Source organism: Tachypleus tridentatus, chromosome 6 (genome assembly GCF_004210375.1).
Source record: "Tachypleus tridentatus isolate NWPU-2018 chromosome 6, ASM421037v1, whole genome shotgun sequence".
Classification (NCBI taxonomy): Eukaryota; Metazoa; Arthropoda; class Merostomata; order Xiphosura; family Limulidae; genus Tachypleus; species Tachypleus tridentatus.
Window position 1 is genome coordinate 12709613 of NC_134830.1, and position 51278 is coordinate 12760890.

The 51278-nt window shown below is 34.8% G+C and overlaps 1 protein-coding gene across 1 annotated transcript; it reads left to right on the forward strand.

Annotated features, from left to right (window-relative positions):
* The first annotated feature begins 1238 nt into the window (after positions 1-1238).
* On the forward strand, positions 1239-29437 carry LOC143251938 (nose resistant to fluoxetine protein 6-like). The gene is made up of 9 exons (XM_076503319.1): positions 1239-1336; positions 4223-4315; positions 9258-9426; positions 10565-10644; positions 12695-12811; positions 14201-14331; positions 17995-18183; positions 19501-19643; positions 29169-29437. Exons 1-9 carry the CDS (start codon positions 1257-1259, stop codon positions 29298-29300), a joined length of 1134 nt encoding a protein of 377 aa, XP_076359434.1. The 5' UTR covers positions 1239-1256; the 3' UTR covers positions 29301-29437.
* Positions 29438-51278: the final 21841 nt, after the last annotated feature.

The window sequence follows — 51278 nt, forward strand, 5'->3', positions numbered from 1 at the left end:
TTTGTTGTTAAAACAAAGTTGCACAAGGTGCTGTCTGCATTATGTCTACTTTAGATATCAAATTTTAACGTTATGAGCCGTCAAACTTACACTGCTAAATCAAGGACGGCTAGCACAGATAGCCCTCTTGTAGCTTTGCGCGAAATTCAAAACACGCCAAACCAAATCGTCAAACGTAAGCTAAAATTCTTGATGCTGAGTGGTTTATACCTGTTGTTTGGGCCCGGCACGGCGAGGTGGTCAAGGCACACAATTCATAATCTGAGGGTTGCGGGTTCAAATCCCCGTCACACCAAGCATGCTCACTCCCCGAGCTGTGGGGACGTTATAATGTGACGGTCAATCCCACTATTTGTCGGTAAAAGAGGAGTCCAAGAGTTGGTCGTGGGTGGTGATGACTAGCAGCCTTCACTCTACTCTTACACTGCTAAATTAGGGACGGTTAGTGCAGATAGCCCTCGTGTAGCTTTGCGCGAAATTTAATAAACAAACCTGGTGTTTAAGACACTATTGAACATGTTTTTTCCCCAAACAAACGTGGTGTTTAAGACACTATTGAACATGTTTGTTTTTTCCCCTTTATTCATGCATTTCGACTTTTACGTCTTGTAACCCGTTACATTGTTTACATTGAATTGTTCTGTTGTTGATATCAATAAAATGTCTTCTAATTGTCAACAAGTGTCAACAGCGAAATATGGCCTAATATTATTTTCAACTTATTGTTAGCAATGTTTAAAAAAAATTACAAGAGAAAAAAATCATCTTTGTTTCTTATTTGAGCCAGTAATATTGATTCCAACAATGTATTATTTTGATAGTTTGGAATAACTTTTAAAATCTACCGGCCAAAACAAGAAACCCAAATATTCTGATGTATTTAGATACAGTGTTATTCAAGATTTGTAACAAATATTGCCAATGGAAACAAGAAATCAATATTTTTGTTAATTTTAAATTAGGCAAAGTAATATATAAATATAGGGCCACAATGACGACACATAGTAACTAAACCCTTTACAAAGACTATTAGTCTACTATTTTATTTTGGTGTCGGGTTAGAGAAATGCTGGTGTTTCGTACTTACCATCAATTGTGAGTGGCCTCATACACTCGCTAAGAAGAACAATTTCAGATCTATTTCATACTATATTTCGAAAGTAGAAACAGCTTTGTAAATAGAAGTAACTTGTATTTTATTTTGAATATTAATTATTTAATTGTTTCACTTACTCTTGACAGAAGGTGGCGTTAACATGAAAAGTATGTCCCAGACGTTTTGGATTCAACCTCTTGTAAATGGAACGTTATCTGTCGACACTTTCTTCTTTCTTAGGTACAAAATTATATCTAGATACTAAATAGTATTTGATATTTACTTAATCAGAGGCATTATTTAGTAAATTTATTACGTTCGAAAAAATTTGTAAATATACAAAAAATTATAGAACGTAGTAAAAACATCTGTAAAATACAAAGAAACAAACATGATAGCAGTATTGTAATCTATTTATTTTTTAACGGTAACTCCTAACACTGTTATAAACCTTAGGCTCGGGGTGTTATCTTAACGTATGTTTGGAAAACTCGAGAAACCCGGGTTACTGGTGATTAACGTTATTTAATTCTCGGTGTGTGTTGATAGTTTAACTTTTTATACAATATACATAAAAAAAAGAACTTATATTGTCAATGAGTTTTAATGGGCAAACTACGCCTTCTTGTTATTAGTCTTTGGCGCAAGGTTTCAGCTACCTGTTTCAAGGCTTCACTTAATACGTTTGTATAGTTCATAAGCCTATACATATGAACGGGAAGGTAAAATATTGTAAAATGATAATCATAGAATACAACATTGTTGTTGTTACAAAGACAAAAACAACAATAATAAAAGTTATTGTTTATAGTCCTGACGTAGGACTATCAACTAGTTTAAAAGCGAGGGATTAAAACTAAAAATATTAATCTTGAGTGGAGTTTCTTATACAATATTGCTATAAGCGTAAATAAAATCACGACTTTTATCTCCAGAATGTAACTTTATTAGCTCAATATTTCGCTATTACGCCTTTCTTAGGAGCTATCGATATCCTACAAATAAAGTAATCAAGTTAAATCACTAAATATAGTGTCTTTTATTGCTAAATTAAACACGATTAGCGCAGATAATTCTCGTGTTTCTTTGTGTAAAATTCAGTACAAACCAAAATCTGTTATTTCTAGCTATCATATCATTCGAATGAGTACAAATGTTCTTTTTTCCCACTGAATGACATGAACCAGTATGACTTACATATTCAACTAGTGCAGAACTATGGATTTCGTCATAGTAGGCATAGAATAAATTAACATAATGTTTTTAACATTTCTCTTATGTTAATTATTCTAAATTTTAAGTTTCTTTTAGCTTGACTAATGTATGCACAACCACATTCACCTTTAATTTTATAAATATAGGTTTTCTCAATTAGATTTATTTTGTCTTTAGTTTTGTTTAATATTTATCCATTTTTTCCGATTGTGGGGACATTATAATGTGACGGTCAATTCCACTATTCGTTGGTAAAAGAGTAGCCCAAGAGTTGGCGGTGGGTAGTGATGACTAGTTGTCTTCCCTCTAGTCTTACACTGCTAAGTTAGGGACGGCTAGCGCAGATAGCCCTCGTGTAGCTTTGCGCGAAATTCCAAACAAACCAAACTACCAAATATTGATTTTAATTTAGTTTTTTGATTATCATTTATGATTTTATTAATTTTTCTCACAACTATATCAACAATACGAAGCGAGAAACTTTTAATTAATACTACATACTTAATTAACAACAGTTTATTTTTTAAATGTATCGGATTACAATATAGCTTCAAATACCTGTTATCGTAAGAATAAAAATCTGACATTTTTGTGACTTCATGACATGATTCTTGGTGTGACGACATGATAACAGAAAACGCTTATGATAAAACGTAATTTCTCGCTGATTTTTGTTTCTCTTAACTAATACGTCCAAAACCGGTAAACTATTATTTACTTCAATTTAAGTGATTAGGGAAAACCAACAATATTTCTAAACGACGTCGCTTCACTACGAAAGTATCATCGATATATTTAACCCATATTTCTGGTTTAAGCTTAGTATTGCGTAGAGTAACAGTTCTAAATCTATCCAAGAAAAATATCACAAAATAAGAGAAGCAATTGCAAATTCATAAATAGGCATTTAGAGATCTTATTATTAAATTGAAAAAAAATGAATTTTTAAAATTAAAATGACTGGTATATTGTTTACTCGTAATTTGTCTTCAAAACAATTAATATTTTGATCAATTGGTACTTTTGTGAAAAATGATACTATAATTAAAGATGGAATTATATCATCATTATTTAGACTTACCTTACTATTTTTCTACAAATTTTATGTAAAGTTTGATTGTTTGGAATTAAGCACAAAGTTACACAATGGGCTATCTGTGCTCTGCCCACCACGAGTATCGAAACTCGGTTTCTAGCGGTGTGAGTCCGCAGGCATACCGATGTGCCACTGGGGGGCATGTTTAATAGTACAAGTGTTTTTGTCACTAAGGAAAATTCACATGCTAAAATTTAGCTACATTCAAGACATACGACGTCATAGAAAATGTCGTATGTTTACAGATCTTTTAAATCTAGGTTCTAATCCAGAGCATTTGAAAAATGAACAGGCATTAATAAAATAAGTAGCATTATAAATTAATTTCTTGCTCAATATAGTTGATACAGCTTAAGAAAATTTAACAAAATCACAAATGATAATAAAAAAGTTAACTAAAGCCAATATTTGATAAATTAGATAAAATGGAGCTGTTGTTTCAACCATATGTCCAAGGTTCGTCATGTCAAATTAAAAAACATAAAACAAAACATTACTTTCTTATTGTTCTGGTATCTCGATATGTGGTTAACATTCGTAACAGATGTTAGCTTTTACAATATATTAAAACTGTCTTGTGAACTAACAATATCATTCTGTAACTTGAATTCAAATGAAAGAAAATGTTGTACTCTATATAAGTGAATTTCAATATCTTACCGACATCAGTCACTTTATCGGAAGAGTTTTGGACTAATCTTTAATACTATTCTTTCTCTTTTTGCCTGAAAGACATACAAAATTTATATATAATTTGAACACTAGATGGAAGTGAATTTCCATGGTTATTAATCATACGGTGTTTCTGTGTTTAGTGGTTTCTTGGTAACATTATTGACATTAAAACAACTGACAAAATCGGAAGGAAAACTTCCCCTGGCGTGGTTTTATTTTCATCGTTACTGGCGGTAAGTGTCATATTGTATAATGTTTTATCATGTTTATAAAAAAAGTAAATCAAATTACACGTTTATAGTTTACATTTACTGGTACTATGAGACAATGTGATGGGCTTGTTTGTAAAGAACACAAAACTTTATACATTTAGAAATACAAGTAACGTCTCTGATGGATGTCAGTAGTTATGCCGGAGATAAAACGATACCTTTTAAGGATTGCATAACTATTATGCAATATGCCAATACCTGAGTGTTACATAACTATTTAATAATATGCAAAGACCTGTACCTCGAGTACTACTCACTAGGAGTGGCATCAGAGGGCGCGTTGATATAATGTAGTCTTAAAACAAATAATGTTGATTTTACATTTCGCTTTATAAGTAAAGTATTAAATAAGTTTTACAAAGGCGAACAATGTTGTTAATAGTATTATTTTTATAAATGTTTTTTACTATAAATAAAACTATTATTGATTTACCATAATAAAAGGTTCTTGACAACATATCTTTTTAACACTGTATTATTTTCACAGTAAGTATTTTGCAATCTGATCTACGTAAAAGAGACATATCTATTAAGGACTTATTTACATGAATACGTTTCACAACAAAAACCACGAACAAACGTATTAATATCCTTATGGTATCTAAATTTAGATAACAGTTTTCCTTTTCGACACGTGTCGACAAAAATAATAAGCATTATACAAACAATATTGTCTTCACACCAATTATTAGAGTCCGTGCACGTTCAACAGTTCTTCTTGGTGGTTTTCTTATGTTGAGGTTATGTGAAGGTAGGCCTAATGGATCACATTATTCTCCCTTCTCATCAGACCCAACATGGCCAAGTGGGTTAAGGCGTTCGACTCGTAATCTGAGGGTCGCGGGTTCGAATCCCTCTCGCAGCCAACATGCTCGCCCTTTCAGCCGTGGGGGTGTTTTAATGTGACGATCAATCCCACTATTCGCTGGTAGAAGAGTAGCGCAAGAGTTGGCGGTGGGTGGTGATAACTAGCTGCTAGGAACGGCTAGCGCAAATAGCCCTCGTGTAGCTTTGCGCGAAATTCAAAAATAAATCCTTTTTCATCTCCAACTATGTAAATAAAGACCCAGTGGCTACAAGCTTTTTTATGACTAGGGTCCAGAATGATCACTTACAATTGTTTTTCTGTATGGTCAGGTTGTGTATCACAGATAAACAGACCTCCAAGTTTCTTAGACATCGGTTATGAGGTTTCTAGACTGATCTATTTCAAAAACTTGACATAGGTTAGAACATTTATAATGTTAAATAAGGAGCTACCAAAATGTATTTAAAGTTGCAAATATTCCTGTTTCACTAAATTAAACTGTGAATCTCCAGTAGATAAATCACATGTAAAATCAAATACAAACAGTATACGTCCTCCCGATTATTGGTCATATCTTACATGAATTCACTGGTCTCGAAATTGTTTTCCCTTTCTACCAAGTAATGTTTCATAGTTTTGTACATATAAAGTTCTGCATCAAAATCTGACTGTAAAGGTAAGCAGGAATCTGTTTGCCATCCATATTGATTTACATGAACTTGATATTGTGCTGTATGAAACTGTACGGATTTTTCTTCCAAGATTTGTCAGTTGAATCGTTTTCAATAGATTCTATAATAAGACGTGGCGGTGCTTGACCTAAAATCACATTATCAATAGATTCTCGTAAGTTTCCTTATCGAATTAAAAACGATTTGTATTCTATATATATTTCAATGGATATTTAGTTATTCCTTTCTCAAATGTTTTAATGTGCCACAAAATGATTGATGCACTGATCTTGACTTTTCGAGCATAGGTAGAAATATGCTGTTTTAAAATTTTGAGTCCTGTTTCAACATTATACAAAACTTACACCATTGAGCAACAACTTGTTCGGTAAAGAGATGATCAAATGTATTCCAGTGATCATGTTGACTGTATCACTACCACGTGCATCCACGTGTCAGTCTTTGATTCCGTCATCCTCATCATCATTAAGATTATCAATTCTACCCACAATGTATTTTATTTACATACTAAATGTCAAATTACTGCTCTTAGGTTGTCTATTACCAAGTAAAGTTTCTATATTGGCCTGATAGGCGTAAAGTTGTGAAACATACATGAGCTAGTTATTTAGATGTAAATTCACAAAGAATGAAGTAACATGTTTACAGGTGCAGAGGTGTTTACACCTCTTTTTATATTGGTACTATCAGACTTGACAATCTTTGACTTTACATGAAGATATGATTTTGCAGGATATAATAACTATTTATCTCCTGGTCGTGATATAGAAAATTCAATAAGTCCTCTGTTGGACACTGAATATAAAGAATAATATTCAGTGTACTGATGTTCTTCAATCAGTGTTTTTATGGAAGGGAGAGAAAATAAGTAAAGTTCAGTCTGGACACTCACAAGGATTTTCACGTGGTAGGAGAGTCGTGATTACTTGTTTAAAACGTCAATGTCTTTCGTGTATCAGCTTTAGATATTCTGAACACGAGGACTCGGTATGGTCGGATGGTTAGGGCGCTTGACTCGCAATCTGAGGGCCGCGGGTTCGAATCCTCGTCTCATCAAACATGCTCGCCCTTTCAACCGTGGGAGCGTTATTATGTTATAATCAATCTCACTATTCGTTGGTAAAAGAGTATCCCAAGAGTTAGTGGTGAATGGTGATGACTAGCTGCCTTTCCTCTAGTCTTACACTGCTAAATTGAGGACAGCTAGCGCAGATAGCTCTCTTGTAGCTTTGCGCGAAATTCAAAACACGCCAAATCAAATCGTCAAACGTAAGCTAAAATTACAAGTTACTAAATATATATCCAAATTCGTGTCCTCGTTGCCATTGGCTACCAGCATGTTAAGGTAAACCGTTTCTCAGTTGGTAATCACAATAGACATCATAGACAGCTGGTTTATGTTAGCAAGGTAGAGATTTAAATAAGCGTTCTTTTCAGGATGAATTGGTGATATATAATAATTACAGTAATGAATTAATGATGATTTTTTTACATAGAAAACGTAGGAAAATGTAAAAAGTGCAATTAAATATAATCAGTACGTCAAATGTGTATTAAATCATACAGTCGTCTGTCTAGTTCAATATTTATCGAAATGATACGTTAGACGTGACAAAAACTTTTCATAGGTATTTGAAATGTGTTAGTAATACTCGCCTCCTATAGAAATACACGTAATACGTAAATGAAAACTATAAATATAAATCGAGACAAGTTAACACCTGTATGCAGTTCTACAGAAGTATTGTAACATAAATTAATATGTTTATAAAACACACACAGAGACGTTATGCCTAACAATACCACTCATCCTTGTTAAACGTGTATCAGGAAATACTATAACATACCTTGTGTACAATGAAATATTTTGTCAAAAACAATGAAAATTGTTATTATATGAGTACGGTAATAGTTTATGTAAACCATAAGGGCAAACAGTAATACTGTACGTTAAATTATTGCATGATATTTTGAGAGGTTGTCACGAAATATCCGTCTTTTTCAGATATTGGCAAAAGTATGATTAGATGTTGAAGCGATAATTATAATTAGTATGTTAAATGTGATAGTAACACTGTCCAGCTCTAGAAACAGTAAAAAATTATTAGACATAGAAGCAAAAACATTTAGAAGTAATGAATTAGTGACGTATTTATACATAAAGCAATAGATAATTGTAAAAGTATGCTAGATATGTAAAGTAAAATACCATTAATTAATCAATGAACTTATGAACTGTGCTTACATTTTCATTAGTAGCATCATCTGCCTATAGAACCTTAGCAATGGTGTTCGCCAGTAGAACTTTGTTAAGACAATTTGCTTATAGTAACAGGCCCTCTGGTATCGAACTATGATGTCACTCACTCTTCTAAAAAAATGACCTCTGATGCCTCTTTGTGGCCTTAGTAACGTGTGCTGTTGTATTAGATAACCGTCGTTGTCAGATGTCATGGCTGCTTGATAACTTATGCCTATCATGGCGGCCAAGCAACGTGCTCGTAATAATTCTTCATCTCATTTCTCTTTGTGGAACTGAAACCATAACACAGTAGCACCCTCTAGTGTCACTTCGTGGAACTATGACATCATCTTCTATTCCCTCTTTCCCTCTATTCCTTGAGGTCAACACAATTAAATAACTAGGTAGATTGTTAATGTATTTGGTAATATTGTATACATCAGCAGTAAAATATGGAATACGTCAAATAGGCTTAACAGTTACAAATGTGTTGATTTTATGCTTGTATATCAAGCCTAAATTTGGCATTATTTTGTTCATTAAAACTCCGGCATGCTTATATTTACCTGTAGTCTTCGGATTTATTTTTAAATTTCTAGTTTTGATCGAGTTTTATACGAAAATATGAAAACGTTTCAGTTGTAAGTTCTGTTTTAAATATTGATTGATTATTGGAGCGACATACAAGACGCATATTAACTTTTATATTGTCTAATAGCATTTTATAATAATCCTTGAATAATTTGTCTCGTTATCACTGATTTTCTTGATCTTATTTTTCAATTAAAAGTAAATAACTGTTCTTAAGAAACTTTCCACACGTCAAAATCCCACATAAGTCGACTATTAGATATGTAGCTCTGTCTCTTATTTAAGCATGTATTAGCTCTAAGATAATAAAAAGCATTATTAATTTTTAAGCAATTGTATATAAACGTTAAATAAAGTGAATCTTTTTAAATACCAAACCAAATTAGCTGGACAAAAATTCTATCAAATATTTTTGCGCGTGAGCAATTTGCACTTTTCAAAGAAACAAAATGTTACGATTAGCAGGCAATTTAAAATTATAACATAGGTGTATATGCATGTATGTATGTATGTATGTATATACAGTTTGTTTTTAATCAATGTTTTGTTTCGTTTTTCCATAATATACAGCATGACCCCTTTGATGATGGCTATTATCGCTTTTTCTGCTGTACTTTTACGGTATGTGGGGGAAGGTCCAGCTTGGCTGGACACTATCATAATGTACGACACCTGGTGTAAAAAAAATTGGTGGTTGAACGCTCTCTACCTTCATAATTTCATCAACACTAATAATATGGTAAGATATAGCTTACAGTAGAAATGTAATGAATAGATATACTTGAAAATGCGATAAAATATATCTTTGTTACAATGCTGTCACTTTATACAATAGAAGTGTAATAAACAGAGACACTTGAAAATGTGGTAAGAAGCAGTTTTGTTACAGTACCTCACCTATATGTAATAAAAATTACATATGAAACATAAAGAGAGACACTTGAAAATGTGGTAAGAAGCAGTTTTGTTACAGTACCTCACCTATATGTAATAAAAATTACATATGAAACAGAAATAGCTTTGTTAAAGCTCCTTAGATTTATACTATAGAAGTACAATGAAAACTAAATACAGAACTGTGGTAAGAAACATCTTTGTTATGGTGTTTCAACTTTATCCAATAGGAGTGTAATAAAAATTACACCTAAAAAATATGGCAAGAAATAACTTTGTTCAGTTCTACAGCTTTATTGAAAAGAAATGTAATGAGAAAAACATGGAAACATGGTAAAAAATAGCAGTAGGATTGTAATGAAACTTACAAATAAGAATATATTAAGAAGTAACTGTTACAGTTACTAAACTTTATACAGTAGACTAAACATTCATATTAAACCACTTGTTAATGTATCATCTATCCATTATAAATCGTTGGTAATAAATATTTTCTGGTAACTTCTGTCAATGTGACCTACACCAGGACGTTATGTTTTCGTGTCTTAACTTTCCATTATGTATAATGCATACTTCTATTTTCGTCTCTTAACTTTCCATTATGCATAATGCATACTTCTATTCAGGTTACGAAGTTCTCTGATGTATAGGTTTACTTATTCGTTGCTTTCTTTCATACACTCATCAACTAAGTTGTAGGTTTCTAAATCATTATCTGAACTTAACAGAGAAATATTTACATTTCGTAACTATTAATTGATCAGAGTAACAGGAATATTTCAATTATATTGAATATCATTGTCTATTCATAAGAAATGTTTATTCATTTTCAGAATAACGTAGTTTTGATATATATTTCATAATGTAGTTGTTGTAAAGCACTGTGTAAGAAATGCCTACTAACACCGTCATACTACATTGTCATACTGTGAAACACGTATTACAGGCGCTAATGACTCAGTGTTGTGTTAATTTTCTTCCAGTGCTTAAGTCACACGTGGTATTCTGCAGTGGATTTTCAGTTGTATATTATCTCTCCGTTAATTATTTATCCACTTTACAGGTAAGTTAATCAAAGTTTAATGCTTATAATTATTATCAAAATATACAATTATATTAATTACACAATAACAAAATCTACCCTTATATAGTATTGTTTTAGTAAATTAAATGTACGGGAGTTAAAACATGCTTTAAAAACCCGGAAAACATTAGGACTTTATATCAGCACGCAGGATATGCTTTGAGGGTAGTCATTTTCATTTTACTGTTGTGTGTTATTGATAGATGCTTTTAGTTAGCGTTTATAAGTCGATCTACAAATACTTTGCACTATTTGAGTGCATACAGTTGAAGAAATTTTATTATAGGTTAAGTGTATGATAGACTGCCTATCTCTAGAGATCAGAAGAGACTTTCATTACATTAGACTGCAGCTTTCCGTGATAATATAGCAGGTGTACTTTCCTGTCTTAATAAGTCTGTCGACAACAATTTTCTAATGTGACAGAATCTTTAACACTCCTACGAAAAGTGGGGCCTAATAGGCTCCAGAGCAACTTGAAAGGTTATTAATATTAGGCTAATAATTTTGTATTTAAATGAAATTGCCATTTAAATCCATTAATGAATGGATTAACGAGATTCCCACTGTCCCTATCTACTATCTAGCGAAACCACAGCCAGGGGAACGGGCTTGGAGAAATCAGGACTAGAAACGTCTTTTCGTAGGAGTGTTAAACGACTACACAATTCACTAGGTGTATCTATTGCATTCGTCGACCAGGTTTCATTTTCTCTTACACGTATGCGAGGATAACAGTTTATTACACTGAGGTCTTTTGTGAGCTAAAATAGGTGTACTAACGGTAACCAGTTCCAAGTTGTAGATACATTTCTGATAGCTACTATCGTTTGTGTTTTGTTATATGTTCCACAAAGGGCTTATAGAAGTTTAAAAATTCTATATTTATTATATTAGTTATTCTTCAGTTTTTGATGGTTATTATGTTTCTTTTTTATCCATTTTCTTAGCAACGTTGAGGTGCTTTTAGATAGAACGAAAACTTTAAGTTTTAATTTTTGTACTTCGTATTGACATCGGCCTGATATGGACAGGTGGGTTAAGGCGTTCGACTCGTAATGTGAGGGTCGCGGGTTCAAATACCCGTCACACCAAATATGATCGATCTTTCAGCCATGGGGGCGTTATAATGTGAGGGTTAATCCTACTATTCGTTGGTAAAAGAGTAGCCCAAAAGTTGGCGGTGGATGATGATGACTAGCTGCCCTCCCTCTAGTCTTATACTACTAAATTAGAGACAACTAGCGCAGATAGCTCTCGTGTAGCTTTCCGCGAAATTCAAAGAAAACATATTGATTTTTGTATTTATTTACAACATTATTTCGTAACGTATGTTGTCTTAACATATTCTTACTTGGAAAGGATGTTAATATATCTTCACCAAAGTGTTATTTTATTATATGTGGAATATTAAACATGTGCTAGATATCTACTTTCACCAGTTTAAAATTAGTAAAAACAAGTAACTGTTACTTTGGTATTAGTTTTTTTGGATAATTCAATTGGCAATCGTTTACTCCTGCACGCGAAAAACAAACAAAACCTGAGTTTCCTGAGTTGTTATTGCAAATAAATATGGGAAGATAATTCAATATTTTACGTAATACGGTTTATCTAAAGGGATAAACAAAAGAAAATACGTAAAAGTTACACAAATTTCGTTTCCCTGCAGACTTCCCCTTTAGTGCTTTCAATTAATGTGGCATTAACGTTTTTACTCTCCGTATCAAACACTTCTCAAAATAAATGCTATTCAAATAACACCAATAGGACCGTTCCAAGTGTTCCCTGAAAGCAGTGAGTACCAGCGCAGGTGATAGCAACTAGAAAGATAACATTAGAAGAGAAATTCATACGACAAAAGCGCAGACATAACATGATTTTATCTGTTATTAGATAAAAGGTTTTTAACTTTTGTCCGTGAACGTTCTTCTTATGGTAGTTGAGATTTCCATCTATTTATTTAACATGATTGCCTTGTTTCAGCGTCTTGTATCAATCATTTCATCATTAACCATTTCGCCGACAGGGGTCTACGATGGGGACTTCCAGTGCTACTAGGATTCTTTATAGCAACTTCGGTATTAACAGGTGTTATTACAGGCACTCAACACCTACCACCTATTCCAGTATTAAACGATGCCATGTAAGTCTTAGTTTGTTGTGACTCTACTAGCAATATTAGCTTCATTATAAATTGGTAAGAAAGGTGATTTTATTAAGTTTGAAAGTATGCCGGAAAACGTCTTATGATATAAATTTTGACTGCAGAGACCTTCAGTTATAAGTGTGTGTCTATTTACAACACTGTCTACAGCTTCAAGTTTTCATATACTAAATTGTTGGTACTTTATGTATTTCTGAGTGTTAAACACAAAATCAAGCTTGTTCAGGTACACTTCTTTCGTTTTACACCATCTTACACCAAATCCTTTTACACCTACCTTGTTCCGTATTAGTGTTCCACTTTTACTTACTATAATTTATTACTATTTCAAATAACCGGAAATTTGAACTTATAAGTTAATTAAATGTTAATATGTATCGAAATTATGATACTTACCAACAAGATTGATACACAGAACTTTATTTTTTATACAAATATATCTTAATATGCAAACAAAAATATATAATTTATAATAACGGTTATCACTAATAGTTATTACAAATGACGATTTCAACACAAGAGTGTTACAAACTTACAGACAAATACTGAGACTTATATTCAGTCTATAACCGAATATTTTATCGATGATACAGGCCCATAACGAGCAAATTAATTCTGAGTCGATAGTGTCACACCTCGTTTAAGTTAGTTAGCTTGGTTAGCCTAACGGCCTTGCAAGCTGACTTTTTCCAGGAAAGATATTTATTATCCTCGTAGAAATAATAATGTCCAATGTAATTCATTGAAGTAATGTTCGCAATCTATAAACATTCCTGGTCCAATTATGTAGTTTCCGATTAATAGGTGTTCATCAAAATTATAGCTTCTGGCGACGATAGCGCACTGACTACAGCTGTACAATAATATTTTCTTCTATCTCTCGCTCGCTAGCTGCTTTTATACGAATCACACGAGACTAGAACGTTTACCAAAGTTCGCTTGGCAACAGTACTATCAGTCACTAGTATTACGTACACACTTGCTGCATTGTTACTTCTTACGCTCAAGAACCTTCTACAAAGTTCGAGAACAGGCGGGGCTTTAACAATGCATAGTGAAGAATATAGTTCACATGTAAACAATAAAACTATACAGAAACAAGTGTAGGCGCTAAAATAAATATAAATCTGTTACATCTCCCTTCTTAGATAATTAAAAATTGGCTAACGCCAATTTTTAATTAAGATATTACACACTTGTATATATATATATATATATATGTAGTTCTTTTACACTGCTAAATATTGGAAGAAACATAATTTAAAAAAGAAAATACTTCAGTTGAGTTTAAGTAAAGAGTAGAACTATCGAAATATTTTATCTTGATAACCTCTTTGTAACAGGTTCCATAACTTTACTGTTTTACAGCCCAGCGAATGTGTTAGACAGGTTCTCATCCATCGTGTACATCAGACCTTACTGCAGAGCTGGACCGTACTTGGTGGGCATGGCATTAGGATACATATTATTTAAGTTTCCAGGTGATATTGTATTAAAAAAAGGTAAACAACTAATATAAAAGTAAAATTAAAGAACCAAGATCTCTGTACCAGTGTTACCTTCTTTAGACAGGCATATAATGTTAAATATTAAAACTTTCTTTGGGATACTGTAATTAAAGAAATTAGGGTTTCTTAAATATACTTATGTTTTTCACACTTAAAACTGTTTTATAGGAAGGCTTTGTCTGCTAAGGTAATGGGTGCATAAGTGACAAACACATACTTAAACTGAGAAACCTTAGGTTGAACTTTTTGTCTAGGAAATTGACAATAAACAGGTTTTATCCAATATTTTCCACACAATCAGTTGCAAAGTAACTTTTCAGAACGAGATCTCTGCGTATATTTTAAACTATTTATAATAAATGTTGATACTACCTCCTCTTTATTAATTCATTATTAGGCGAAACAGCATGGCCAGGTGATTAAGGCGTTCGAAGTGCAGTCTGAGGGTCGAGGGTTCGAATCCCCATCTCATCAAACATGCTCGCCCTTTCAACCGTGGGGGCGTTATAATGTGACGGTCAATCCAACTATTCGTTGGTTAGCCCAAGAGTTGGCGGTGGGTAGTGATGACTAGCTCTCTTCCCTCTGGTCTTGCACTGCTAATTTAGGAACGGTTAGCGCAGATAGACCTTGTGAGGTTTTGCGCGAAATTCAAAAACAAACAAGACGAAACAGTAAACATGTTTTTTTTCTTAGTCTTTTTACTCAGACATTAACACAACAGTTCACTCTTGTCACTAACTGAGCCTATAGTAGTTTTTATTTACTATTAAACTGCACGACAAGACAGTGCGATACATCTCACTAGAGCACATTATTACCAACGCTCTCCTGTGTTCTGAGGAAAGTGTTTCTCAAGTTGTAAGGCACTTCTCTACAACACTTATGCTGATAATATGTTATTATTTTACAGTGCAAAAAAGAAACAGATTAGTACGTTATTAAAATTATAAATATGCAGCCAGTCTAAAGTCGAAATATTGGTTTGAATTTCGCGCAAAGCTACACGAGGGCTATCCGCGCTAGGCGTCCGTAATTTAGGAGTGTAAGACTAAAGGCAAGTCAACTAGTCATCACAACCCACCGCCAACTCTTAGGCTACTCTTTTTCCAACGAATGATAGGATTAACCGTCACATTATAATGCTCCCACGGCTAAAAGGCCGAACATATTTGGTGTAACGGGGATTCGAACATGCGATCCTGAGATTTCTAGTGAAGTGTCCTAACCACCATGCCATGCTGCTCAAGTCGAAAAAGAATAAAATAACTCCTTATGTTAGACTACTATTTGATGACGTAAAACCGACTCATAACAATATGGATATTATAACTTGTATAAACTTTACTATTATAAGAGACCTTATGGTATTTCTTTTTTGCTGACACAAACTATGACGATGAGCCTTGAATAAGTGAAACTGTAATCCACAACAGAGAGTACAGCCAATCAAGGAATGCATCAGGTCTCTACTTCATTGATTTTCTTTTCAATTTCACCTCTGTTGGAAAAAAAATTAATACGTATGTAAAAAAACAACTCTTATATTTTAACATCCGCGTGATTACCCTAACGACTTCTGTATCACGGAAACAAACCTTTAATGGTTTACTCACTCTATTCAATAGCTTCGTTCCAAGTAATTTTAAATTGTATATTTACTTCGTAAAACCTGCAATATCTGTTCTATTTTAATCTTCGTGCACAAATTTCTTTCTTTAAAAATTATTATTAAAGGAGATTTTCCAACACATTTTGAATACAATGGTTTGCAATTTTCTAATCAGTCATTTATAATTTAAATCCAAATGTATCTTATTTCAAAACTGTGTCTTTTGCCATGCACCCCTTATCTTGTTAGAAACTTATAAGATGTGACGTGCTTGTAAAAAATATCTCCCCTATTTCATTTCTTCAACTTTTGAAATAAAGTGTCATGTTCATGAAAACTGACAAAGTACAATCATTTTAACACGATATGTTTAATGTCAGTCAATGATAGAAAGTCCAAAAATGTTGGTTTACGTGTCACTGTCAGGCCTTACAAGATGGAGGGTCAGGGGGCTGCAATCCCGAGGTAGGGGTAAATATGGGAAAAGGATAATATATTCTCATTTTGATAATATGCTTAAGAAAACATCGCAGTACTGCGGGAACTGGATTTGCCTCAAAAAATAACTTATTATCCAAAAAACTGTAAATTCTCAACACATTTGGCTTCCACCCACCAGAACAATTCTTCATACGCCCATGAATGTACCATGAATTTATGTAGACTTCAAAAGTAATAAAAGTTTAAAAAGACGTGTAGCAAAATTTTAATAATAACTCGCCAGGATGACTAACGGGTAGTTCAAACAGCAGCGTTAGTCACCTGAAGTTGGCCTTTCTAGTCCTGGTGTTGAGTTATTTGACATTACGGCCATTTTCTAATTTCAAATCAAACTAGAGAGACTGTGATTCTTAAAAGGGGACCACATTAAAAAAGGTACAATGTATAAATTAAAAAGCTTAAATGACATTAAAAAAGATTAATGGTATTTAAAACACTAAAAACTTTACCAAAGTGGACAGTGTCACTATCACCAATAATACTGTCTAACGTTATGGACAAACCTTGGGACAGAACATGTTTAAAATAGCCAGGTGGGTTAAGGCGTTCGACTTGTAATCTGAGGGTCATGGGTTCGAATCCTCGTTGCGCCAAACATGCTCGCCCTTTCAGCCGTGGGGGCGTTATAATGTGACGGTCAATCCCACTATTCGCTCGTAAAAGAGTAGCCCAAGAGTTAGAGGTGGGTGGTGATGACTAGGTACCTTCCCTCTAGTCTTAGATTGCTAAACTAGGGATGGCAAGCGCAGATAGCCCTCTTGTAGCTTTTCGCGAAATTCAAAACAGAACAAACAAATACTTCAGAGGTGAGCCCATCGAACTATGGATAACTTATATAAAATAGGGCCACCAACTAACTAGACATCTTACTGATAGGGCAAAAGAATATCTATACATGTATACCAGTACATGGACATTGCCCTGAAAAGGGTTGGTGTAATTCAACCCACTCTGACCCAGAAAGCAGTAACTAACACCATCAAACACTGCATGACTACACAGGTAAAGGAAGGAGGAAGAGTTCAAAGGGCACCTGACCCATCAGAGTACATATGATACCCAAAACCCGAGAAAAGGTGGCCCTTATGTCCCCGGGGTCCGACCTGACTCTCGACCTCCCTGGTCACTGTTGTACTAAGTGTGTAAAAGTCACAACAAGTCTTTGTAATCTGAATATTGTTAATATTCTGTGTTGTATCTTAATAGGAAGATCCTTAATAGGAAGATAACGCATAGATTTGAAAATATCGACGTTTACCAAGTAATACTTTCATGTATATCAGAAGAACGGCTCCTTATTTGCATGTTTTGTTTTGAATGTTGAGTTTGAAATATAATTAAAGTTGTTTTTAACTGTTTCTATACTACATCGAACTTTAAAAAATACTAGACAGATTTGTTTGTGCAATTTTTTTATGAGGAGTAGACATCTTTTATTGAAGTGTTAAACAACGAATTAATATGGCGTTGCTTTAAAGGTCACTGGTACTGAAACTATGTTAAATCTGTTTCTGATCTGTAATATACTACTCTTAAATTACAGAAATACGTGGTTTTGGGCTGGTTCCTTGCTGCTACTTGTAATATTCTAGTCCTTTACGGGATGTGGCCTGTTTATAAGGGTAATCTTCCCTCTGACTTGTCCTCCGCTATGTATAGTGCTCTCGCACGCACAGCATGGGCTGTTGGGCTGGCCTGGCTGACCTTTGCTTGTAAAATAGGATACGGGGGTAAGTAGTTAGTTTATTTATCGCCCGATCAGTGCACTGTATTATATGATAATATATAATAATATGATGCACTGTATTATCTGGTAATATGTAAGAATATGAATAAATAAAATGTATTTTCTGTTTTAATTGTTATCTTACTAACGTAAACAGAAACATTGTTTATTTCTATATTATCTAAGAGCTAAAAAAAAAACTGTTTCAGAAAGTGGGATGTTTTCGCGACTGTAAAGTGTCAAAATTCAGCGTACACGTGCTGCTAAGCTCCTGGTGTCTATTGTGTGCTGTCCACAGTGAACTTCAGAAAATTTACCTCATTAATATTTACGTAAATTCTTATACGTGTGTTATATTTACACCGTTATTACGTTACATAAATATATAAATCTCTTAAGGAACAGGTTTATATTTTTGTGTCATTTGTTTTTGTTGGGGTAACATTGGTGATCAAAGAAGTTCGCGTAACAAGTATGTTGGTCAAAAGTGACGTACAACCTTCAACTGAGATTGAATATAATATAGATTGTACCAAGGTTTGTCGTGTAACTAGAAACCGGTAAAGTTGATTTGTTTTTAGTGTTAGAAGAAACTCTGCTTTAGATATCTTTAGTTTTTATCCTAGTATTAAATGGTTTTGTGACACACACACACACTTTGCCGCTTCCTTAGCGTTATTATTTTTACAATACTGTGTTCAAAACAAATAGTGTTTGGGAAAGCTGCCGTTTGGCGTCTGGCTTGCGGATAATCGAGATGTAAATAAAAATTCAATCTTTTACCATTGGAACATCGCACATTTTTAGTTACTTATTACACAACTATCTTACGATATAACAAGCCTTTCAAAGAGTGGATTTTCTAAGAGTAATACAAAGCCAGTTGATAAGTAAGACTCCACATAAATGTTTTTTGCAACTTTATATGTGCGAAACAAGTTTAATTCATTTCAAAGAACTAATTAAATAATGAAACACAAAATTCGTCAATCCTTTTACATTTTTAGCGGTTTCTAACCTTCCCTGGCAACTCTTCGAAAATCGTTACTAAAAACAAAAGTTAAAACTTCCAAATATATCTTTTCGGCTCAGCACATGTGCACTGCAGACGTATTTGTAGCTACATTTGTGTTATTGTTATATAACTTTATCTAGTAATTGATTCTGAACAGTAATCAGAGAAGTTACCAAACGGTAAAATGCACGGTTTTTATTTGTTTATATGTATGGTTTCGCAAGTATTTTTTAGTACTAAGTTGTTTGGCAGAGACGATGCTCTTGTGTGTTTTATTTAAAGTGTATTGATTATCTTTCTATATAGGTTTTATAAAAACGTTCCTATCCTGGAGACCGTTCATTCCGCTGAGTCGTCTGACGTACAGCGCATACCTAATTCACCCTGTTATTATGTCTGTGATTTACGGCGTACAGAACGTGCTAGTAGATGCAACTTTCAGCTACGCGGTGAGAAAGGATAAACGTTTATTTCTTCCGAGTCTTATTAATTTCTGAAGATATTTGTTAAAAGTCTATGTTTATAAAAGCAAATAATAATTCTCTCTTTGGTTTGTTTGTTTTCAAACTTCGCGCAAAGCTACACGAGGGTTATCTGCGCGAGACGTCCCTAATTTAGCAGTGTAAGGCTACAGGGAGGGCAGCTAGTCATTACCACCCACCGCCAACTCTTGGGCTACTCTTTTACCAACGAATAGTGGGATTAACCTTGACATTATAACGCCGCCACGGCTGAAAGGATGAGCATGTTTGGTGAGACGGGGATTCGAACCCGGGATCCTCAAATTACGAGTCGAGTACCTTAACTACCTGGCTATGCCAAGATTTCTCTCTTTGAACTGTTTTTACGTTTCATCACCTCTTCCCTTCTGCCGTCTACCGTTGATGAAGATTCAAAGTTTCGTGACGCACAGTGAAATTTTGAATTTTTAAGCATATTTAATGAGATTGGTTAGGACCAAATTCACATAATCTAAAAAATATTTCATGTACATTCGAATATAGAAAATTAAGTTTACTTATGTGCGTTTAAGTACAAAACTACACAATGTACTATTTATGTTGGGCCTATCGTGGGTATCGAACCAAGATTTCTAGCGTTATAAACCCTTAAGCTTATCACTGGGTCATCAGAAGGTTTAAATTTTTAAGGCGGACAAACACCAAGTATAATAACTTTTTAAGAGAGAAAAACAAAATTAATACTGTTATTTTTTTCTTTACTTTTCATTGGTAGAAGTTATGCGAGTGGTAAATAACCACTCAGGTAAGTGGTTTTGGTTTCTTTTTCATTTACAGGATTGTTGTTCGCAAACAAAGGCGATAGATACCAATATATTTTTAAAAAAGGGGGAGAAAGGTTTACGTGTAAGTGATGTTCAAATGTTAAACAAATATAAATATTACTTACTTTGTGATCAAACCCTTCGTCTTTATCTAGTGACAACAACCACCATGTGACTTTAATACGAGTAAAGGTGTAATTTAGACTTAGTACAAATATCACTGAGGTATAAGGTAGGAGTATGTGGTATTTTCAACATGAACGACATATAGTCTAAAAGGCCATCCCTAGTTTGAGCTGCCGAGTCCTGTTGGTCAACAGTTGCTTGCACATATTTACTGTTCCAGTTGAAGATAGTTCCTGATTATGTTACGCATTGGAGCACGTGGACAACTTTTGTCATTTACCTTTGCGTTTGTTACTTTTTGTTTATCACAATTGGGCACGACCAATTGCAAGTCTCTTTTTAGATGATCCTGATACCTTAAGCTAATCTTTATTCCTTTGTTTTCCAATGCTGTTAAGTAAAAGAAATAATGCCGTCTTGAAAAATTCTAAATTCCCGAATTGACCACATCCTCATGATCTGATATGAAAGGATATTTTGCATCGTAAAGAGCTGTTACATACTCTTATCATAAGTGGCTTTTTAATCAATTGTGATCGTCACGTGGTTTGATGATTTACATTTTCAGTATCAATTTAATATAAAATAATTAACCCTCTTTAATTCATACAAATAGATTCCTTAAAGGCTGGCCTTTCGATACAAAAAATTCACTAGTCTATGTATGTGGCAAATTATGTATTCTGATTTGAATTCTGTTTGATTTTCGTGTAAACTATACTGGAAGATATTTTAAATTTGTGAAACTTAACCCCTCGGTGTGGATTCCTGTACCTGGTGAGGGGACCTCCCAGGGAAGGTTCTGTTCTATCTGGTTACCTTCTCTGGGATCTAAACATCCACCCACGTGTTTGCCGTGCGTGGCGACCCGTGAAGGGGAGGAGAAGATCCTGGTGGTTGAGGGGTCCAACCCTAACACACCACTTTGGCCTCGAATTCCTGTAGACGGGCGGCCTTTGGGTGGCCCCCCTTGGGTCAATCGGCTGGTCCACTTGGGCTAGAGTCAACCAAGTACCAGTGTTGGAAGTTCTCAACGGGTGTTGTGGACATTGTGCCTGATGCTGGTGTTTGGGTATAGTGCTCACGAAACCCTGGCGTTGCTGCATTGTCCTTGCGTGACTTTGTAGTGCGTCCCCTTGTAGGGCTCCATGGTGGGTGGGGTCAGTGGGTACCGAAATTTTTTCCTTTTCCTATGGATCCTCAAAAAAAATTAAATAAAATTGTAAAAAAACAGTCAATGGGTAAGCGACCACGTCTTGAATACTCAGAACAGCAATCTTCAACATCAGTAACACATGTACCTCATTTTCTTATATTGCATTCTCTTTGGGAAAAACCTTTAGGGCAAATGTCCCCTTTTTTTATTCAAAAGGGACTAGAGGGACTTGCTGGCTCTCCAAAATCAGTAAAGAAACTTCGATCTGGTGACATATTAGTTGAAACATCCACATCCCAACACAGTGAACTCCTGTTGAAATCAAAGGCAATTGGGGATATACCTATTGAGGTTACACCCCATGCTGCCTTGAATTCTTCACGAGGAGTTATTGTTGAAAGGGATTTGAAGAACGTTCCCGAGTCCGAGATTCTCGCTGGTCTCTCCACTCAAGGAGTTTCTGCAGTGAGGCGCATCTCCACTCGCAAAGATGGAATTACACTGCCAACAAATACCCTCGTTTTAACATTTACTTCACCACGTGCACCTGCCACCATCAAGGCAGGTTATCTCATTTGCAGGGTTCGGCCATACATACCAAACCCTCTTCGATGTTTCCAATGTCAGAGATTCGGCCACTCAAAGACATCTTGTCGTGGTTCCCTGACATGTGCTCGTTGTGGAGGCAAGGACCACGATGCCTATGACTGTGACATGAACCCACATTGCGTAAACTGCAATGGTTCTCACCCTCATACTTTCATTCTTGCCCAAAATGGTTGGAGGAAAAGAGGTGCAGCGTTTGAAAACGACACATAACATTAGTTATCCTGAGGCTCGGAAATTGCTGTCCACAACTCCATCTCGGACATATGCTGCTGCACTTCATTCCACAACTACAGTGGGGTGCAGACAGATCTCTCTGTGCCTCAAAAGAATCCTTTTCAAAACAAATGAAAAGCCTTTTGACCTCCGTGGTTAAAAGGTTGATGAATCAACTACCACACCTATCTCTGTCCCTCCCATACCTTCCAACACACCTCAAGATCCACGTCCTTCAGTTTCAAATACAGGCATTTCTTCTGATACATCTTTTCTCCCACCACAAGAGACAAAACAATTATTCGTTCGCGTCCTCAGTCACTAGATTCCCCTTCCAATAACAAAAACCTGCCCACCCGACACAGAGCAGGATCCATGGAGGTTGATAGACCTCCTCCGACTAAATACAGTAAAGAAAAAAAGACGTGGTCGTAAACCGAAGGGATCTCCAGCCACTTCACCTACCCGTTCTTAAAAATGGCCACCTTGATACAATGGAACTGTCGAGGTTTACGTTCTAATCTGGATGATATCAAAACGCTGATTGCTTCCTACCATCCTGTTTGTCTTTCTTTACAAGAAACATTTCTCAAAACTGCTGATACTGTCTCCATTCGGCAGTTTTCTCTGTACAGAAATGACAGGTTGTGTGATGGTCGAGTACATGGAGGGGTGGCACTGTTGGTTGATCAACACGTGCCCACCCTGTCTTTGTCACTCAACACACCCTTGGAGGCTGTAGCCATCCGTATTTCCTTGGGTCATACCATCACTGTTTGTTCTCTGTACCTGTCCCCTGGAAAGACATATGATCAATCAGATCTGGATGCTCTCGTTGAACAATTGCCATCTCCGTTTCTAATCCTAGGGGATTTTAATGGACATCATCCCCTCTGGGGAAGTGCTATTATTGATGGGAGGGGCCGATCTGTAGAGCGGATGCTCTCTGATCACAATCTTTCTCTTTTCAATACTGGTTCTTCCACTTACTTTCATGCACCTAGTCAGTCCTTTACTGCTATTGATCTCTCAGTTTGCTCCCCTTCATTATTTTCCCATTTTCATGGAGGGTTGACAGTAATCCACTAGGCAGTGATCATTTTCCAATCCTTATAAGAGAGACTGGCCGTGGTCGATGCCACCCTACCCGCGTGCCCCGGTGGAAGCTGGATCAGGCAGACTGGTCCACTTTCACTGCTCTCGCAGAACTTGATCCTGCCATCGTAAATCAGCCATCAATAGACGACTGTGTAGCAGCGGTAACTGACTGTATTACACATGCAGCTGCTCAGTGTATTCCTAAAACCTCGACACGTTTTCCACGATATCCTCGTCCGTGGTGGAATCCTGCTTGCCACTTAGCACGGAAGGCTCAAAAGCGGGCCTGGGATACTTTTCGTAGATATCCCACACTTTCAAACCGGGTTGCTTTCCAACGGGCCCGTGCACATGCTAGGTGGGTAAGACGTCACAGCCAGAAGGAATCTTGGATTAAGTTCACAACCAGTATATCTTCTACCACCAGTTCCAAGATCATATGGGATAGGATTCGAAAGGTTAATGGACACTACAATTCTATCCCCCTCTCGATCTTACTCTCTGATGGTCAGGAGGTGACTGATGTTCGGAACATCGCTAACACTCTAGGTGAAAGCTTTTGCCGGGTATCTAGCACTTCTGCTTGTTCCTCCACCTTCCTAGCCATCAAGACTCGGGCGGAGCGATCACCTCTTTCCTTTCGAACTAACTGTTTCTTTGACTATAATCGTCCTTTTACCCTGGTGGAACTAAAAATGGCCCTTCATCGGTCTGACAGTACGTCTGTTGGACCTGATGATATTCATTATGACATGCTGCACCATTTATCTCCTGCTTCTCTTAATGTCCTTCTGATTGTTTTCAACCGGATCTGACAGAAGAATGTTTTTCCTGATGCTTGGCGCCAGGCTATTATTTTACCTTTCTCTCAGCCAGGGAAAGATCCCAAGATTCCTTCAAACTACCGTCCAATTGCTTTGACGAGCTGTCTCTGTAAGACATTAGAAAGGATGGTTAATGCTCGTCTTGTTTGGTTCCTTGAATCAAACAACCTCCTCTCGCCCACCCAGTGTGGGTTCCGTCGACAGCACTCCACCACAGACCACCTAATTCGTCTTGAAACATCTATCAGAGAAGCCTTTCTCAACCGCCAACATCTTGTATCAATATTCTTTGACATAGAGAAGGCTTACGACACAACATGGAGGTATGGCGTTTTGCGAGACCTCCATACATATGGGTTACGTGGCCGTCTACCCATGTTTATTAAAAATTTTTTAATGGACAGGAGATTCCAGGTTCGTGTGGGTTCGACACTTTCCCGTTCTTTTGTACAGGAACTTGGAGTCCCTCAAGGATGTGTATTGAGTGTTACACTCTTCAGTATAAAGATAAATGCCATCACTGAACAACTCCCTCTCACTGTTGCGAATGGGCTGTATGTCGATGACTTTCACATCTCATGTCAGTCGTCAAACATGAGATATATTGAGCGGCAACTACAAACCGCCCTCAATTGTGTACGGAAGTGGACTATGGCGAACGGCTTTAATTTCTCTCTCTCCAAAACTGTGTGCATGCACTTTTGCCGTCGACGGGGTATTCACCCTGATCCTGAACTTCATATCGGTGGAGTTTTGCTGCCAGTTGTCCCGGAGACCAAGTTCTTGGGGCTTATTTTTGATCGTAAACTGACCTTTATACCACACTTAAAGCAGCTTCGGGTCAAATGCACAAGAGCACTGAACATCCTCCGTGTTCTCTCTTCTACCAGTTGGGGCAGATCGCTGTTCAATGTTAAAGGTATATCGTGCTCTTATTAGATCGAAACTCGATTATGGATCAATGGTCTATGGCTCTGCCAGACCCTCAGCCTTAAAGATGCTGGACCCCGTTCATCACCAAGGACTTCGACTCTGCACTGGGGCTTTCCGTACCTCTCCAGTTCAAAGTATGTACATTGAATCTCATGAACCTTCTCTACACCTTCGCCGTTTGCAACTATCTTTACAATATACTTCGAAACTTCATTCCTTACCAAAGCATCCCACCTGGAAATGTGTTTTCCTTCCTCGGTGGGCAGTACTTTTTCAGAACAGACGATCTGTCATTGCTCCGTTTGGCCTTCGCATCCGGAAGCAATTGGATGAATTGGGTCTGTCCTTGGATAACATTGCATGTTCCACAGGTCGGCCCATCCCACCATGGCTTATTACAGCCCCAAATGTGACCTTTCTTTCAGTCACCTAAAACAGGCAGATACTCCAGATTGGAAGTACCGTCTTTTATTCAATGAATATCTTTCAAACAATCATTCAGTTCCTATTTATACAGATGGTTCCAAATCAGGTAATTCAGTGGGCTCTGCTATGGTTTGCTATGGATCAGTAGTTGCACGCAGAATCCCTTCTACAGCTTCTGTGTTCACTGCTGAACTGTATGCCATATCTCTTGCCCTGGATCATATTGCAGCTGAGCAGTACTCCAACTGCACTATTTATACTGATTCGCTTAGTTCTATACTTGCCTTGGAATCGCTACACGTTGGCTCACATCCTATTCTAGCTGATATTCGTAACCGACTGGCCCGTTTCTCATTAGCAGCTACTTCAATCCAGTTTTTCTGGATACCAGGCCATGTTGGTATTCGCGGGAACGAGCTTGCAGACATGGCAGCTAAATATGTCTGCTTCAGCACCATCACTCCTATGCCTATTCCGTACATGGACTATGGTGTTATCTTCAAGGGTCGGCTCCGTGCCAGCTGGCAGTCCACTTGGGTGAGCAACGTGACAACAAACTTTTCAAATCAAACCCAAAATTGGACTTTGGCCATCTAGCTTCCGTAAAGTTCGGAAGGAGGAAGTTGTTCTCACTAGGCTACGCATTGGTCACAGTTTTTTAACTCATCATTTTCTTTTATCTGGAACTGATGCACCAATGTGTAGTTTGTGTAACACTCAAATCACTATCAGCCACATTTTACTTTCTTGCCATCGTTACAATTCTCAACGACGGCAATATTTTAAACATATTTTTTCCCAGGGTCAATCTGTAACATTGGACAGAGTTATTGGTGATGGTGACTCTGTCCACCTTGATAATATTTTTAATTTTTTAATGGCCATTAACCTTTTTAATCTCATTTAAGTGTTGCATGTTTATTCATTACACCTTTTTAATTGTAATTCCTTTTTTACAGTTTTAATCTCTCTCATTCAATTTGACATTGGACAATGGCCAGAACATTAACTAACTCGACACCAGGACTGGAAAGGCCAACTTCAGGTGACTAACGCTCCTGTTTGAACTATCCGTTTGAACTACTCGTTAGTCATCCTGGCGAGTTGTTATTATACTTTTACTGCATATCATTTCACACTTTTACTAATTAACTTTTTAGTACTGACCATATTGACTCATAACCCGGAACCAGGACTGGAAAGACCAACTTCAGGTGATTGACGGTGGTTCTTGAACTTACCTGTTAGTCTTCCTGGCGGGTTATGATCATTACCTTTTTGCTAGAGTAAATACCTTACAACTTCTTATACTCTGCCTTCTATCTTAACATTGTAGACTAGGTGTCAACATTGGTTTTATACTTTTTTGTTTTACCTTCATTTCCATTTATGTCTATTACTACATTTATTTATTTATTTATTTTTTTACATTTTTACCAAATGTCTGGCGCAGATAGCCTCGCTGCTTTGTGCCATAAAACACTAAATCAATCAATCAGTGAAACTTAAACCTTTCGTTTTTATAATATAATCAAACTTTTAAATAAAGATATTAGATAATTTGGATTATAATAACTTATTTGTGTAATTTTTCCAGATAAACAAACGTTGTTGTTGTATTGAATTAAGCACAAAGCTACACAATGGGCTATCTGTGCTCTGCCCACCACGGGTATCGAAACCCGGTTTTTAGCGTTGTAAGTCTGCAGACATACCGCTGAGCCGCTGGGGGGCATAAACGGACGATATTGTTAAAAAGATACAGTATCTCTCAGTTAGTTTGTATATTATTAAAACATAGGTGTTCTGTTCACATAAAAAGATCCTTTATTAGAGGTTCATTATTAAACTTTGAAAATAAATATTAGTTCAAGGTACTTCTTTTATTCTGTTCCGTTTCTAGATCCCTAATACTTAAAAGTTTCATAATAATTTCTGAATCAAAGAAAGATATGCACACAAAAAGACAATTGTGCTGTCGATAAATACATTGTATAAACTTCTGTCTCTTATCCTGGTTTTAAACAATTTTGACTTACGATGAGTTTATACTTCGATGAGTGTCGAAAGGTGGTAGTGTATGACAAACACTTTCCAGAACACTTTGAGGGTGGTGCTGTGTGACAAATTTACTCCAAACCTGTTGGAAAATGATGATGCTATATAACAAAATTACTCCAAACCTGTTGGAAAATGATGATGCTATATAACAAAATTACTCCAAACCTGTTGGAAAATGATGATGCTATATAACAAAATTACTCCAAACCTGTTGGAAAATGATGATGCTATATAACAAAATTACTCCAAACCTGTTGGAAAATGATGATGTTATATAACAAAATTACTCCAAACCTGTTGGAAAATGATGATGCTATATAACAAAATTACTCCAAAAATTGGAAATTCGTGTTTAATAACAAACTTGTTCCAGACCACTTGAAACATGGTCTTTTTGTGGACTTCTCTAACTTACGCTAGACTTCTTGAAAGGTGGTGGTGTATGTCAAACTTACCTTATGATTTGTTTGTGTGACAAACTTTATTTACAAACAAACCGTCTTCACTTTATGCAAATCATCCAAATTCTAGACATCTTGCATGCTGCATGGAATAAGGTTTATCTAGTTTCTAATGTTATATATGAAAGAATAGCTTAAGTTATTTATTTCATAGAATGGATCCGATTTCTCAAGAACCAACTTTTAATTCGAAGCTCCGTCATCTTTAACGACTTGAGAAGTAGTTACAGTTTTGGACTCAGAAGTTCAAACTCTTTCAATTGATTTATTTGACCACGCCCAAGGTCTCGTACATTAATTCACTTTAATCTCGCCTAAAAGAATTTCAGCTTGAGGGTAGACTGATAGGGATCCTGAAAAATAATGAAATCGAATCGGGTGTAGACGCGCCCCCTGCTTGGCACACACACAAAAATATAGCTAATAAAAGGGTCTCGTACGTTAATTTACTCCAATCCTGCCTAAAATAATTGCAGTACCGCGGCTGTTGAGGATTCCCTCTTGTTTTAAATAGTGTTATCCCCCACACTTTAGTATTAATTATGACGCCCCCTTGATAAACTGAAAATTTATAAATTATAATATACCAACTAGTTGGAAAATAAAATGCAGAATTTGTGTTGTTGTCTTTACAAATATGAAAAATTGACAAGTTTAAGAAGATAAATGATTTGTTTGAAGTATTAATTTCTTGTCTATATTTCCTCTCAAATAAAACAAAATAAAAGGTTATGAATTCGTCAAATACATAATAATATACTGATTTATTTGTCTTTTTCCAGATGTACCTGATCTTTGGAAATATTCTCACAACCTTTATTGTAGCCTTTGTATTGTCACTGATCTTTGAATTTCCTTTTGCTGGTCTGGAAAAATTCCTTTTACACAGCAGAAAAACGACTGAGAGGTCGTGAAATAACCAAAGTGGGTAAATCGTGTCTACCTTGTAAGGATGTTGGGATGAACGACCATGATTTATTATATTACCAGATGTACTGATGGGTATTAATGTTAAAAACAATAATCATGTGTGTGTAATAAATTTTGTTCATTCCAATTTTGGGGTTTAGTCGTATATTTATAGTTTTTGTGACTTATTATTGGCCTCGTTTCTAATCATATGAAATAGTTTCTTAGCCTTCCGTTTCGCATGTTTCTTAGAAATGATCAGATATTAAAATCGATGTTTAGAACCTACGTAAGCGTTGGTACTCAGATTTCCGAAGAAGCAAAAATTTAATCACGTGTCTAAATCAGACTTCCATTAATATCCAAACTGTGTAACTTGGAAGAAGTAACCGTTTAAAAATAAGTCAAGAAATTACGCTATTGTTCAGGCACAACTGAAGGCCTTTGGGGATACAGAACGTTAACCACGTATCAAACTCGCTGTCACTTCCAGAAATATTCAAGTTAGTTTTAAACTCAAAGAATAAATAAACTTTTAATGTTAAAGCAAACAACGGAGTATTTGCCAATAAAAGACGAAGCTGCACAATGGGTAGAGAAATCCGGTTTCTTGCAAAGTGAGTCTGCAAACATCCAACTGTGTTACTGAGGGATGACATTATAATGTAGCAACTGTATCGATTTATATAGAGATGTTCTTGCAGTAGTGAAGGATAAGTGAATAGAACGTATTTACAAGTTCTGTGACTGATGATTTGAGTAAATGTTAAAACATTCTAACTGGTGAATGTTTTAGATCTTTGAGAAAAACAAATTACTAAGTTTTTTCTGAACAAATAAAACATTAATTTATTAATTTGACAAATAACAGTTATTTAAATTATTTGCATGGCTAAATCTAGCATTTAAGATAACAATAACATAATACACAAAAGTAAAAGTTATCGATACCTCCGTGTAAATTAGTAGTAAAATCACCCGATCCTCAAATCCTGCCAGAAGATGCGTGCACTCAGCAGGAGTTGGAAACTTCCTCGCGCTTTTCGTAAAGGTGGTGAATTATACAAAAGAAAAACAGGTGTAGTTACCAAATGTAATAACCATGAAAATACGGAAAGGTGTCGTGAATACACCAATCATAGTCCAGAAACACTAATGCTTCAAATCAACAAGATAATCGACACCCCACCATATTAATCAATGATAAAACCTTCCCAGAACTGTTAACCCTAAACTAAAACTAATAACATATAAATCAACAACAGGATGATGATAACTGAGAATTTCTCAAAATAAGGTCATAATTATGAGAGAAAAGCCTGGATTTACATATATTAAAACACATTTAACGTGTCACTTGTGCATTATGTATACATATATACAGTGATAGTAACTAGTTACATGGCTACAGTTAACACTGGCATGATGTATTAGGTTTCAGTGGATATGACCAAAAATTGCCAGAAATACAGAAAGAAACAACTCATTAAAACCATAAGTAGCAAAACATATGAAAACAAGCAACTACACTAAACCTAAAAGTAATTAGAAATAAGGAAACATAAAAGTACACTCAACCCGTAAGTAGTTACATATAAGCAATAAACAACTTCATTCAAACCACCATACATACGGAAACAACAAGTACATTAAAACCTTCAATAATACGATGTATGGAAACAAACAGTTACACTGAAACCACAGGTAATAATATATACAGGAACAATTACACTGAAATCACCAGTAATAATATATACAGATACAAATAGCTACACTGAAACCACCGATAATAATATATACAGATACAAATAGCTACATTGAAACCACCTATAATAATATATACAGAAACAAATAGCTACACTGAAACCACCTATAATAATATATACAGAAACAAATAGCTACACTGAAACCACCGATAATAATATATACAGAAACAAATAGCTACACTGAAACCACCGATAATAATATATACAGATACAAATAGCTACACTGAAACCACCGATAATAATATATACAGAAACAAATAGCTACACTGAAACCACCAGTAATAATATATACAGAAACAAATAGCTACACTGAAACCACCAGTAATAATATATACAGAAACAAATAGCTACACTGAAACCACCAGTAATAATATATACAGAAACAAATAGCTACACTGAAACCACAGGTAATAATATATACAGAAACAAATAGCTACACTGAAACCACCGATAATAATATATACAGATACAAATAGCTACACTGAAACCACCGATAATAATATATACAGAAACAAATAGCTACACTGAAACCACCAGTAATAATATATACAGAAACAAAGAGCTACACTGAAACCACCTATAATAATATATACAGAAACAAACAGTTACATCAAAAACCATCACTAAGCACATATACCAACCTGATTCAAATATTTCTTTCCAGCCATATTTGAATAATCATTACAAAACATTTACTCGTAATTACCAAGCATGTTTCTCGACTCAAACATTTAATTACTACAAAAAAGATTAAGTATTATCAGTTGATGTCTCAACTTACAAACTAATTTTCGACACTTGGTACATACTTAACGACACTGCGCTTAAGAAACATTGACAATTAACAAATATACATTAGTGGGAATTGAAACAGGAGTAAATAAACAGTACTAAACATGTGAACTAAAATCAACAAACAACAGTAGGTATCGCAACAACAGTAAACAAACAATAGTAGGTATCGCAACAACAGTAAACAAACAATAGTAGGCATCCAACAACAGTAAACCTACAACAGTAGGCATTGCAACAACAGTAAACAAACAACAGTATGCATCGCAAAAACAATAAACAAACAATAGTAGGTATCGCAACAACAGTAAACATACAACAGTAGGCATCCAACAACAGTAAGCATACAACAGTAGGCATTGCAACAACAGTAAACAAACAAGAGTATGTATCGCAAAAACAGTAAACAAACAATAGTAGGCATCGCAACAACAGTAAACAAACAATAGTAGATATCGCAACAACAGTAAACAAACAATAGTAGGTAGCGCAACAACAGTAAACATACAATAGTAGGCATCCAACAACAGTAAACATACAACAGTAGGCGTTGCAACAACAGTATGTATCGCAACAACAGTAAACAAACAGTAGTAGGCATCGCAAAAACGGTAAACAAACAGTAGTAGGCATTGCAACAACAGTAAATATACAATAGTAGGCATGGGAGTTTTGGTTTGTTTTCAGATTTCGCGCAAACATACTCTAGATTATCTGCGCTCGGCGTCCCTAATTTACTAGTCTAAGACTAGAAGGGAGGCAGCTAATCATCACCACCCACCGCCAACTATTGGGATACTCTTTTACCAACGAATAGTAGGATTGGTCGTCACATTATAACGCTCCCACGGCTAAAAGGGCAAACACGTTTGGTATTTGATGGAGATTCAAACCAGCGATCCTCGGATTACGAGTCGAGTGCATTAGCCACTTGGCCATGCAAGGCCTGCATGAGAATACAAATAAACAAACTGCAGAGGAAATCGTGTTTGTTTGTTTTTATGTCATCATATATGTTGAAGGGCATTCTTTTTCATATAGCTAAGAAATTTTTATATTTTTGCATTATTTAGTATTTTTTATAGATTGAAAGACGTCCAGTTAAAAAAAATCATTGAAATTCCGGTAAATATTGGGTTGAAGCTTTTCTTACTGGTTTACTTTTACCTTCTCTTCGAGACTGCTTGTTTTGCATTTTTTGTAATATAGGGAAACTTTGTGGGTTTTAAAATCGTAAAAGATTGTAATGGAATAATTAGATTTAAGCAAACAGTCTGCCATTTTGAAACCAGAACAATGAAGGAGCAAGTGTAAAATATGTTATTGAAGCTAAAATAGCAACAAACTAATTATTAAGTTTCGTATTGAAGTGAATCAAAGAGAATGACATTTGTTTAATTAATCATACATTTGTATATTTTAAGTGTTACCTACTAAGCCTAAATGTACTAATTTTAAGATTGTATTTTCAAAAATCGTAACTTCAGTTCATAAACGATACGTTTTCTTTGCTTTTTTGGACAGTACAGTACATAATTCCCCTACTTTGTGGCCCGACATGGCCAGGTGGCTAAGGCACTCGACTCGTAATCTGAGGGTAGTGGGTTTGAATCCCCATCGCACCAAACATGCTCGCCCTTTCAGCTGTGGGGGCTTTATAATGTGACCTTTAATCCCATTATTCATTGTTAAAAGAGTAGCCCAAGAGTTGGCGGTGAGTGGTGATAATTAGTTGCCTTCCCTCTAGTCTTACACTGCTAAATTGTGAACGGCTAGCACAGATAGCCCTCGTGCAGCTTTGCGCGAAATTCAAAACAAACCAAACCCCTACTTTGTATAGTAACTATTTTTTATCATAACGAAAATAATTAGCAAATTGATACATGGTCGAACTAAAACTACTAATTTTTAATAGGCAACTAAATTACACTAGTATACAATTCAAATATGTTTGTTTAAATGTTTACAAATATTTACCATAAAAGCGAGAGACGATTGTACAGAAACTAGTTGCTGTTTTTCTCGTCACGATAACTGTCGAACAATAAAAACCTGCTGAAATTACTTTAAACGATAATTTAGTAATAGACTTTTCTAACAACACGACATTTATATTCATCGGTTCAATCTTGCATAAAAACATATTTAAAAATGAGCTTCCTCGTGTATGACAAGAATGACCTTAGTTTATGTTCTTTACCGTTTGCAAAGTAATTGGCCTATAGAAGACTTATTCCAGGGTAAAGCTAGTCAGTATATACTGGGGGAACGTACGAAACTCACACTTAGTATAATTACGTTAAGAAAACTAAGTGTTATGTATCAATGTTGTTGGGAATTATCCTAAAGTTAATACATATTGACATTCTTTAACCGCTAAATTCAAATTAAAATTTCTTATTTGAAATTGTAGTATGTAACATATTAATCGGAGACGCATTTGATATGAATTAAAATAAGTAACAAACCACAGGTTGAGAAACGTTCAGACTCTCTAGGAAGAGCTGGTCATCCTACTGAACTATCCATTTATAGAAGTTACATCCATCCTAACAACAGTAACTGTAGTAACAGAATGTGTCAAGTAATATCATCCCCCTATAGAAATTTAATAATACTTTCTGCCTTTTTACAACACATGCAATAATACTAAATATATAAATAAAACTTATAAATAGAAGCTGAAATCTGTATGTAATCCTACTAAAGCAGAATAATATGATCTACCCATACATCTGCCATCTGCTTTTCTAAAACACACACCTTACGCCAAGTAAGACCACCTATCTATATAAAGACAATCCACCTATACATACACTATCTTTAGTTATAGAATCCATTTATAGAACCTTAGTAACAACTTCTACCTGTGGCAACAAGTTCTCTGATGACGAACTATGATGTGGACATCTCTTATACAGCAACGTGTTCTGATGCCAAATCGTGGAAATAGGTTGTTCTTGTTTATAACTAAGCACAAAGCTACACAATGGGCTACCTGTGCTCTGACCATACGGATATCGAAACCTGGTTTCCAGAGTTGTAAGTTCACAGACATGTCGCTGTGCCACTGGGGAGTGTGGAACTATGACCCTCTAACAAGGATTCTAGCAACACTCCAGTTACAGCTACTTTGACGTCATCATTTTTGTCCCTCCCCTTCCGTGAGTTAGCGTCCTTTGTCTATAACGTAATAATTAAATAATCATCAGAGGATATTTTACACTTGTAAACTTGATGATTGGCTTTTGAAATTTTTGCCAGTTGGAAATCTTTTCAGGTCTGTACAATCTGATATAGTTTTGCAAAATTATTAAGACAAGGAAGTTATGATACTAATGATATAATTATTCAGACCATTATCCTTGTCTTTATTTTCAAAATTTTCGATAAGCGAATTCTCTAGCTGTCGTCAAGTGTCACTTCTGATATTTTTATGTGTCACAAACCGGAACGATTTCGAAAAATAATCAGGATCCGAACCACCGAAACTATTATCCTGAATACGGGCACTCTAACCATTACCTACCAAAAGGACACTTTTTCGGATGGTTTGGAAGTACCTCCATTTTGTATCTTTAGGAATTTATTATGTTAAATATTACGATTTCAAATAGCCGAAAATTTGAAGTTAGCAGTTAATTGAATGTCGATATCATACGTCTTAAATAAACACAGCTTCACAAATTTAATAACATTATTTGAACATTAATATTCAGAAAAAAACCAGTAGAGCTAAATAAGAAGTGTTTTTAAACATTCTCGTCAACTATTTGCAAAAGAAGTCGGAGCGTAACCTAATAAAGAAGATATATATGTATTATGTATTATATTATTATATTATATATATTATCATTGGTGTTAATATTGATAAAATGAATTAAACACGGTAAAGTCAGATATTGTTCTACAGTACATATGGTAAAGTTAGATACTGTTCTACAGTACATGTGGTAAAGTTAGATACTGTTCTACAGTACATGTGGCAAAGTTAGATTCTGTTCTACAGTACATGTGGCAAAGTTAGATACTGTTCTACAGTACTTGTGGTAAAGTTAGATACTGTTCTACAGTACATGTGGTAAAGTTAAATGCTGTTCTACAGTACATGTGGCAAAGTTAGATACTGTTCTACAGTACATGTGGCAAAGTTAGATACTGTTCTACAGTACATGTGGCAAAGTTAGATACTGTTCTACAGTACATGTGGCAAAGTTAGATACTGTTCTACAGTACATGTGGTAAAGTTAGATACTGTTCTACAGTACATGTGGTAAAGTTACATGCTGTTCTACAGTACATGTGGTAAAGTTAGATGCTGTTCTACAGTACATGTGGCAAAGTTAGATACTGTTCTACAGTACATGTGTTAAAGTTAGATGCTGTTCTACAGTACATGTGGCAAAGTTAGATACTGTTCTACAGTACATGTGGCAAAGTTAGATACTGTTCTACAGTACATGTGGTAAAGTTAGATACTGTTCTACAGTACATGTGGTAATGTTAGATACTGTTCTATAGTACATGTGGCAAAGTTAGATACTGTTCTACAGTACATGTGGCAAAGTTATATACTGTTCTACAGTACTTGTGGTAAAGTTAGATACTGTTCTACAGTACTTGTGGTAAAGTTAGATACTGTTCTACAGTACATGTGGTAAAGTTAGATGCTGTTCTACAGTACATGTGGCAAAGTTAGATACTGTTCTACAGTACATGTGTTAAAGTTAGATGCTGTTCTACAGTACATGTGGCAAAGTTAGATACTGTTCTACAGTACATGTGGCAAAGTTAGATACTGTTCTACAGTACATGTGTTAAAGTTAGATGCTGTTCTACAGTACATGTGTTAAAGTTAGATGCTGTTCTACAGTACATGTGGCAAAGTTAGATACTGTTCTACAGTACATGTGGCAAAGTTAGATACTGTTCTACAGTACTTGTGGTAAAGTTAGATACTGTTCTACAGTACATGTGGTAAAGTTACATGCTGTTCTACAGTACATGTGGTAAAGTTAGATGCTGTTCTACAGTACATGTGGCAAAGTTAGATACTGCTCTACAGTACATGTGTTAAAGTTAGATGCTGTTCTACAGTACATGTGGCAAAGTTAGATACTGTTCTACAGTACATGTGGCAAAGTTAGATACTGTTCTACAGTACATGTGGTAAAGTTAGATACTGTTCTACAGTACATGTGGTAAAGTTAGATGCTGTTCTACAGTACATGTGGCAAAGTTAGATACTGTTCTACAGTACATGTGTTAAAGTTAGATGCTGTTCTACAGTACATGTGGCAAAGTTAGATACTGTTCTACAGTACATGTGTTAAAGTTAGATGCTGTTCTACAGTACATGTGGCAAAGTTAGATACTGTTCTACAGTACATGTGTTAAAGTTAGATGCTGTTCTACAGTACATGTGGCAAAGTTAGATACTGTTCTACAGTACATGTGGCAAAGTTAGATACTGTTCTACAGTACATGTGTTAAAGTTAGATGCTGTTCTACAGTACATGTGGCAAAGTTAGATACTGTTCTACAGTACATGTGTTAAAGTTAGATGCTGTTCTACAGTACATGTGGCAAAGTTAGATACTGTTCTACAGTACATGTGGCAAAGTTAGATACTGTTCTACAGTACTTGTGGTAAAGTTAGATACTGTTCTTCAGTACATGTGGTAAAGTTACATGCTGTTCTACAGTACATGTGGTAAAGTTAGATGCTGTTCTACAGTACATGTGGCAAAGTTAGATACTGTTCTACAGTACATGTGTTGAAGTTAGATGCTGTTCTACAGTACATGTGGCAAAGTTAGATACTGTTCTACAGTACATGTGGCAAAGTTAGATACTGTTCTACAGTACATGTGGCAAAGTTAGATACTGTTCTACAGTACATGTGTTGAAGTTAGATGCTGTTCTACAGTACATGTGGCAAAGTTAGATACTGTTCTACAGTACATGTGGCAAAGTTAGATACTGTTCTACAGTACATGTGGCAAAGTTAGATACTGTTCTACAGTACATGTGGCAAAGTTAGATACTGTTCTGCAGTACATGTGGCAAAGTTAGATACTGTTCTTGCTGCCTGTGGAACTGTCCAGTAAATAAGTGTTTACGTATCAAACATACAACAAGATTTAAAATAATCTAAAGCCATGTATCAAACACACTACTCTACATTGTAGTAAAACCAACTACTTTACATAAACCTATGTGCAGTCTAAAGATGGGTGTCTCCCCCCAAAGGGGTTACGAGCTTTGATGGAACATTTCCCATCATGCTAACATTGGGGAAACCGAAAGAACCTAAACATAAGGACAGGAGGACGTATTTACTCTAGTTATGAAAAGCAACATAAAAGAAATGCAGATGCAGAAAATTTTTAATTCATTATGGACAAATAACACCCTACATGAATCCTACATTCTGAGTACAAATCCTTACCAACATCACCAACTACACTAACTGAAAATTCAAAGAAGCTTTTTTCACCAAACAACTACAACCACAGATACTTAGGGCCTAAGGATGACGCCTGTAGTTGTAATTATTATTTTTCTTAACTTTAGCTACTTCAATCTGTAAAACAGGCAGAACTTTTGTTTACTACTTGCAGATAGCAGTTTAGTATTTGAACAATAAGATCTGCTAATTAATGTCAAACGCACACGTTTGTTTGTTTGGAATTTCGCACAAAGCTACTCGAGGGCTATCTGTGCTAGCCGTCCCTAATTTAGCAGTGTAAGACTAGAGGGAAGGCAGCTAGTCATCACCACCCACCGCCAACTCTTGGGCTACTCTTTTACCAACGAATAGTGGGATTGACCGTCACATTATACACCCCCACGGCTGGGAGGGCGAGCATGTTTAGCGCGACGCGGGCGCGAACCCGCGACCCTCGGATTACGAGTCGCACGCCTTACGCGCTAGGCCATGCCAGGCCTATCTAACGCACACGAAAACTGAACGATATAAACTTGATTATAATTTATCATTTAAACCAACTGAAGCTTTAAACTGTCAGTTATGGTTTGTGTTTTAGGGTAACTGTACTGAAAAAGCTGGAAAGCGAAACGTTGAGTGTCCAATTAAAGAAAAACAAGAAAATTGTTGTAACAAGATCGTTTATTATTCTTATTTAAATATCTTTTATTCACTACTACGCATTGCATTATGTACTACAGAAATTACATATCACCACTACGTATTACATTACGTACTACAGAAATTAAATATCACCACTACGTATTACATTATGTACTACAGAAATTAAATATCACCACTACGTATTACATTATGTACTACAGAAATTAAATATCACCACTACGTATTACATTATGTACTACAGAAATTAAATATCACCACTACGTATTACATTATGTACTACAGAAATTAAATATAACCAATACGTATTACATTATGTACTACAGAAATTAAATATCACCACTACGTATTACATTATGTACTACAGAAATTACATAATCAAATTAAATTTTTGTTGCCATTCAATATTTGTAGTATTTATTGGAGAGATTTACATGTTTTGATAAAATAGAAACCATACCCTTTCTAGGTCTTGTACGACAGTTTCGAAAAACATAACATTATAGTAATAGGAATCCAACGTCTCATCCGACTACCACCCTGCTTACAAAGAAGCAACAAAACAATGAACACGTAATGCCGTTTTCTAAAAGCATTCTAGAAGATGTCATAAATTGGAATTATCGGAAAAAATATCACTAGAAACTGTTAGAAAAACAGCTACAGATAATAAAACAACACAACAGATCTGCAGTTCCAAAACTGGTTTAAAGATACAGCTAATGGAAACGAACTCTTGTGAAACACGTCATATTAATAGTAAAAACGCTATTGTACGACTACAAAAAGACACTGAAATGTTCAAACAGTCATAATAGAAATATGCTTCAGCACAACACTATGTTATTCACGGTGAAATGTCCAAACGTTATTTTAAGTAGATAACGTACAGATAATACCTGTCTAGATATTTTAACAGCACCAGAAAAAGCTATATAAAGTGTCCTCTGGAAAGAATATCATGAACTATAGAGAAAATAAATAGTTTCCAAAATTCTAGAATACACGAGTGAAATCTTCTACAATTCGCCAGACAACGAACGTCTATCATTTACCAACCGATACCCAATAGAAGATACAAATCACCAAGTAGATAATAAGAAGCAGTTACCAATCAGCAATCATCCATTCGACTAACAGAAGTATCAACCGCCAAAAACATCAACATCCACAGAGCAACAGATTTCCTACCCACATCATTAAGGAAAAGATAACATCTCACAAACAGAAAAAACAGCTTTAAAAGAGCTCCGAACAAACAACAATCTAATTATAAAAGAACCAGACAAATGGAACGATTATGTGATCTTAAAGAAAAGCGGTTGGCAAACTAAAATAGAGGTATAATCTTCAAGACATATTTATAATCACTTCGTAAAAATATCCGACTAAGATAATGAAGGAATCCAAAGAGATACTTAAGCATCTAAAAATTTGAATCTAGCAGTTAATTGAATGTTGATGTAAATCAAACTTATGATATTTGCTGGTTAGGTTCTAAATTAGAACCTAGGTTAGGTTCTCCAACCAAATGCCAAATTAGTAAGATCCTTTTCTTGCTAATTGATCAGTTTGCTTCTAGCAGACGGAACTTTCCCAGCTGCATCACATTCCTCACATTCATCATTGTCATTCATCAATGAATTGTTAGTAGGACAATTATTCACAAGATTTCTGTCGGATCCAAAAATGTCCAAGACAAATCTATAATATCGTCATGGGTCACTTTCAATACATAAGAACGATATGCTTTTGTAACAACGATTTGATAAGCTACATCCCCGTTCTCTGAAGATGGTGCGTTTGGTGGCCTCCATTTACGCATGAGCACAACATTTCTCAAAAGTAACCATCTTAAGCTTTCTAAAGTTCATTCTTTGGGGAGGGGTTAAATAGTGAAGAGGTCGGTAGATACTTTTCTTGTTCGATGAAACTAGATCTTATATTAAATAAATATTATGAAGAGAGATGTTGACAAAACCACCCTCAATATCCTGAACAATAACAGACTCACCAGTGGCAGAACTCGAATCTAAAGGCAATATATCCTTTAATAATGAATGTATTGCCCCAGTGTCATGTAACATACGTATGGTTATGGGATTAGCAGTGTTGTTTGTCAAACACACAGAACCAACAAACATAAAAGGTATAAATTCCTCCCTAACTACACCAGTCTTCATGTAAGTGGCTAAATCAACAACATTGGGTGATCTGGTGAAACTACATCTATATGTGGACACGAACGGACTGGGTGTTGCCTCCTTTTCATTTTTTCTTTTTCAAACTCCAGCAATCAGGCATAGCCTGACCACATTTTTTACAAAAATGGAAGACAGGCCTCAACTGTTTTGGTGAAGATTTATTTTGTCTGTAATTTCGAACTACAGAAGTTGGATTCATCAGAAAAATCCCGAAACTTATTGGAGAGAACAGTGTAATGGATTTAATGTTGTGCATTTATTTTACTACCTTCGCTTGTTTCTGTATAGTTTTTCATTTTTCCATGTGACTTATATTCTTGACTATGTATTGTGTAAGTCCCCCCATCTTCTCAAAGTTTGTAGAAGGTTCTTGAGTGTAAGAATCAACAATGTACAAGGTATGTATGTTTGCCAAGCGAGCTTTCATTAATACTCTACAGTTTCATGTGATTAGTATATAAAAGCCGACGCGCCGAAAGATAAATAGTACTATTATTGGACAACTACAGTCAGTGCGCTATAGGCCTAGGAAGCTATAATTCTGATTAACACTTATTAATCGGAAAACTAGAGAATTTGACCATGTACATTTATTGATTTCGAACACTACAAACTGTTCAATTTCAGTGAATTACTTAGAGAACGTTAGAATTTCTAGGAAAACATTAAATACTATCGACAGTGAAAACATAAATAAATATCTTCACTGGCAAGAAGCGAAATTGTAAGCGATGTGAGGCCAACAAAGCTAGCTAGCTTAAGTGAGGTATAACAATATAAACTGAATCGTAGATAAAATATTTAGTTCTAGACCGAATATAAGACTCAGTATTGTCTGTGAGTTTATAAAACTGTTGTTGTTATTTTGAATTTCGCGCAAACCTACACGAGGGCTACCTGCGCGAGCCGTCCCTAATTTAGTAGTGTAAGACTAGAGAGAAGGCAGCTAGTCATCACAAACTCACCGCCAACCCTTGGCCTACTCTTTTACAAACGAATAGTGGGATTGACCATCACATTATAACGCCCCTACGGCTGAAATGATGAGCATGTTTAGGTGCGACCGGGATTCGAACCCGCGACCCTCGAATTATGAGTCGAACGCCTTAACCCACCTGGCCATGCCGGGCCGTTGTAAAACTGTTGTATATAAATTGTCATTTGTAATAACTATTAGTAACAACCATTTTCATAAATTGTATTGTCTTTTTGTTTGTGTATTAGAACATATTTTTGTTTAAAAATTGTGTATCAGCCTTATTGGCAAAAACCATAATCTTGATACGTATTAACATATAATCAACTTCAAATTCAAATTTCCACTTATTTGAAATAGTAACACAAAACGGACTTAATATAACAAATCAGAGACTGCTCTGAAATAAATAATAATACATAAAAACACATTCAGGTTTTTGTCGAAAAGGTATACTCTGAGATTATTTGCTTTAACCTTATTATAATTCATACAATCGTCTAGAGGGAGCAACATAAGATTCTTGGGTTATAACAGTTAAAACATTCTGTAATAGTAATGAACATTTTTCAGTAAGCCATTTCGTGGTTTGGACAACTTTCTAGAAATGTTGCAGTAGTTATGAATTTCATGTTTTGTAAATGGTGGTACCTTAATATATCTATTGTGTTCAAAGTTGTCATTTTACCTTGGCCGATCGGAGTTGGGTCTATTCTTTCAGCCTAATTTATTTTTCGACTTTGATACGAGCTTGTTCGGTTTCGAGACGTTAACTTTCTCTTTCCGCTTCGATATGGGCTTGTCTTTCTATTTTTCGGCTTTGATACCGGCTTGGTATTTCTGGGCTTTGGTTCGAGCTTGTTCAAGCTCGGTTTGTTTGAGTTTAATTTGAATTTCTAACTTATTTCTATCACTTAGCTCTGATTGGCTAGTGGAGACACTTCAATGTTTCCTCAGACAACAAATCATATTCGACTAATATTTCAACAATACGCCTTTTAGTTCACTTTTTCTCATTGTTTTTTTTACCTTTAATTCTAAAATTTTTGCAATTTCAAGCAATTCACTTTTGTTATATTTTTCTAGTTGTTTGAGGGAGGACCATTCAAGAAAACCATGATAATCAGACATGATCAAATATAAACCGAATTATGATTTGGCTTGTTCTCCGCTGGGTCAGCAGTAAGTCTTCGGATTTACAACCCTAAAATTAGTGGTTTAATTCCCCTCATTGTATACAGCAGATAGCCCAATGTGGCTTTGCTATAAGAGAAACATACACACACAAGATTTGACTTTTAATTTAGAACGAATTTTTTCTCTGATTCAGATCTCGGACACAAGCTTGCAATTTATTATCTTACGTATGTTTCGTGTTATGATTTCAAACAGCAAGAAATTTAAATTTAAGTTTAGAAGTTAATTAAATATCGATATGTGTTCCATTTATGATACTTGCCAACAAGATTGATACACGCAATTTTCCATCTTAACACAATGCCCCCTCATCAATGGCACACTGGTATATCTGCTAGAAACAAACATATGAACAATCAAAATTCTTAACATAGATATATTTTCATACAGAAATAACAATATAATTTAAAATAACAGTTATTACAAACAATCTACTATCTTGTGTGGAACTGAGGGTCCAGTTCCACGAGAAGCAAATTAATTCTGAGTTAATATTGTTACACGTCTCATGACAGGGAGGTTAATTAGCTATTCCGTTGGCTGGCATCACGCGGTTAATAAGCTTACTTTTTACCTAGGAAGATATCTAATGTCTTCGTAGAAATATTAACGTCTGCAGTTAATTCACTGAAGTTTGTAATGCTTGAAATACATAAATGTTCCTGGTCAAATATCTGTAGTTTTTCCGCTTAATAAGCATTTGTCACAATATCTTCCGAGGCTTATAGTGTACTGAGTGCAGCTACCAAACAAAACAATATTCCATTACTCTCACTTTGCAACGATCTTCAAATATATGTTAGTGTTTTAATAAAACATATATTGTTGATTCTTTCTCTCGAGAATCTTCTACAAATTTTGAGAACAGGATGGACGCCCATCTCTTAAATTTTTTTCCCAAATTTCTTGTTATAAAGTTAACGTTTTAGAGACGCCACTGTTGACTTTTCCACACCTACATTTACTACCAGCGTACATTACAAATTCACTAACAGTCATTCATATTTACACTCTAATTCTTTCCATCACTTATGGTGCAAGCACGCTATCCCTAAGAGACAGTTCCTATGTTTGAAACACGTCTGTGCTTCGATAACGCTGACTTCAGGAGTAAAGCAAACGACACGACTCGTTACTTTAGACATCAGAACTACCTCAACAACACAGTTGAGATGACTAAACTCGCCACTGTTCGTTGTATCACAAGCTGACTGTGACCACTAACGACATACCATATAGTTACAAAATTTCTTTAGTCCTTACATACCATCCTTTAACTAAACAGTTGTCCAGTGCAACTTTACCTTACTGAGAAGAGACAACACATCTCGCGACATTTTTACCACCTCACCCTCAAACGTGGAAGGAGTTAGAAAGGCTGTCTAGTACATTCCAAATTAAGACATTAATAACATAAACTAATGGAACTCGTCCGTTTGGACGAACTACGTTTTACATGCAATTATACGACAAACTTAACGACTTCCTCCAGTTCTACCTGGCCAATTCACCATCGGAGTGCATTATTTATTGTATTCACTGCACTAGATGCTTTATACTGGAGAAACTATATGCAAGTTAAGTGATATATTACGTGAACATCTGACCAAGTTTATAGAAATAGAACAGCTTGAACAATGACAGTATGTTTGTTGTTCCACGCAGTACGTACATAGTTTAGAATATCTATATTATAATTCTTCAACAAGTCTGTATAAACTTTCTTTCTTTGTAATACAGTTTAAAACTGTGTGACGAAGGACTTTTGACCAAAAAGTTGCAAATTAATATAAAATTGTTTTTTATAGACATGTTTACTTACTTTGAACTTTTTTCTTTTCTTATTTCATTAATTTTCAACGGTCTTTTCTACTGTTTGTTTTTCTAAATATATGTTACATGTTAACGTAGCTATATAGTAAGTATTGTAAGTATACAGTAACGAAGCAAGACGTAAAAACACTAGAAATCGGCTTTCGATACCCGTGGAGGGCAGAGCACACATAACCCATTGTACAGCTTTGCGCTTAGCTACATATGAACAAAAGCACTAATAATAAAGTTACACAACGGTGATAATATGATGTAACGCATTAGTACAGACATATTAAACATTTCTTTGTAGCATAATAGTTCATTTTAAATAACAAAACACCAATCATTAAATTTATGAACAATCACGTGTTCATAGTTCCAGTTTGATTCAGAATATAAAAATTTTAGTGAATAGAAGTTTCGTGCATTTTAATGTTGTGTGTGATGTGTAGTTTAATGTTGTGTGTGATGTGTAGTTTAATGTTGTGTGTGATGTGTAGTTTAATATTGTGTGTGATGTGTAGTTTAATGTTGTGTGTGATGTGTAGTTTAATGTTGTGTGTGATGTGTAGTTTAATGTTGTGTGTGATGTGTAGTTTAATGTTGTGTGTGATGTGTAGTTTAATGTTGTGTGTGATGTGTAGTTTAATGTTGTGTGTGATGTGTAGTTTAATGTTGTGTGTGATGTGTAGTTTAATATTGTGTGTGATGTGTAGTTTAATGTTGTGTGTGATGTGTAGTTTAATGTTGTGTGTGATGTGTAGTTTAATGTTGTGTGTGATGTGTAGTTCAATTTCTAGATTCCCCATTTTCACTCGTTATTGAAAGAAAGAGACTGAACTTTTGAACACAGCTAACTATGTTTCTGTAATGAAGACCTGTCAGCAACATTTACATTAACAAGGGGAAGATTTCTAGTGATACTTTAATAAAACAACTAGTTTTACACCAAATATTTTACTTTCTCTAATCATTAACTTCTTTAACTTTTAACAAACAGGTTTGGTACTTCATCACTTTTACCATGTTAACAAGCCAAACTTTAACGTTCAAAGTCCAATATTATTAATAAATGCTTCTTGGTTTCCTACAAACCAAACAAATACGACTTTATTTATTCCTCTGTTTTATTCAAAATTTACATCGAATGAAAACTGTGCTTAGCTCTCGTTTGGCTACAAACAAGAGTTGAATATGGTGAAACCGTGAAAGTGTACATATACAACGTTTCCAAAATATCAGAATACATTTTGTTATTAATTTGTAATGAAAAAATGTCTAATTTCACTATACTAATGCGATATATTAGCTTTCCAGGGTCTCATTAATAAGTCTAAAGACTTATAAAGCTAAAAATTGGGTTTCGATACCCCTGGTTGGCACAGCCTGACTGCCCGTTGTGTAGTTTTATAGTTAACAATAAACAAATAAAGCGATATATCGGTTTGTGGAAGTCTGAATATTATTAGTTACAGATGAATTATATCATATCTGATAAATTCCAGATAATCTAATGTGTTAAAATACACTTACTGAGAGCCTATAACTCTAAAAATCAGATTTCGATAAAACAGATAGTTCAAGTTGTTTAACGGTAGGTGTTTTACTTTTTTAGTTGTTTTAATTTGTTTTACTTCTAACTCGAGATTTACTGTGTTATTTCTTCAGGTCAAAGTGCACACAGGAGGAACAGTTAAAATGGTTTCTAAACTGTATTTAATTTTGTTATTAAAATAACATTTTACAAAAAATTTCTGGATTTGATGATAATTTCTTAACATAAAACAAATAAATTAGGATTTGTTACATTTATCATTAATTTAAAAAACGTTATCTGCTTTTTTTATGTACTGGATTGTAAACATCATTTTTCAACAAACGTTTTGTTTTAAACAAGTACTTGTATTATATCATAAAATATGTATTAACAAAACTTTGTTCTTTAATACGTTTTTCAAACAATTCGTTGCACCGAAAGATGGTTGCGATTTGGTTGGTCAAGTTTTTCTGACGTCATCGTGAGCTCTTGGGCCTTAACAGTTTTTACCTCATATTCTTTAGTTGGTAAAGTTGAATGTGGCTCAATAGTTTTTTTCTTCTCTGTCACGGCTCTGAGAGAGAGGGACTCCAATTGGATGAAGGGCTGTTCAACTGTGACGTTACAGACGTAAGAAAGAACCAATGAAAAAATGGTGTTCCCGAGAAACAAGTACATCTGAAAAAAAAAACTTTAATTAAACATAATCTAGCGAATGTGATCATTGAAACTTCGTGAAAACCAAAGACGTAAGTTTATCCTATCGAACTTAATCACTGAAAATGTTGAGAAGGCCGAAGACTTAAGTTTAGCTTTGAAAACCGAAATTATCGTGCAGACTAAATTAAAGTTTATTTTCTCGAGTTTAATTGCTGAAAGCATTATGAAGAACGTACACTTAAATTTAATTAGTTGGATTTGAAACTTGAGACAAAGAGAAATAACGAGCTTAATGTTTACTTAGTAAGACAAGTAAAAACTAAGGATGGAAATATTTTATACATTAAGAAAATTCCAATCTGTTTAAACATTTTGATAACGAAATAATTTAAGGCAACAAGGAAACTAAAACTAACTTCTCTATGTGCTGCTATTTTGTTTTAAATTAAAGGAGACAAGACGCTTAAAAGGAATATATGCAATTATTTTTCATTTTCTGAAAATATTATCAACTCTAAAGACACAACGACCTATAACGAATCCGGAAGAAAATTATAGATGACAGCAGTTTGTTTTCTACAGAAAATGAGCATGCTGATGGTGGATATTTTATCTTTTTAAAATGAACAATAAGAAAGAAACAAACACTTTCTGTGTAATACAATATCTCTAATGAACAGTTCTATGTTCCTTCTGCAGTGAAGGCTTTACCATTTCGAAATGACTAAGAAACAGACGTTCTTGAAGAGATCCACGTCGATAGAACAGTACAAGTGGGTGGGCCAAATAGAAGCAGTAACTAAGGTTGCTTAGCGGTATGAAGATTTTAGAGGATAGGAACTTGTTGATAATTCCTGAAAGTAGAATAAGATAACGATCACTAAGAAACCTTTTATACATTAAACAACATTTCTTAATCCTCTAAACTCTAGTCATCAGGTTTTGATGATCAAAGTTTAATGATTGAAACTTGTTAGGTAATGTAAATATAGTTTCTCATTCATTGAATGAAACATTTATTGTTGTACTAAAAATCATTATTATTTATCTTGTTTTAAATATTTTAGTTAAAATTCCACAATGTTCCTTTAATGGCTAATTTTTGTTTTAGTGTAAAACTGTACTGTGTTCGCTGCGGGAATCGAACTCCAAATTCTAGCGTTATATACTCAGAGCTTCCAACTGAACCACTACGAGACAACGGTAAAAACTAACTTAATGAACTAATATTTTATTTTTGTCGTTGTTAGTATAAATATCCTATAAGTGCAACTTACATATTTCTAAGAAATGTTCAGATTCGATACAAATACATCACATGACCATAGCTTTTTCAAAATACGAATTGCTAACATTGGTAAAGTTTAAATAAGAAGTTAACAAGCTTTCTATTAATTACCGACTAATGAGTTTAAACAGAAACGAAATAAACAGGAATCGTTATAAATAAATTACGCTATAATAGTGTCTCAACACTTACAATTAATAAACCAAATTGTACATATTTTACTTCTTGAAACAATTAAGAAAATTAGCTATATGTTACAAAAATCGCTACTCAGTACCCACAGTGAGCATAACTAAGTTGTGCAGGTTTGGGCTTAAAATTATGGAAAATAAATTAAAATCCGACAGTTAAAGTCCGTTGGTGTCGTTTAGTGGATGAACAGTAATCTTCAAAATGTCATGAAACATAGTTCAAGGCTATCTAAGGAAAAGTAGCTGCTTGTTACGTGTATTTTATTTAGACAGTAATTTTGTGTGACAAAGTCAAACAAGCTTACATATACGATACACTCAATATTCAATTTGGACATTAAGTTCAGCAACCCGAAAGCTCAGCTGACATTACTAACACGTTGATTCATTTTACCATGCTGTCTTAAAGAGCCTTCTAGCTGTTGGCGTGTTTCGTTTGTATTTAGATCACGTATCATAACCTCAGCACCCAGCAACGACCACTTTATCCAGAGAAATTAAAAGCCAGGTAATAATCCATATACACAGATCATATTAAATAGAGTAGCAAAATTCTTTCAACTTGAATTAAATGAACTTTATCTTTCTTTTCGCAAGAGTAAACACAATACCCAAAGATATTATAAAAGCAGGCTGGAAAGGGATTTATTTAAATTATACGTAATTGTCATCTTTTTATATGTAGCGCCATCTAGTATTTTGAATCTGAAGTATTTATTGTTTTACCAAAAGATGTCTAAGAGTTTTTAATAAAGAGAAATTTTGTACGTTTACACGAAAACAGTGTTAAATATGAGCTGCAACTAGAATTATCAGAGACGAACTCGCTCTTAAAGTGTAATTTATTCGTTCAATGATTGTACTAGTTTTTCAAGTAACTGTCATGAAAAATATAAGTACTGCATCAAGTTACATTAAGAATAATTTCATGGTAAAGTAATACGTATTGTAACAGTTCCATATGCTTTCCCATTGAGTTCTGATGAAAAGATCATTATTTCAGCTCTTTCTTCTAAATTAGGCAACTTTCACAAATCGTCATCTCTTATTAACAGTCTTGGGTTAAGCCACTACAAAAACAGTTATCAATCCAACTAAAAATAATATATTAAACTTATGTTATAAGTGATTCCAATGCCAAACAGTTGTTCATATGAAGAAAATTATAGCAAAACATAGTCAAATATATTTCTATATCTTTCATCTCGGAGATAAATATGGTTATGTTATTGTAGTATTGATAACAACTTTCAATTTAAACGCTTAAAAACACGCAAAAAACATTAGGAAATAAAATATATTATTTAAATTTTTACAAAATAATTAAATCGGCAAAAATGAATGCTACTTAGCTAGAGAAGGCGTTCTCAGTAAAGACAACAGAACACATACAAGAAAAATCAAAAGTTTGTTATTGAATAATAATAGGTGTATATAATGTTATTGAATAATAGGTAGTTTTAATAACTCTAAATGGTTCAATGTTAGTCTGTAAATTAGATTCTTCCGAAGGAATATTGTGAGTTTGGTTGCATCTGTGTCTAGCCCAACTGAAAACAAACATAAATAGGTGGTAATGTTTTTTGGTTTTTGATGAAGCACAGAAGTTGATACTTCTGTTTCTCGTTGAGATATTTGTATATCTTATACAAACCGACAAACGTCGTTTGAACCAACGAAATAAAACTGTTATTACGCAGAAAACCAAAAAGGGTTTCAAGCATCTATTGGAGGATATAGAAATGAAAAACTACAGTACATATCGAATGGATTCTTGACTGTTTGTTCCATCCAACCACCAAGGATGTTCGTTAGAGCCCAACATACTCGTGTTCCGTATAACGACCAAGGATGTTCACCAGAATTCACCATACCGACCACCAGAGATGTTCTTCAGTACAAACTATATACATGTTATTTTCCACGACAAAGGATATTCATTAGAGCCCGCCATATAGATATTTCAACAAACTACTTTCAACGTAGCTGCTAGGATTCACGGAACTTAGTTCAAATAAATTACGAGAATCGACCAACAAACTATCATTTTAAAGAATATTCGTAATAATTTACAAATCTTATCAGTGTAAGCAGAACTCATTTTGGGTTGCTAAGTTCTGAACTGAACACAGGTAAGTATCAGTACAAAACTGTCACGTTATATTACCTGGCTTATACCAAAATTAGAGCAAGAACTTTGTACGGAAACAAGATTTATCTGCTGAAAAACCCACAAGAGACAATATCCTTCAAAGGAACATTATGTTGAACTAAAGAATTAAGGCAGTGGAAATTATAAGTATGATTCGAATAAAGAATCTAACACTTCAATAGCAGCATCGAAATGACTGAGACACCTTTGTTAACAAACAGAAACAACAGAAAGCAAATTGTTATTTAATTATTTGTTTTATATTATAGCTCAAAAGCTTTAAGCATTTTATTG

Coding starts and splice junctions, on each gene's coding strand:
- LOC143251938 (XM_076503319.1), top strand. CDS start 1,257: ATGAAAAGTATGTCCCAGACGTTTTGGATTCAACCTCTTGTAAATGGA. Junction 10,645..12,694: donor ATTATTTATCCACTTTACAG/GTAAGTTAATCA, acceptor TTTCGCCGACAG/GGGTCTACGATGGGGACTTC. Junction 14,332..17,994: donor AGGTGATATTGTATTAAAAA/AAGGTAAACAAC, acceptor CTCTTAAATTAC/AGAAATACGTGGTTTTGGGC.